This window comes from Triticum aestivum, chromosome 5A (assembly GCF_018294505.1).
Source record: "Triticum aestivum cultivar Chinese Spring chromosome 5A, IWGSC CS RefSeq v2.1, whole genome shotgun sequence".
Classification (NCBI taxonomy): Eukaryota; Viridiplantae; Streptophyta; class Magnoliopsida; order Poales; family Poaceae; genus Triticum; species Triticum aestivum.
Window position 1 is genome coordinate 472,132,843 of NC_057806.1, and position 70,673 is coordinate 472,203,515.

At 46.2% G+C, this 70,673-nt stretch overlaps 4 protein-coding genes, 1 non-coding gene and 1 pseudogene across 6 annotated transcripts; 3 read left to right on the top strand and 3 right to left on the bottom strand.

The window, feature by feature from the left end:
- Positions 1-750: 750 nt before the first annotated feature.
- On the top strand, positions 751-9,853 carry LOC123107208 (subtilisin-like protease SBT5.3). Of its 2 annotated transcripts, none has more exons than XM_044529209.1 (11): positions 751-1,000; positions 1,112-1,227; positions 1,306-1,400; positions 1,570-1,734; positions 3,063-3,180; positions 7,313-7,859; positions 7,949-8,046; positions 8,136-8,381; positions 8,561-8,675; positions 8,771-8,984; positions 9,072-9,853. In XM_044529209.1, the coding sequence occupies exons 1-11, from the start codon at positions 875-877 to the stop codon at positions 9,671-9,673; spliced, it is 2,442 nt and encodes an 813-aa protein (XP_044385144.1). In that variant the 5' UTR covers positions 751-874; the 3' UTR covers positions 9,674-9,853. The 2 variants fall into 2 exon arrangements, with proteins under 2 accessions (XP_044385144.1, XP_044385145.1); XM_044529210.1 differs by having other exon boundaries at positions 8,771-8,964.
- On the top strand, positions 8,429-8,502 carry TRNAI-AAU (transfer RNA isoleucine (anticodon AAU)). Its single transcript has one exon. It is a non-coding gene; the product is annotated as a tRNA-Ile (tRNA).
- An 8,973-nt stretch (positions 9,854-18,826) lies between the features above and the next one.
- On the top strand, positions 18,827-20,556 carry LOC123107209 (ras-related protein RABB1c-like). The gene is made up of 6 exons (XM_044529211.1): positions 18,827-19,100; positions 19,461-19,600; positions 19,695-19,777; positions 19,876-20,086; positions 20,170-20,235; positions 20,324-20,556. The coding sequence occupies exons 1-6, from the start codon at positions 19,055-19,057 to the stop codon at positions 20,393-20,395; spliced, it is 618 nt and encodes a 205-aa protein (XP_044385146.1). The 5' UTR covers positions 18,827-19,054; the 3' UTR covers positions 20,396-20,556.
- Positions 20,557-22,331: 1,775 nt separating this feature from the next.
- Positions 22,332-24,175, bottom strand: LOC123107210 (zinc transporter 2-like; annotated as a pseudogene).
- Positions 24,176-26,177: 2,002 nt separating this feature from the next.
- LOC123101412 (BTB/POZ domain-containing protein At1g55760-like) lies at positions 26,178-31,707 on the bottom strand. The gene is made up of 4 exons (XM_044522877.1): positions 31,411-31,707; positions 27,985-28,130; positions 26,993-27,093; positions 26,178-26,831 (listed from the first exon to the last, which is right to left on the bottom strand). The coding sequence occupies exons 1-4, from the start codon at positions 31,530-31,532 to the stop codon at positions 26,178-26,180; spliced, it is 1,023 nt and encodes a 340-aa protein (XP_044378812.1). The 5' UTR covers positions 31,533-31,707.
- A 5,523-nt stretch (positions 31,708-37,230) lies between these two features.
- LOC123107211 (BTB/POZ domain-containing protein At1g55760-like) lies at positions 37,231-40,365 on the bottom strand. The gene is made up of 4 exons (XM_044529213.1): positions 40,093-40,365; positions 39,817-39,962; positions 39,153-39,253; positions 37,231-38,274 (listed from the first exon to the last, which is right to left on the bottom strand). Exons 1-4 carry the CDS (start codon positions 40,212-40,214, stop codon positions 37,402-37,404), a joined length of 1,242 nt encoding a protein of 413 aa, XP_044385148.1. The 5' UTR covers positions 40,215-40,365; the 3' UTR covers positions 37,231-37,401.
- Between the last annotated feature and the right edge of the window lie 30,308 nt (positions 40,366-70,673).

The following is a 70,673-nucleotide window of genomic DNA, read 5'->3' on the forward strand; positions in this document are numbered from 1 at the left end:
CAATTATGTATTCATTTCCTTACTGTTTTGTATCCATTGGTGAAGACGCAACCATCATGAAGACCACCAACTCCCGTTAATAGTAAAAATAATATATATATTTTTCATTTATTTCCTTATTAATCAGCACGTAGGAGTATTATTTTCATCCTTATTTGTGCACGACGAAAAGTCGGAATTAACCCTATGCGGTCACTTTTTCTGTTTTTTCACCATTTAGGGTCGGCATGAACCCATTATCAGGAACCAAGGTCTAGGGATACACGAACTACTCTCCTCTGTTTTGGTTCCCTGCGTGTCACCACATGATGTACGCTCGAACCGAAATGCGCTCTCTATATTATGAAGAAAACGCCATTTTCCAAACAAACTCTGAGCAAACGCAACAACAACCCATAGGTGGCCGGTGGAACGTTACTGCAGAACATAAATAGCAGCAGCATCCAAAAATCTCTCCAAATGGATATGCAGTATTCAAGAGTTGGCATCTATCCATGCCACGAGCCGAGCACATCACTCGCTCATCATCGCCATATCTTGAGTTAAAACCTGCCAAAAAGGCTTCCGTATGCCACCACAGCCGAGGGAGGGTGCTGCGGAAATAATAACTGAACCGAAAGGCACGCCGCTGCTCCTGGCCAAAAGGCCCTTTTGGCGCACACAAAAGCTCCCACACTTTCAGTTACAGAGAGAAGAGAGAGGACAAAACTCGCCCCCACGCCGCTATAAAAAACCAACAGTGCCCAGGCACATTCCTTCCCAAGTACCCATTGCCTCGCAGCGCCCCAAGAACCGACCCCGGCCCCGAATCCATCCCCAATCCCCTCTCGACAACAACAATCATCCAGTACTCAGTGCACCGTCGGAAAAGGAGATGCGCGGCAGCATGCGTTCCTCCGTGAAGAAGAGGAGCCCCCGTGCTCCTCCTCCTCTTGCTCCGGTGCTCCTGCTGGTCTGCGGCCTCGCGCTGCTGCAGCGCCCGGCCTCTGCCGAGATAAAGGCGAGTGGAGCGGCCGGTGGCTGGCTGCTAGCTCTTGGCCCTCTTCTTCTTGGTTCGCTTCTCCTCGTGTTTTACTCCAGCTGGTGGTAAAGGTTTGCCGATTTGCTGCAGTCGTATGTTGTGTACCTCGGATGCCACTCGCATGGCAGAGAGGGCGCGGCGCTCGCCTCCAACCAGGAACACGCCAAGAACTCCCACTACCAGTTCTTGGGCTCCGTCCTGGGAAGGTAAGTGAGTCGAATCCAAGCACCCTCCAGCCGATCACTGCAAACTTGTAGATTAACATCTGGAGGCAATCCATGCAGCGAGAAGGCGCAGGACGCCATCTTCTACTCCTACACCAGGTACATCAATGGCTTCGCCGCCACGCTGGAGGAGGAAGACGCAATGCAGATCTCAAGTGCGTCCTCAACTCTTCATCGTCTTATTCTTCGCTTGTCTTCTTCCTGCACTACTGGATAATTTATATTTCCATCTACACGGCGCTTGCATGTGGTTTTTGCTGGGTGTGGGATTCTGTTTTCGATGGGTTCTTGGTATTAAGCCGTGTGTTTACGCTGCGCGTGCAGAGCACCCGAGCGTCGTCTCTGTTTTCCCCAACAGAGGGCATAAGCTGCACACCACCCGGTCATGGGAGTTCCTCGGGATGGAGAAGGACGGCCGGGTGAGGCCCGACTCCATCTGGGCCAAGGCAAGGTACGGCGACGGCGTCATCATCGGCAACCTAGACACCGGTACGTACATGATCTCTTCGCCGTGTTTCACAAATTATTACTCGCCGAGTCAGCCGGTGCTGATCATTTTGGGCCCAAGAACTTGAAAAATGCCACCCGGTGGTGAGATTCACTCCATTTCTTGACGTCAGTACAGTAGTAAATGGCCATCCCTCTCAGCAGTATAGAGTAGAGTAGACACTGTAAATGGATCAGACCAAAACAGCGGTCCAGTTTCTGGCACGGCTCGACCCGACCCGTGTAGGTGTAGCGTATAGGCACCAGGCAGGCAGCCGGTGCCTGCGCTCTGTGCAGCGGGTGTGTGCGGTGCGGTGCACGCAGAGCGCGCAGGCGCAGCCGCTGCCTGCGACTGCATTGCAATCGGAATCGAGAATCTGACCCAGACGCACAGCGGTTTCGGCTTTTGGCCTCCCGTGTTCCTGGTGGATGGATGGCAGGCTCGCCGCTGAGGAACGATTTATCACGGCCCTGCGCTTGCCTTGAGCCGGTTTTTTATGAGCCGTTGGGACTCGGAACTACCACGGCCGTAGTTCAAAGGTCGCTTGGGTCCTAGCAGTGCAGGTGTCAGAAAATCTCATTGGTGCCACTGGTATTTTTACGATCTCCTTGGAGGCAAATGTTTCATCTTGTTTTTCTCGAGAAAATGTTATCTCGTTCTTCAAGTGAAAATGGTGCTAACAGGGTTGCAACCGCCCGATGAAGTACCTAGGCCTCCTTTGGTTTATATGATAGAAAAATCATACGAATAGGAAAGCTATAGAAAATGAGATGACATGTATATAAAATCCTATGAATAGGAGTAGAAAAGAAGAAACTCTTTGATTTACATCATACAATTTTTTTTATTGAGTTTAGGCTAATGTTTATTTTCCTATAAAATGTGAAGGATAGAAAGAAGAATTCCTTCACAGGAATAGGAATCTATTCCTACAAACCAAAGGGTTCTAAAGAAATTTTCCCTATACAAATTCTATCCTATGAGATTACTACAAAATTCCTACACACCAAAAGAAAAGAGGCCCTAGTCTGTTACTGTGAGTGAGGGACAGGGCAGCGTTCAAAGCGTGCATCACAAGTCCACTCCTCCACGCGGGGCTGCTGCTGCTTGGCGCGCTTGCACAGGTCGGGCGAGGGCGACAGGCCCGGCGTCGTCGACAGGGAATCCGGGACGCCGAGTCAAATCCCTCCTCATCCACGGCCCCCGGCTCCGGCGACCACGCTACTCCTGCTACTATACCACGCAGCGCGGGGCCACCGCCCGGCATGCACGCACGCACGCATGCATGTGACTGAAACTAACTTATGTTTACACCGGTTCATGCATGCAGGGGTGTGGCCGGAGGCCGGCAGCTTCAGCGACGACGGCATGGGCCCGGTGCCGGCGCGGTGGCGGGGCGTCTGCCACGACCAGTCCTCCTCCGACGACGCCCAGGTCCGCTGCAACAGGTCCGTCCGTGCGCGCGTTTCCCTCCTCCTCCCCTCCGTTTCTCCTTTGCTTGCACTCTAGAGTAAGTATACCGTCTGCACTGCAGCTAGCGGCTGCTCACGCCGCACGGGCACACGGCCCTCCGTGCCTCCATGCGTCGCCTCGGGCGCGGCGGTTCAAGCTCTGTAGTACGTGCGTTATCCCGACGTGGTTTGGTTTTTGTCCGGGCGTTGGTTGGTTCGTGTTGTTTAGCGTTTCGCCAACGTGGGCTTGACTTGACCACTGTCGCTGTGCAATGTACAGGGCTTTGTAGAGCGTAAACTAACTATTACCCCACCTACTGGCTGTCTTCTTTAGTGACAAGAGGTCGACTGCGGTTCGAGAGACATGTCTTGACCTAACTAAGATTTGTCCCATAAGTTCAGGCAAGTGCCTATGGGCTATGGTTATTTTAAGCAACGATCTCGACATGCCGTGCCCTAGGACTTGGAGCCGGGCTAGTAGTATACACTTGTGCCTCTCTTCTGATTCTGAATAATAGGCTTAAACTGAAGTAGAGTTGTGCTGGCCTAATCAGGCTACGAACGGGCAGTGCATCAGTGGTAAATGCTCATGCTAACAAGGTGCAAGTTTCAGACACATGGTATTGGCATTGCACTATTGCCGGTGTGCCGCCATGCTAACAAGGTGCGAAATGGAAAATAAACTAAAACAAAAAACCTCTAGCACTGCATTGTACTAGCGCACTAGCATGCTTGCCTCTGCACAACCGTGCCTCTCCTGCCCTCCTTTCCGCTCAGCATCTGCCCCTACCAGTAGTCCACCAGTCCACGCCGCGACTCATGCATGTGAGCGAGCGTAGGCAGGGGGCAGAGCTCGCATCCTCAACAGATCGATGGCACCTTTCCGCTGTTGGCTGCCAGGGTCAGTGTGGTGGCGCCACAGATTGCAGCCATGATTCAGCTTCAAAATTAGAGCCCGACTCAACTGCATGCATCCCGGCCTACCAGAGAGATTTCCTCCGTCTCTCTGCCCTGCGCTTTCCCATGATTACATGTTGCCCCGGGCATCGTGCTTGTCCCTACGCATCCCCTGTTTGCATCCAGCTCGATCGGCCTGCTTCAGGTACCGTATGGATCCACGAGCAGCTGATGAGCAAGCCGCTAGGCACCACGCTCTTCGTTCAGACCTCCGAAAAGCTCCAAAAGGGCGCCCTGGTCCACGCACAGCGCAAGCTTGGCTTCGCTCTCCACCCTTTCTGCGTCGGGGTCCATGCATGGCTCCTGCGCGAGCTTACCATGTGATGTGCGATCATCTGCCGCGGCTAGGGCCAGGCCAACCCGCTCGCTCGACAACCTATAATGCAGCGTGCCTGATGAAACGCAGTCGCGGGAGGAAACATGCCAAGAGTGCGATCTTGTCCGCATGCACGCACGCTAGGACCATCCTCGTCACACCGAGGAAATTCCTCCTTCAAATCACCCGTTGGCTTCTGCTCCTCCAAGCAAGATTCTCCTGGAAACATCATGGTGTTGCTGATAGTTAGTACACAATTATTTTTTTAGAAAAGGGGTAGTACCCCGGCCTCTGCATCACATCAGAAAGATGCATACGGCTCATAATTAAACAACAAAAGCAGTCACAAAAATCTCCAACATCTGAAGGTACGAAAAGAAAACAAGCTGCTCAAGCGAGCCTAATCAAGAAGCCACAACCGGCTGGCAAATAAAATAGAAGCACTACATGCCTATCCTATTACATGACCGCCATCCAAACCGGTTGAAAATACCCCGAGCTACCATCTCCCATCGGATAGACGCAGTAGCCAAACGCCCCCTGGCCTCCGTCGGAGTGAGTAACGACCACATATGGATCAATGTTGTGGCCCTGAAGATAACCTGCAAAAAGTGAAAGTTTGTTTTTCTGTTAAAAACCAAATCATTTCTGCAGTTTCATACTGCCCATAACAAGGCACACACTCCGACACGAATGTGTCTTGCTACATCCAAGTTAACTCCATCAAGCCATGTTCCAAATAACATATTGATAGAGGTAGGTGGAGTAATATTAAAAGCAATATGAATCGAACGCCAAAGAATCTTAGCCAGCGGACAATCTAGAAAGAGGTGCCTTATAGTTTCGTTACAATCACAAAAGCTACACCTAGCAGAACCCATCCAATTGCGTTTTGCCAGGTTGTCTTTTGTTAAAATGACTTGTTTATGCACAAACCACATAAACACTTTGATTCGCAAAGGTACCTTAACTTTCCAGACGTGCTTCGAGCAAGGAATGACACTAGTGTTTATGACATCCAGATACATGGATTTGACCGAGAACCCGCCGTCCTTAGTCAGTTTCCAAAACAATCTATCTAGCTGCTGAGACAGCTGGACATCCATCAACCTTCGTACAAGATGAAGCCATGCCTCCCAACGATGGCCTACTAGCGTCCTCCGGAAGCTAATATTGAGAGGCGTGGACTGTAAGACAGTTGCAACATAGGCTTCTCGACGTTGAACAATGTTATACAGAGTAGGATATTGAAGTTCCAGAGGCGTCTCCCCAAGCCACGTATCCTCCCAGAACCTCGTGTTAGCCCCATCACCGACTAAGATTTTTGCCCTGTTAAAGAAGAGGGGCTTGACTCTCATCAACCCTTTCCAAAACGGAGAATCATTCGGGCACACAGTCACCTGAGCCAAAGTTTTAGCCTGAAGATACTTCTTTCGCAGAATTTGAGCCCATGTGGCCTCTGTCTCGGACGAGAGTTTAAATAGCCACTTGCTAAGGAGACATCTATTCTTGATCTCTAGATTTTCAATGCCTAGACCGCCTTGGTCCTTCGGCCTACAGATGATATCCCATTTTGCAAGCCTATACTTTCGTTTCAACTCATCATTATGCCAAAAGAAACGAGATCGATAAAAGTCTAACCTCTTCCTAACCCCCACCGGGACCTCAAAAAAGGATAAAAGAAACATGGGCATACTGGTTAAGACCGAATTAATCAGAATTAATCGACCTCCATATGACATGAGCTTCCCTTTCCAACAGCTCAGTTTCTTTTCAAAACGATCCTCGATGCACTTCCACTCCTTGTTCGTCAGCTTACGATGGTGAATGGGTATACCTAGGTATGTAAACGGTAGCGAACCCAACTCACATCCGAACAATTGCTTATACGCCTCCTGGTCCTCATTAGCTCTTCCAAAGCAAAACAGTTCGCTCTTATGGAAGTTAATCTTGAGTCCAGACAATTGTTCAAATAAGCACAACACAAGCTTCATGTTCCTTGCTTTCGCCAAGTCATGCTCCATAAAGATGATAGTATCATCGGCATACTGCAGAATGGACATACCACCATCAACTAGGTGCGGAACCAAGCCCGAAACGTGCCCCGCATCCTTAGCCCGACCTAGTAAAATGGATAACATATCAACCACTATGTTAAATAGAATCGGTGACATGGGATCTTCTTGCCTTAGTCCTTTGTGTGTCTGGAAATAGTGACTTATATCATCATTCACTTTAATCCCTACACTCCCTTTTTGCGTAAAGGACTCAATCTGGTCTCGCCAGGCCTTGTCAAATCCTTTCATACGCAACGCCTGTTGAAGGAAAGGCCATTTAACTTTATCGTATGCTTTTTCAAAATCCACTTTAAAAACCACACCATCTAGTTTTTTTGAGTGAATCTCATGGAGCGTTTCATGCAAGACGACCACCCCTTCAAGGATATTTCTGTCTGGCATGAAAGCGGCCTGGGACGGTTGCACAACTGAATGCGCAATCTGCGTGAGTCTGTTTGTCCCAACCTTGGTGAAAATTTTGAAACTGACATTAAGCAAACAGATAGGCCTGAACTGCTCAATGCGAATAGCCTCTGTCTTCTTAGGAAGAAGAGTTATCGTTCCAAAATTGAGCTTGAATAAATGAAGCTGACCATTGAACAAATCATGAAACATCGGCAACAGGTCATCCTTAATAAAATGCCAGCACTTTTTGTAGAACTCCGCCGGTCACTTTTTGTACACAATTATTAGCTTAACCTTTCAAGCGGCTCATGATGGCGTCTCATGCACGGCGTTGACGTGAACTGTGGCTGTGCATCGTGAATGTGATTGTGATGAGCGCGCGCGCCGCATGCAGGAAGCTGATCGGCGCGCGGTACTTCAACAAGGGGTACGCGGCGACGGTGGGGCGGGCGGGCGCGGGCGCGAGCCCGAGCCCGGCCAGCACGCGGGACAGCGACGGCCACGGCACGCACACGCTGTCCACCGCCGCGGGCCGCTTCGTGCCGGGCGCCAACCTGTTCGGCTACGGCAACGGCACGGCCAAGGGCGGCGCCCCCGGCGCGCGCGTCGCGGCGTACAAGGTGTGCTGGCGCCCCGTCAACGGCAGCGAGTGCTTCGACGCCGACATCATCGCCGCCTTCGACGCCGCCATCCACGACGGCGTGGACGTCCTCTCCGTCTCCCTCGGCGGCGCGCCCACGGAGTACTTCAGGGACGGCGTCGCCATCGGGTCGTTCCACGCCGTCAGGAACGGCGTCACCGTGGTCTCCTCGGCGGGGAACTCCGGGCCCGGGGCCGGCACGGTGTCGAACACCGCGCCGTGGCTCGTCACCGTCGGGGCCAGCACCATGGACCGCGAGTTCCCGGCGTACCTGGTCCTCGGCAACAAGAAGCAGATCAAAGTATGTTGCTTCTGCCCGAGTTATCTTCAGTCGAGTCTGCTATGTGTCCATCTCTCCCGTGGTAATGTAACACTTTATCTTTTGCTCAGGGACAGAGCCTGTCGCCGGTGCCCCTGCCTGCCAACAAGCATTACCGGCTGATCAGCTCTGTAGAAGCCAAGGCAGAAGATGCAACAGTGGCCCAAGCGTAAGAAAACACGATCGAATTGCTGCTGAAATTTACTTGCAATGATTTGTCAGAGATGAAGCTGTAACCATGTTATGTTGTCATTGCAGGCAATTGTGCATCGAGGGGTCGCTGGACAAGAAGAAGGTTAGGGGGAAGATCGTGGTGTGCATGCGAGGGAAGAACGCGCGGGTGGAGAAAGGCGAGGCGGTGCATCGAGCCGGCGGGGCTGGGCTGGTGCTGGCGAACGACGAGGCCACCGGGAACGAGATGATCGCCGACGCGCACGTGCTCCCGGCCACCCACATCACCTACTCTGACGGAGTCGCGCTGCTTGCCTACTTGAATTCAACCAGGTATGATCTCAGATATGTTATAATTGTTTCGTCGTCACTACCAACAGGGCCTATTAGCTCAGCTGGTTAGAGCGTCGTGCTAATAACGCGAAGGTCACAGGTTCGAGACCTGTATGGGCCAATCACTTTCTTGTGTCGTCCTATTTTTTTCCCTGATGAACATAAAAAATGTCGTGCAGGTTCGCGTCGGGCTACATTACCCTGCCAAACACCGCGCTGGAGACGAAGCCGGCGCCGTTCATGGCCGCCTTCTCCTCTCAGGGCCCAAACACGGTCACTCCCCAGATCCTCAAGGTCCGTCCGGCTTTTCTCTCACAAACTCGCTCGTGCCTTAATAATCGTCTAGTAACATCACAACCATGCTGAGCATCTTACCATATGTGTCGCAGCCCGACATCACCGCGCCGGGGGTGAGCATCCTGGCGGCGTTCACCGGCCTGGCCGGCCCGACCGGCCTCACCTTCGACAGCCGCCGCGTCCTCTTCAACTCCGAGTCCGGCACCTCCATGTCCTGCCCGCACGTCGCCGGCATCGCCGGCCTCCTCAAGGCCCTCCACCCCGACTGGAGCCCCGCCGCCATCAAGTCCGCCATCATGACCACCGGTACAAATTAACGTGACATTTCAGACCAATCTCTTGCTGCTGCCGCGCGCTGACAAAAAGAGTTGTCGTCGTTTTGGCCTTGTGCAGCCAGGGTGCAGGACAACACGCGGAGGCCGATGAGCAACTCGTCGTTCCTGCGCGCCACGCCCTTCGCCTACGGCGCCGGCCACGTGCAGCCCAACCGCGCCGCCGACCCGGGCCTCGTCTACGACACCAACGCCACGGACTACCTCCACTTCCTCTGCGCGCTGGGCTACAACTCCACCGTGATCGGCACGTTCATGGGCGGCCCGCGCGCCTGCCCGGCGACGCCGCGGAGGCCGGAGGACCTCAACTACCCGTCCGTCACGGTGCCCCACATGTCCGCCTCCGGCGAGCCGCGCACCGTCACGAGGCGGGTGCGGAACGTGGGCGCGGCGCCGGCGGCGTACGACGTGCGGGTCCGCGCGCCGCGCGGCGTGTCCATGACCGTGCGCCCGAGCCGGCTGGAGTTCGCCGCGGCCGGGGAGGAGAAGGAGTTCGCCGTGACGTTCAGGGCCAGGGCGGGGCGTTTCTTGCCCGGCGAGTACGTGTTCGGGCAGATCGTGTGGTCGGACGGCGCCGGGCGCCGCCGCCACCGCGTCAGGAGCCCCGTCGTCGTCAGGGTCGCCGGCCGTAGGACGGGAAAAACCAGTGTCCCCGTCGCCTGACGAGCTTCCTTCGTTAGGATCCGTTTGGTTATTCTATTAGCAAACGATGCACTGAACAAAGAAGTTCGGTCCGTCGACAAGAAAGGTGTCAATATGTGGCAGTACTAGACTGTTCTTTGAGCGGTTAATGAAGTTGGATTTGGATGTACTTCATCACAGAGGGAAAAAACGTTGGAAGTACTTCTCTATCTCTACTCAACAAACTTAAGATTGGGCGTCATCTCTACTATCTCTATTATACCTACACTAAAACAAATCTCTGCTATGCCTTGTAAATTAGAGTTGGTGATGGTGGTGATAAATTCACTCCTCACTTCACACATATCTCTCCCGTCTATCTACAAAATGCATGATGCATCAGACCCGACGTGTTTGGTAGACTGCAGCAACTGGGCCAGGCTGCAAGAGGAGAACGAGCTAGGAAGGCCTGGGTGCTTGGACTGGCGCTTAGTGGTTGTTTGGATATAAGAGATTAGCAATGAGATTATAGAAAAGGACTGTGCTAACGTCCATATGTATGGACTATAAGCGATAGATCCGCATGATTCATCTATGGTAGCTCAGACTGCTGTTACTGAGTGTTGATTTCATTGTTAATACAAAAACAAACACATTCAGTCTAATCTTTTCCCTAATGGCTGCATAGATGCATATAGGATAAAAACTGCTGCTGTCATCGAAGATTTCATCAAATTTAAAATTTTAAAATGTTTTGTAGGTCAAACCGTCGCTCACATTGGAAAATTGTTTTCACATAAAAGATTCGTCACGATGAGACCTTCAAAACTAGATCCAATACCACATGTTGATATGTTTCGACGACTTTTTTTCGGATAAAAAGTTACCAGGCATGTGCGACATAAGTTATGACAACTGCACACATAAGTTACCAAGTTGTTTTCATAGTAACTACTAGGTATGAAATTAAAGATGGTCTTCCAACTTTTCTTTCCACGTACACATGCATATATGCACTAGACGACAAAACTATGATGTCATTCTAAATTCTTCCCATTTCGACTTTTCAAAATCTTTTATAGCTCAAACCGTCACTTTGATAAAAAAATTCACATAAAAGATAAGATCTTCGAAACTAGATCCCACGTTGGTATGTTCCAACGACTTTTTCCAGATAAAAAATTACCACGCATGTGCAACACAAGTTACCATGCCAGTTGAGCATAAGTTATCGTGTTGTTTACACATAACTTACCAGGGCATAAAAAATGATTTCTTCTACATTCTCCACACAAGCACATTCGTGCTCTAGGGAAGGAAAATGCTAATGTCAGGGAGGATCTCACCGAAACTTAAAAAGAAAAAATGTTTTGTAACTCAAACAGTCGCTCCGATACAAAAATCATTTTCACATAAAAAATTCATTGCGATGAGATCTTCAAAACTAGATCTCATGTTGGTATGTTTCGATAACTTCTTTCGGTCAAATAGTTATCAAGCCTGGGTTAACTAAGTTATCAACTCTCTTGTGTGTGTATGACTATGTTATTCACACACGAGTTACCGAAGGGTGTTTTTCAACAAGCCCCCCCCCCCCTCGGATCAAAAGTTATCACACCTAGACTAAGTAAGTTATCAAGTTAGTTGTTCATATACCATAATGTTACTTAATCATGAGTTATCGGGCCAATGTTATCATCGTGGTTGTACGTAAGTTATCAGGTCTGCAGTGCATAAATTACCATGTAATTCGCACGGGGACATGTTTCTTCAACTTTGTTTTCATAAGTCAAAAGTTATCAAACACCTTGCACATAAGTTATCAGGTCTACGGTGCATAATTACCATACTATATATACACACAGAAGTTATCGGGGATGTACTACAAGAACCCCCATCCCCGTCAAAGTTATGATTGTGTTAGTGCATAAGTTATCGGGTGTGTGATGCGTAAATTATCATGCTCTTACACAGAAGTTATAGGTATATGTTTTCAACCCCCCCCCCCCCCCCCCACTAGGGTGCTTGGTCGAAGTTACCACGGTATTTGAACGTAAGTTATCAGGTCCGCGGTTCCTATATTATAATGCTATTTACACAGAAATTACGGGGTATACTTCAACAATTTTTCCCGGGTCAAAAGTTATCATAGTGTTCGTACGCCTCATTGGCTCATCGAGAAATTGTCCTCATTATCATTGTAGTGTTCAAGGGGGTACAACAAAAGTGTATGTACCATGTGAATGATACAATGAAGAAATGTAGCAAAAAATCATGATGAACTGATAGCTTTTATACCCAACATTATGCATTTGTTTTCTTGTAAGTGTTCTTCCTACTAAACGCAAGAAATTGGGGGTAAAAAAGGCCTCAACCTAAAATACTAACAGAGCAGCCAAGCCATTTGACTATTAAAATGAAGAAAAAATAGTAGGAAAAAGAAAGAAAATTCGGTGAAAAAAAGGAAAGAAGAAAAAGGACACTTTATTATTCACACCACGTTTATTACAGGTACAAAAGTTACAAAATCTGAATTTAGTCACGACCTCAATTTAGTCTTGGTGGTTATGTGCACTGCAAGATAACAAGGATGTCCTGAATCCGTCCAATCCGAATCTAACAGCATCAGAATCGTGCGGATCTGTTGCAAAATTACAGTCGGCAGGAATCTAGCTTTCTCGTATAGAAAATGCGTTTTAAGCCGATTTCTAGGAAAATCGGCTTTATCTACGTTTTTATGAATAATCAGTTTATGAAAAACTATGTTTGGTTACGAAGGTAGATAGCCCCGTGACTAGTTAATCTTTGCACATCACTTTGCCCAAATTGGCCTCCATCGCTTATCCATTGAAGAACAAGGTAGGAAGGCCTGGGTGCTTGGACTGGCGCTTAAGGAAATTAAGAAAAGGATAATCGCGTAGCAGCGGCCGTTAGCGTCTTGTCCTCCAACGCCAGCGATAAGGTAGAGATGCTTAGGGCATCTTCAACGCTGGATGCTTGGAGAGGATTCCTTTCCTGTTAAATTCCTGGTCGTTCGGCGGTTGAGGCCGTCAAATTCCAGCGCCGGGCACTGCATCGACGCAAAGAGAGGCATCAGGCGCTTCGCTCCTTTCTCTACTGCATGCGGTGCATGGCCAGTTCAAATTAGCATCCAATTAGCATCGGCTGTTTAGCATCTCGCGTTGGAAGACATGGATGCTTAGATATTTTTTAATTTAATACTATTTTCTTCACGTCTATAAGCGCCTGGACAAGCGTCGGGCATGGTACATGCCCTTATACGACACATGCTTGAGTCCTTGCACAGAAGAGAAAAAGGGCTAGCGCCCGGTGGCTGATTTTGCGTCAACGCTTCACAATTTCCTCGGATCGAACGGGATTTCGCTCAAACGGCTGGGAATCAGATCCTGGCGCCTGTCTTTAGCGCCCCATCTACAATGGAGGTACTTCCTCTATAAACGAATATAAGAGCATTTAGATCATTAAAATAGTAATCTAAACGCTTTTATATTAGTTTACGGAGAGAGTACTTAGCACGGGCGCTAGGATCTAATTCCCGGTAGTTTCAATAAAATCCCATTCAATCCCAGTAAATCAGCTAGCGTCGGCGCAACAGGAGTCACCGGATGCTAGGGGTGTTTCTCGTTCTTTTTCTACTTTGTGTTGCGCCCATATATTAATTCCAGCGTTGGAAGCATGGACGCCAGACCAGGCGCTAAGACAAAGAATATTTATTTTCTTTTCATAAGCGCCTGGTTAAGCGCTTAAGCATTGTAAATGCCGGGTAATATAATTAGGGAGTCTCGAACCTCGCACCTGCCTCTATATGCAATTCAATCGAATCAACAACTGACTACTCCGTACTCTTTCCGTTCCTAAATATTTGTCTTTGTAAAGATTTCAACAAATGACTATATACGAAGCAAAATGAGTGAACCTACACTTTAAAATATGTTTACATATATCCGTATGTTGTAACCATTTAAAATGTCTAGAAAGACAAATATTTGGGAACGGAGGGAGTAGTACCTAACTGATGTTTTGAACAAGAAATATTCTATATAAGTACTTTCTCCGTAAAAAAATTATAAGAGTACATATTAATAGTTTTTTTAATCGCAACATGTCCTCCAGCTGCTCTCCTCCTAATATCCATCGCTCTAACTTTCATTTTTCAAAATCCGGCCATGGCTTTGCCGCTACAAAGTATTGTATCAGTTCTTCCATGGCCCTGCAATTATGCAAGTGCAGTGTTGCATATCTGCTCGAGTTTGTCTTCTTAGCATTGCAAAGTGCATTGGTTTTGGTATACTACTAATCCAATTCAACTTTAATACAAGCTTATGCTAGTGCAAGTCTGATAATAGCAGAAGTTTTGCAATGCTCATATAAAAAGAGAAGCCCGTTTTAAACCTTTAACTCTTAAGGTCGGACTGAATTGAACCCTAAACTCCCGATCCGTGAAATTGGCGGCCTGTACTTATTGATGCAAGTCAATAAGCAGGCTAGCTGACGAGTGCATGTTCAATTTGGCGATGACGTGTAGTCGAGGAGGACGCGGGCAACAACCGCCCAGGAGGTCGGCGAGAGCGTCGACCGAAACAAATGGGATGCAGCGAGAGGTTTTTTTTTACGGAACCTCGTCAGAGGGCGGGGAGCTCCCGCATTGCATTAAGACAGCGAGAGGTTATTGGTGGTCGTGCCTTGCTACGTTGCATGATCAATCTTGGAGCAGCCTTCTGTTGGATTGTCCCTCGAGCACGAGATTGGGAAGGATGTAGGGCCTTGGTCGGGAACACAATGTGTCTATGTTGGATGGGATTAGTGAGGCGGATTGGAATAATAGAGTGGAGATAGGTGCTGATGACCCGGAGTTGCAGGGGATGAGGCCACACATACCGCATCATATAAAGGAGGCTATACATGGCAACATGCTATGGTTCATTGGACACCAGAGTAGCTCTATGACAAAGGCCGACAATAAGAGCGACAAACTGGCGGGCCCAAGTCGGAGGTGGGTACAATGTGGCATCATCCATGCTCGAGCCCTATCCGTGGCATAGTAGTTGAAGGGCGACAAGCACGAGCATGAACGCGTTTGGCCCACCAACGATGATGTCGTTGGCCTCCTTATCGGAGACCACCTCTAGTCCCTTCTAGTCTACCATAGTGGCCAGTGGCGGAGCCAGGATTGGCTGACGCCCCAGGTGAGAAACTAAGTGTAAAAAAAATCCAGTTTCAAGCATAGTTTTAAATAGCCGGCTATAGCCCCGCTATAGCTCCGCTATAGCAGTTTGAGCATGTTGCCGCTAAATGATTTCATGTGCAATTTGCCGCTATAGCCTCGCTATAGCCCATCTATAGCTGTTTTTAAGGATCGCCGCTATATGTCATATCCCGCTATTTAAAACATTGGTTTCAAGGCATATAAAGTTAAGTTATAACTAATAAAAATCCAAACACAATGTTCAATGGCGGTATTTGTTCATTCACAGTTTAACTAATAAAGTAAGACATATTAAAAGACAATATCTAACATATAAATGATACAAAAGACGGTACCAAATCAAAGGATTGATTGATATGAGCCTCCTATGACTGCATGTTCAATAAAGAAAGACATATGATGTCTCTCCTCCAAGGGCGACTAGGGTTCCTGCCGCCCAACAGCAGCGGCGGCGCCATTCTGCCTCGTCCCCTGTGGCTTTAGTCCATGGGGCGTGGTGGATCCCGGCCCTTGCCGGCGGGAGGACTCTGTTTTTAGACATTTATTTGAGTTTTCTGGGGCTTATGTCCTACTCAGGAAGCGAGATGGTGGCGTCTCCCTAAAGATGGAATCAGGTTCTCCCTACCTAGCCCCCATCCTGATGGTGCAGTTGGGAAACGTAGTAATTTCAAAAAATTTCTTACGCACGCGCAGGATCATGGTGATGCATAGCAACGAGAGGGGAGAGTGTTGTCTACATACCCTTGTAGACCGTTTGCGGAAGCGTTATATCAACGCGGTTGATGTAGTCGTACGTCTTCACAATCCGACCGATCCAAGTACCGAAAGCACGGCACCTTCGAGTTCTGCACACGTTCGGCTCGGTGACGTCCTCGCCTTTCTCGATCCAGCAAGAGGGGTGAAGTAGTAGATGAGTTCCGGCAGCACGACGGTGTGGTGACGGTATTGGTGAAGAACAATCTCCGTAGGGCTTCGCCTAAGCACTACGAAAACTATGATGGAGGATAAACTAGAGGGGACGGGGTTGCCGGCACACGGCTTGGTGTTTCTTGATGTGTCTTTGGTGCTAGCTCTGCCCCTCTATTTATATGTTGAGCCCTGGGGTCGAAACTTGGAGCAAAAGCCTCCTCAAAGTCGATTTTGTCCGAAAGGCAAGAGTCTCACTCGGACTCCAGGACCAAACGCCACAATCCTTGGCGTCTGGCCTAGACGCCATGGGCCTCGGCGTCTGGCCCAGGGCCAGACGCCAGGGTCTCCGGCGTTTGGCCCCCTGGCCTCCGCAAAACTCTTTTTGCACCGACTTATAGCCCCATGGGCCTGACCCCTTGGCCAAACTATATCATTCAATATATGAATCTTTACCTCCGGACCATTCCGGAGCTCCTCGTCATGTCCGTGATCTCATCCGGGACTCCGAACAACATTCGGTCACCAACATACATAACTCATATAATACTATATCGTCAACGAACGTTAAGCGTGCGGACCCTACGGGTTCGAGAACTATGTAGACATGATCGAGACACCTCTCTGGTCAATAACCAATAGCGGGACCTGGATGCCCATATTGGCTCCTACATATTCTACGAAGATCTTTATCGGTCAGACCGCATAACAACATACGTTGTTCCCTTTGTCATCGGTATGTTACTTGCCCGAGATTTGATCATCGGTATCTCAATACCTAGTTCAATCTCGTTACCGGCAAGTCTCTTTACTCGTTCCGTAATACATCATTCCACAACTAACTCATTAGTTGCAATGCTTGCAAGGCTTATAGTGATGTGCATTACCGAGTGGGCCCAGAGATACCTCTCCGACAATTGGAGCGACAAATCCTAATATCGAAATACGCCAACCCAACAAGTACCTTTGGAGACACCTGTAGAGCACCTTTATAATCACCCAGTTATGTTGTGACGTTTGATGGCACACAAAGTGTTCCTTCGGTAAATGGGAGTTGCATAATCTTATAGTCATAGGAACATGTATAAGTCATGAAGAAAGCAATAGCAACAAACTAAACGATCAAGTGCTAAGCTAACGGAATGGATCAAGTCAATCACATCATTCTCCTAATGAAGTGATCCCGTTAATCAAATGACAACTCATGTCTATGGTTAGAAAACTTAACCATCTTTGATCAACGAGCTAGTCAAGAAGAGGCATACTAGTGACACTCTGTTTGTCTATGTATTCACACATGTATTATGTTTCCGGTTAATACAATTCTAGTATGAATAATAAACATTTATCATGATATAAGAAAATAAATAATAACTTTATTATTGCCTCTAGGGCATATTTCCTTCAGTTGCGTCTAGCATTGTCGGATAGGGTGTGGAGGTGTTTCTTCAGCGGATCTCACACAATTCAGTCGGTGGTTGTATTTGATGCGCTTGTCTTATAAGGCCTTAGTACGACGACTTCCGACTATCTACTACATGCCAGCTCCGGCGAGGGAGGGCGATGACGGCGGCATAATTTTTGACTCGCTTCAGTGCTTGTAGTCGTCGTTAGGTGGTTTATAAACTCGAATGTAAGTTTTATTATTTTTAGTGTTCATTGTACCGCTATATTTGAAGATGAATAGATTAAAAGTTTTCCGGCAAAAAAATTATAAATTTTGAAATACAAATCAGTGTATTCAAGTAATTTTTTTAAAAAAACTTAGCAGGTTTAATAACAAATGCAAAATATGAATTACTAAATCGGATTCCACATTTATCTTCTCTGCAGAACAACAAAAGTAAGTAAAACAATATAAAAAGGGAAAGAATTAAAGATCATGTTTGAATCAAGCCTCAAATAGTGACAACTAGCAAGAGAAATTCCCTGCAAAAAAACTAGCACGAGAAAATGGGATTTGAAAACAGTGGCAACTAGCAAGAGAAATCTCTTCATCAACTAGCCTAAGATGGGTTATCTTCCTTTTCTAGACAAAAAGACTCCCGTACGCAACGCACTAGCAGCTCAGGCTTTTGTGTCTTTCTTGTTCTCATTCACTGGCCAGTGTTTTGTTCAATGGCCCGGCAAGAGGGGTAGGAAGTGGGCTGCGCCCCAGGCCAGTTTTTTTGTTCTCTAGATATATAGGCTGAGAAATTTTTCACGCCCCAGGCCATTGCCTGGGCTGCCTGGGGCCCAGATCTGCCCATGAAAGTGGCTATGGAGAGCCTCCGCGTACCTGTTTGAGGTGAGGTGTGGCTTCGAGGGGGTATGAGGATGTGGCGGATCTGCAGGGAGTTGCCGGTGGTACATGAATATGACATATGGGGCCGTGTAGTCACTAAGAGTGGTGTGTGATCCCAATTTTCCCATGCGCCAAACAGCTACTTGGTTGACATTGTCGGGTATCAGTAAGTTAAAAAAGTGGCAATTTGAGTATTAGGAGTTCATTCGATTCAAATTGACTCCACGAGTTTGAAGGTTTAAGAGTTTCCTCGATAACTATAAAGCACCAATAGCCAGTGACCATTCGCCAGCCGGGATGACATTTGCGAACGACACGGCTGAACAGTTTTTGAAGTGGGGTGACATTTGCAAAACTGCAATGGCAACGTTTAAATCGCGTGACCTTTTTATGTAAATTCGTAAAGGCTGCAATGGCATTTGCCATTGACTATTTTTCTTTTGGGTCATTGCAAAAAAAAAACAAATTCTTTTTACCCATGGCATTTTTTGTGCTTTAAAAAAGTCTGATGACATTTTTGTTTTGTAGCACAGGAAAATCCGGGCTTTAATCTGGCACAGCAAAAACCTAGTTGGGCTTTTTTCGCTGGAGTACGAAGAAGCCGTTCGGTCTGGGAGTCCAAAGAGAAAGGAAACGGGAGAAGTTCTTTCACGCACGAGGGAAAAAACAGCCGCAGAAAAAGAAAGGGGGAGAAAAGCTAGAGAAGTGCCCACGTACGAGAGAAAAACAAACCACGGATAAGAAAAGGAAACGGACAGCGCTACGATCGGGATCACATGGTACGAGTACGAGACTAGAGAAAAAACAAACTTCTAGAATAAAAAAAAAGGAAAACGGGATTAGGGAGATCGACGGGGAAGGAGAATCGCGCTAGATAATCGGACGTGGGACGAGGCGTTCGGTACTTTCACACACACACAAAAAGATTTGGTGTGCGCCGTCGCCGTCGAATCAAATCTAAAGCGAGAAGCAGCGCCCGGGTGCTTGGACTCTGAATTTGGGAGCGATGTCGTTCGCTTACAAGTTCAGGTACATCGTCGTCGGCGACACAGGTGCGTGCCCTTCTTCTCGACCCCGCGCCGGCGCGCTCCCGATGTCCATCTGCTCTCTTTCGTTTCTAGTCCATCGTGCCCTGATTTTATCATCGGTTTGTTGCGTGATCTCGTACGCGAATCCACTTCCGGTTATAAGTAGAAACTCGAGATCTTGTTCGTTTTTCATCGACGGCCGCCGTCCAACAACGTGCTGCCGCGCGGCTCGGATCGTACTTGCTATATTATGGCTACAGTTTCGATCGACGCAACTGTAGGGTTTTATCTTTTCAGTAGAAAGCCTTGTATATGCTTGCGTTGGCCTAGGCCAGAAGCCAAGAAGCAACCATGACCATGTTAATTATGAATTTGCTGTCCCAGGAGTTGGAAAGTCATGCCTCCTGCTGCAGTTCACCGACAAGCGGTTCCAGCCCGTGCACGACCTGACCATCGGCGTCGAATTTGGGCAGCGGATGGTCACCATCGGCAAGAAGAAAATAAAGCTTCAGATCTGGGACACGGTCCGTAAGTTGTTCCGCTATGAACCTTCAGACGAAACTAAGTGCATTCCCTACTGTCAAACCTTTACTGAAGTGATCTGCATGCATGATGCAGGCAGGTCAGGAGGCTTTCAGGTCAATCACAAAATCCTACTACAGAGGTGCGGCCGCGGCTCTCCTGGTTTATGACATCACCAGGTACATTCACCAGATTAAGCATGCATTTTAAGTTGCTGTCGTCTTAGAATTTTACCAGTAGACTAAGAATGTCGATCCTTTCCTCTGGTGATGAGCAGGAGGGAAACCTTCAACCACGTCGCGAGCTGGCTGGAAGAAATGAGGGAGCAGGCGGACGGCAACAACAACATCACCATCATGCTGGTCGGAAACAAATCAGATTTAGGTCAGAGGCGGGCCGTCAGCACGGAAGAGGGCGAACAGTTCGCCAAGGAGAACGGCCTCGCCTTCATGGAGACCTCGGCCAGGACCCGGCACAACGTGGAGGAGGTAACTCGACGCACCGAATCGCATCGCGGCGGCGCGCAATTCACCATGGCATTTTTCTGACATGACCTGACCTATGCACGCAGGCATTCCTTCAGAGCACGTCCATGGTGTACGAGAAGATCCAGGAAGGCGCCATCGATCTCTCCAAGGTGAGTGTCTGCTAGCAGCTGCTTATCGGGTTAATTTTCTTAAAACAAGATTATCGGGTTAATTTGTCCACTGTTGTCTCTCTTGCAGTGTAGTGGTGTCACGCCCGGAGTTGATGAATTATGCAACCTTGACAGGGACACGCTGCCGTCTGGAGCCTAAGGCTGCTGCAGCAGCTGAGGGCTGAGCATAACTTGGACGACACAGTTCCGTCTCTCAGATGATGTTTGATACTAGTGCAAATCTGTAGTATATATGTAGATCACTTGGCAGTTTAAAATGATGTAAAGCGTTTTACAGTCTTTCAATGTTATATTTTTTCTAGTGTCTTGATTTTTACTTTGCTATACTTTTTGTCTTGTCGAGAGCGAGAACTTGGAAATTGCTTTTGGCTCCCGGCTCCATGGAGCCTGGATATTGAAAAATTCAAAACTATGAGAGAGAGAGAGAGAGAGAGAGAGAGAGAGAGAGAGGGAGGGAGGGAGGGAGGGAGAGAGACTAGTTTGTAAATTTTCATGATGAAACATGATTTTTAAGTTTTAAAAATTTCTAAAAACACACACATACATATGGATGTATACTAATTTTTGTAAACTTTCATGATGAAATACATTTTGGTGTTGGGTACACAAAAAAGACAAACTCAGGCATTTCTAGCACATACTAGTATTCAGTATAAAAACTAGACGACACCGCACGAGTTTTTCTGCAAAAAAAAAAGACACCGCACGAGTTGCTGCGGGGACTTTTAATAAGCATAAGTGAGGATTTGATGAAATAAAAAAATTGACTCTGAAAGGCAGGTGCCCTGCCTTTTCATTGAAGATTAGGGGCTCATTCGGTTTGGAGGATTTTATAACGTAGGAATTAGTACTAGTATAAGAATTTTATAGGATGACACTTGCCATCCTAAGGAATTGACTCGCCTCGTTCCTACACGTAAAATGAGCTTTGAGTGGATGTGTAATTTCCTTCAAAAGCATAGGAAATGAATAGTATTCCTATAAAATTCCTGTACACATTTCCTACAAACCGAATGCATCTATAGGAAATTTTCCTCCGGGATCCTTATTCCTATGTGTTTCCTATGAAAATCCTCCAAACCGAATAGGCCCTAGGAATTTACATGAGGGAGCAGATGTAAGGAAGAGAACGCAGTCATTGGAGATGCGGCATGAAACAACTACATTAAAGAGCTACAGCTATCACTTCTAAATCAGCTTTCACCAAAGCGATCACCCCATTTTCCGGTGAATACTCTTCTGTTTCGCTCATTCTAAATGTGCCACGCAAAGTAGGCCGTGGCGGCAGTGTTCTTCTTGGGCCCTTGGTAGCAGAAATGCCACAAGTCTGGATGGAGTCCAAAGAGCTAGGAAAGATCAGACAATGTTGTGGCAAGGTATAGTGCAGTTTGAACCAAACTTCCTGGGCAAAAGTGCAAGTGCTGAAGAGGTGCAGCGCAGACTCAAGCTCCTGATTGCAGAAGGAGCGCACATTGTTATGATCGGAGCCTTGGGCACGCAATTTGTCTGCAGACTCAGGGAGTGTTTGGTTCAGAAGTCCTAGGACTTTTTCTAGTCCCAGGGACTAATCAAAAAAGACTCTCCAGTAGAGTCTTTTTCTAGTCCCTGTAAAAAAAGTCCCTCCCGTTTGGTTCCTAGGGACTTTTTAGGGACTTTTTCTAATTTCTGGGACTAAAAAGTCCCTGAACCAAACACCCCCTCAAGCTTCTGATTGCAGAAGGAGCACACATTGTTATGACCGGAGCCTTGGCCCTTGGGCACGCAATCTGTCTTCAGTGGGAATGATTATTTTTTTTACTTTCCTCTCAATCTTCAGCCTCCAGGTCATCTCAAGGTCTGGCCTAGAAACGGATCCAATGAATTGACACGAGTAGGCCGAGCTGGCAGAGTATTGTTTTGAAGACGTCCAATTCCAGTTGATTCTATCCTGGACATGAGTGAGGCTGATATTCTGATTTTTTTGGCAAAGGGATAGAAAAGCATCAAGGTCAGATAATTTGTAGTGACAAGTGACGTAGCAACATTGTACAGATAATTTGTGCACAGGAAGCCAATGAAGCATGTAGGTAGGTCGTGTGTGGCATTGTGGATGTTTAACATTGTGGCATTGTGGATGTTTATCAACCAGCGATTAAGCGCGCATGTTTATCTGTCATTAGCTGCTTCATTTGGTCAGCTGGTACTGCAAATCTGGTGTCCAACTAGCTTAGCAGGACAATATGCTTACATCCATAGGTAAATGGTTCTAGTTATCATGAACCACATTCAGGCGTCCCATATCATGACGACCGCGATGACACCGACGCCAAGCGCAACGGCGAGCCACCGGCCGACGGGGGTGTCGGCGGCGACGGGCCTCTGGGGCCTGTACCCCTTGGCGAGGAGGTGGTTGATGGAGACGTAGACAAAGATGCCCGTGGCGAGGCCCATGGAGATGGCATAGATCCAGTCGGCCACCCGGCCCTCCGTGGTGGCGTCGACGAGTATGCGGCGGCGACGCCGATGGAGCTGGAGACGGCGAAGGCGAAGGCGTAGCCGAAGCAGGAGAGGAGGGGGCGGTCGGGGAGCATCCGGAGCAGCGAGATGCCCATGGCGATCGCGGCCAAGATCTTGTGCAGGCTGATGGTCCACAGCGCCTTCCACGCGTCGGCTTCCGTCTCTGCGAGTAATCGCCGATTCGAAGACCGGATCAAGTAGAAGTAGGCATGAAAATCAGTGACTGAAGCAGGGTCGAGAGGTACACACGCATCTAGTAAGATGCAGAGATCCTCTCATTCATGGCAGTCAAAATCCAGGAAATTTCAAGCTCTGTCTCTGTCTTACCGGCAACTCCAATGGCGATGCCTTCGAAGACGGAGTGGAAGCAGAGCGCGGCGATGAGGAGCACGCCGTCGCCGATGGTGCTCGCGTTGCGCAGCATGGATGCAGTCGACGGTCCGTGCGCGTCCTGCACGCGCGGCACCGCCAAGTTATTACATACTGCACGCGCGAGTACACAGAGCTGTGTGGTAGTCTGAACGACTGCCAAATCAACACCGGACTCGGAGGCTGCACTTACAGATGTTTGTGGTTCGATGCTGTTGTCATCGGTGCTGCTCAGCTTGCCCTCCTCCAGCGCTCCTGGAAGTTTGTAAACAGAGTTGGATTCTCAAGTGAACGTTTAAACCATGACTAATAAGATCGCAGGAGTAACGATAAGACCGTGAAAATGCGCATCGAAAGATTGCCAATCACCCCTTCAAAAAAAAAAAAGATTGCCAATCACGTAGCACGTAGCGCCCGCCCCGGAATAGAAAGGGAGCAAATTTGCATTTAACCCGACGAGCAGCTGCCACCTTTACACCGCCGGCCAGCTGCTGTATGCGCAGATATAGCAGTTAGTTTCAGCGGAGAACGTGGGACCTGCTGCTGCTCACCTGCACTCGGGGCGGTCCGGCCGGGGCCGCGCGCGACGACGGAGGAGACGACGCACTCGGCGAGCATGGTGAGGACGTACCCGGCGCAGGCGAGCATGGAGGCGAACGGGTAGTCGCTGTGGGGGGCGAGGTCCCCGAAGGTCTCGTCGGCGTCGCTGAGGAAGTGCATCATGGCGGTGCCGAGGATGACCCCGCCGGCGAACTGCGTGCCCAGCGCCAGGAACGCCTCGTTCCACCGCATGAAGTAGGGGGACACGCCGCCGGCCAGGGTGCCCGCGAACACCAGTGCCAGGCACCACAGCTTCACCGCCACCAGCCCCGGCGCCCGCAGATCCGGCTTCGCCTTCGCGCCGCCGTCCGCGTCGCCGTCGCCGTGTCCGCCACCTCCATGGGCCCAGGCAGTGCTCGCGGACGCGCTGAGCCAAAGGACGAGAAGGAGGAGGTGGCGGGAGCTGGTGGCCGATGCCATGCCCATGCCCGTGCGTGCCGTTGCTGTGCTGGGCAGTGCGGGAACCATGCGGAAGGTAGATAGGAGCCGAGGACGGGGAGGGGATTTAGGCTCCGTTTGGTTTGGAGGCAGAAAAAATGAAGGAATAAGTAACTGCACAGGAATAGAGTCGAGCGACTAGAGCGAGCCTATGGAGCCTTGTGACCTGTTCGGTGTGCAGGAAATGGAGCCCTTGGAGTACGATGAAGAGATGGGCGTTCTCACAGCTGATTAGAGTTTTTTATTGTCTCTAGACGTGATGACCTCCCATGCAGCCATTGTTTATTCGGCTGGACCACACTATAGCAAGAGCTTAGCCTCGCGTCTCGGTCAGAACATGAGGTTCCGGTGGATTTTTCGTTTCCTGTGAAAAGTACAGGTTCACGTGACTTTCCACTGGAACAGAATACCAGATTCCTGTGAAACGAACGCACTGCAGGTAGAAGTTACTAAGGAAACTGATCCTTCAAAAGTTCCTGTGAGATTCCTGCGTACCGAACGGAGCCTTATACGTGGGCAGGAAGCTTGCAAGGAGCTGATGTGTGGGCCCACGTGTTGCCGGAGTACACTTCTTCTCGGGCTAGTACTCTTTCTCTTCTTAAATTGTTCTCGTTTTGACAATCAAATCCTCCTTTATTCAGTCATAACAACCATTGCATCGTTTACAATCAAAGGAATCACTGCATATTCCAACCAAGTGTTCGATGGAGAAAATCTAGCTAGTCTAGCCAGTTCGTGAGCTACATGATTACTCTCTCTATTACAATTATCAAAGATAACATGACGGAAACTAAAGACTTAAAATAACAGTCGTCGGAAACGGCAGTGGCCAATGAAGAAGAAGAACCATTTTTTAATGCCGCGACCACCTCCACGCTGTCTGAGTCGATCTCAATTTTACTGCAACCAACAGTTTGTGGCCTAGCTTGATCAAGTTATATATCGACGGCTTGGGGGGGCCTAGTTGATGTCAATGAAGGCGATCCTACTTCAACGGCTTGGCCTTGGACTTATGTGCCACGTAAATCCTTGGGCCCTAGAATCTGGATTGTACACTTCGACACGGCTCCGCACTCCATGAGCTAAGAATTTGGGGGGGGGGGGGGGGGGGGGGGGTATGGAACACATACACCATAATGGCGACCAGTACTCCAAGATGAAAAATGGTAAGGCCGAGATTGAGAACATGGGAGGTCGGGGATGGCTGGTCCTACTTCAACGACTTGGTCTTGGACTTGCTGTTGATAGGTTTTTGCCCTATGACATGTGTTTGGCACATGCAGTGGCTTTTTTTGCCAATGTGTTGAACTCACTCTTCCTTCTTCCCTTCCTAGACATTGTTCTCGTACTGATTAAGTTGTTAATGAAAAGGAGCAGAGCCTGGTTCAAAAAGAAAATGTTGCATGAGAGAGAGAGAGAGAGAGAGAGAGAGAGAGAGAGAGAGAGAGAGAGAGAGATAATGATGCAGTTGCGTGCAAATGAATATACGAAGTCATAGCTCTCGCTAGAGGCGACCGACCCGAGTGACGTCGGTTGCCCAATCAGAATTGTTACCCCACAATTTTACTCATGTAATTCATGAACCAGGAAGTCATTTAACCCACGACATTGAGCAGCTCATATAACATCATATTATCATCACACTCATGGCGTGAACACACGTTTGAGCAAATAACCATGTGCTAGAGCTAGAATGAAAATATGCTGCAACAAGGCAACAATGTATAGTATTATCATGTAAATACTTCAGTTCAAAATTTTGTCTCCTTACGTCAGTTATTTCGGAACAGGGGGAGTAACTGACAAATTAAGCGGGCACAATTCACTTAGCCCACTCACTGCCAACAAGCCGGAAATTGGGCTACCGAGGCCGTTTATCCGTGCCGCCTTCAGAATCCTGGCAAGATGCTGAGATGTTTGGCGACCCTGTTTACCTGCTGCAGTGTTGCACGCATCCAGCTTTAGACGTGGACGTCCGGACATTGGAGCACTGAACCAGAATGTTGCACGAAGCCTTGCTAGAAGCTGCGGCGCCGAGTCAATTTAGTTGCAGTCTTCTTCTCTCTGGCCGGAAGTTTTCTCCCACTGAGAGTTGCAGTCGAACGGATGTCGTCGATGAGATCCTGGTCCGCGGCGTCCATGAACTCCTCAAAATCCTCAGGAATCTCGTACATCTTCCCGAAGTCCACAAGCAGCCTCACCCAGGTCCTCCTGAGCGCCGGCAGGCCGTAGGTGTGTGCCGCCTGCAACCTCTCCAACACGTTCTTCGTGCTCACGTCCCTCCTAAGGCTCTCCTCACACGCCTTCTTGAGGTCCGCGATGCCATACTTGTCACTCGCGGCGAGCAGCTCGCCCCGGTGCACGAGCAGCTCGTCCTCCGACGCGATGACACCGTAGAGGTAGCCGACCAAGGTCTGACACGCGTCGATGGACATGTCGGAGATGTCCACCTTGGAGAGCTTCTTCTCCCTGAGGTTGTGTGAGAACATCCTCAAGAACACCGGTGACCGCGCGGCCAAGACGGCGCGGTGGGCCTTGATGCTGCCACCAATGGCGTTGATGGTGATGTCTGTGAGGATGCCTTCTCGCAGCATACGCGCAAAACCAGACTGTGCTTGCTCCACCAACGTCCTCATCTCCCTAGAGCGCAAAACAGACTCCGGTTTGCCACGCTGTATAACAAAAAAAAACTTCATTTTACACTAGTTGTAATATATCTTCCTGCTTCATCGCTGTCCTTAAGGTCTCAATGTATTTAGATAGCAAGCTCAAAATTCACACAATTGCTTTAAGGAAGAAAATGAAAATGAAGGAAAGGAAATATGAGTTTTACCCTAGTCATTTTGATAAATTCGATGTCAATCAAGCATCTTCTTGATTTACATCCATCGGTCACTGTCCATGTATAAGGACAGTTGAGAGGCACGCTAACCACTGCATGCGTGTGCTACTTGTTAGCAACGTTTGAAAAAATCCACCCATGTTAAAGAGTAAAGACGTACATTAGCAAAATAGAGTGGTTTGTAAATACCAAATGCGCACCAATATACTTGGAAAAAGATACCCCCTCCAATCCGAATTAATTCACACAACCTCTATGTCGGATCGGAGGGAGTACAAAGTCCAAAACACTACAAAGGGACAAAAATAATTACAGTAAATTGTTTGAGGTTTAGGACCCATGATTTGAAGTAAACATCACAAAGACATATATATTGTAAAAAAACCCAGAAGTACGAAATTAGAAACTGTTATCCGCATTTGAGTGATTAAGCATGTTATGTCTTAAGGGACCTAGTTCACAAGACTGATCAATGCGTCTCTTTCTGGCAGGAAAGAGAAGGCTATTGGTAAATATCACGCCATACACACTCACAAAAGAAAGGTGAACATGATTAGACTCTGATAGACAGAACCCTTTCGGTTAAATTAATGATAAAGAAGTGCAGTCTGCTAATTACAAACCACTTAATCGAATGTTTAGTATTGAGTGTTGATAACCATCCGATCAAGATCCTCTCATTCTTTTTATACATGTACTCTTTGTTCTAGATCGAACGATACTAGTTATTCATCAATTGAATAGCAAAACCAAAAACCATATATATATATATATATATATATATATATATATATATATATATATATATATATATATATATATATATATATATATATATAGTTTGTCCTACAATATTTCTGCAAACTACGCGTGGATCCACAAAACTTACTCTTATATTTGTGAACCAAACCATAAACAGTTTAAAATTTGTTTTTTTCGATTGCACAAAAGGGATGACCATAGTGTACACTAGAAAATTTTACCTTCAAGGTTTTGAACCACGCCCAGTCGATTTTCAGGAAAATGTATAAGTTTCAGGGAAACAGAGGCAGCGTATTTGTCAAAAGATCGTGAAGATGGCGAAAGCGTCACTGAAGTATGCCCGTTCGTTCGGACTGCGGATAGGTGCCTACACAATTTTTTTTTAGAACATAGACGTCAGGGACATCCGGCTTTAAATTAATAAAGCCCACAACGTAGGCAGCGTATGACAACCACATGACCAACACACGGCACCAGACAAACGACGAGCAGGTCTTGGAAACAGCAACTGGAGAAGGAATAAAGTACGTTACAAGGCATGTCCGGCCTAGCGAAACGAGCACGCAGGCTCGGCTGAAACTACAACCAAAAGGGGCTGCCCATCCCTATGCGACAGCAGACGGCGCGGACGACGGAGCGCGGGACTCGGCGTAAACTAAGCGAAGACGGCAAAGATCTTGGCGATGAAGATCAGAGTCCTGTTGTCTGCCCAGCGGTGCCCATTGCTGCAAGAAAACGATGCATTTGAAGATAACGTCAGCGGGATGCGAGGGAAATACGCCCTCAATAGTAAACTTGTTACGAATATGCCAGATAGCCCATAACATGGCCGCCACACACGTCCACATGACCCGACGAGTCGGGCCATGAACCAATGACAAAGAAGACACTAGCGCGGCTCGGGAGCGGGGATCCCAATCCACCCCCGCGGCCTCACGGACCGCGCTCCAAGCAAAGCGCGCCAAAAAGCACCGGAAGAAAGCGTGGTCAGCATCTTCCGGAACCCCACACAAAGCACAAGGGCCGGAGGCGGGGCCGTTGCGCTTAGCAATGTTGGTAGAGGTAGGAAGGCGATCTTGGCAGAGTTGCCAGAGGAAGACCTTGATCTTGAGAGGGATTTTAGCCTTCCAAAGCCCCATGGCAGCCGAAGGGACCTGGCCGCGGGTAAGCTCTCTGTATAAGGAATTGACAAAGAATTTGTCAGAGCCCGAAAGTCTCCAAGAGACCGTGTCCGCGGAGTCCGACAGGCGAACATCCGCGATCAAATCCCGAAGGCGGTCCCACTCCGCCATTTCCGTCCCCGATAATTCTCTTCTGAAGTTGATGTAGGGTGGGGAGGAGCTAAGAGCCGAAGCAACCAGTTGGTTGGGCTCGACTGCAATGGAGTAGAGTTGGTGAAACTCCGACCATAGGGGTTGGTGGCCAATCCAAAGGTCTAGCCAAAACCGTGTGGAGCGCCCGTTGTTAACCCCAAACTTCACGCCCCTGGCGAATAAGGGTTTTAGGGCTTGAATGGAGTTCCAGAAGGGGGACCCACGAGAGGCCGCCTCGAAGAAATTCCCATTCGGGAAGTATTTCGCACGGAGGAGGTCGATCCAGAGGCCAGTCTCATCCTGAGACATCTTCCAGATCCATTTGCACATGAGTGCAATATTCATCAGCTTGGAGTTGATGATCCCAAAGCCCCCCTGGGCTTTAGGTCTACAAACGGCCTGCCATTTGACCATATGGTATTTCCGTTTAGGTCCCGCTCCTTCCCAAAAGAAACGGGACCGCGGGGTATCCAACTTAGTGTGTACCCCATCCGCCAGCAAGAACAAACCCATGACGAACATAGGTAAGGATGAGAGGCTGGAGTTGGTTAAGATTAGTCTAGCCCCTGAAGACATAAATCTACCTCTCCACGGACACACCCTGCCCGCTACCTTGGAGGTGAGAGGTTCCCAATCGGCGATCGAACATTTCTTCGCCGCGATCGGGAGGCCGAGGTAAGTGAATAGAAACTGGCCAAGTTTGCAGTTAAGCAAGTTGGCTACCCGCTGACTTTCGGCCGCGTCCATCCCTATGGACACCACTTCACACTTGTGGAAGTTGATTTTAAGCCCCGACATGAGTTCAAAACACAACAGAATGGCCTTGACCGTTGCGATACTGTGTGTGTCGGGCTCGAAAAGGAGGAGTGTGTCATCCGCGTATTGCAGGTGTGACACTCCCCCCGGGATCAGGTTGTCCACCACTCCCCTGATGTGGCCAGCCAAACGAGCTCTGTCGAGGCTACGGCGAGGCTGGGTCCCCCTGACGCAGCCCACGCTTGTTGCGGAAAAAGTTCCCGACTTCTCCGTTCACCGCAATCGCCGTTTGACCCCCCGAGACCAACTGCATCATGCGATGAACCCAAACCGACGAGAATCCCCGGTCCAGGAGGACCTGACGGAGAAACTCCCAGTTCACGCGATCGTACGCCTTCTCAAAATCAAGTTTCAGGAGAATCGCGGGCTGGCGAGCGCGTTTTAGGGAGTGGACAATCTCTTGGAGGGCCAACGGCCCCTCTAAGATGTTGCGCCCCCGAATAAAAGTCGATTGGTTCCTACTAATAATACGGTGAGCTATCGGAGACAAGCGAGTCGAACAAGCCTTAGCACAAATTTTAAACGGAACATTAATCAACGCTATGGGATGAAAGAGCCTAATATGATCCGCGCCCGGAACTTTGGGGATCAGAGAGAGAACCCCAAAGTTTAGGTGAGAGATATCTACCGTACCCGGCATAAAACCATTGCAAACGTCAAAAATAGGCCCTTTGAGCACTTGCCAAAACCTTTTGAACATCGCCACCGGCCACCCATCCGGCCCGGGTGCGGTGTCGGATTTCATGCCAAGGGTCGCCTTGTCAATCTCCTCCGGGGTAAAGGCCAATCCCAGGCCCTCGTTTTCATCGTCCGTGACCCGCAACGCAGGGTCCTACACATCCGCCCTAAGCCGGGCACGGGATTCCTCCCTGGAACCCATAAGTTGGATGTAGAACTCGTAAATGTGGCGGACGAAATCCTGTTGCCGCAAAAGGAGCCCCTGCTCAGATTGCAAGCGCAGAATGGCGCATTTGCGGCGACCGCCATTAGCATAGGCGTGAAAATATTGAGTATTCACGTCACCCTTAAGCGTCCACTTGATACCATCGCGTCTACGCCAGTACTCCTCCTCAACTCTAAGGAGGGACTCGACCTGGGCCTCAAGCGCGTAGCGCGGAGCCCAATCTTGCTCCGAAAAGGTCAGGAAAAAATATAGTATTTGGAAACCATATAGTATTTGGAAAAAAATATATAGAAATAATGCGTAATCATCGGATGCTGGGGGATCCTAGCCCACAACAACCACCACCGCAGGATGCTCCTTCAGAAATCGGATTAGTCTGTTATAAGCACTTACAAGTTACAACAGCAGTACCCCTATCGTTTCGAAATCATCCTTGTAAGGTGTACTCCCTTTGTAAACTAATATAAAAGCGTTTAGATCACTATTAATTTACGGAGAGAGTATAACCATAACAGCAAAGAATATAGTGTTGAGTTAAAAAAATTGAATATAGTGTTCCGCTAGAAATTTTGTTGAGAAAGGAACATAAGGGAAAAGGGGAGCAGCGGCAATACCATCTCCAGCTCCCAACATAGAAGTCTTCCTTGGATCTTTTGATTTGCTCATCGGGTCCGAGCTCCAGCAGCACAAATCTTCCTTCAACTTCCACGTCGCTCCCCGTGGTCGATCTTGACATCTCTCGGATGGACTTTTTGATTAAAGGCGGCGTGCTGTTCAGAGAAGAAGGCCGGTAACCCTAGAACTGGAAACCGTAAATTTCGAATGGCAGGAGGAAGGAAGCAGATGCCATCCAAAAACGGTTTAGGGGGTCCGTGCACGGTGATGTGCGGGTAGGTGAGTAAATTACGCGCTGGGGTTTGAGATAAGCGAGATATTGTTCCTTCCTTGACGCTGAATTCGTTTCCTGGGCATCCTGTTTTCACGAAATATTTGATTCGCCAGCGAGATTTCTTCCCTCCTCGTCTCCATTTCATTTATATTGCAAACTTGCATGAAAAGCAATATGTATTTTTTAGAGTCGCATGAAAAATATTTATTGCCAACTAATTAGTGTCAGAGTTGGCATCAAACAACGCGTGGCTAAACCTTCATGGTTCTCCCCCTGAAAATGTTAAACCAGCATCGATCTGAGGGGACGGGGAACATAGCGCGTGTTACAGCAAGTCTTTTTCAGTGGCCATAATTGGGGCTCCATATCTCTATCTCTACTATCTAAAAGAAACGTAGTGTTCCGTTTCCCCTCTTACGTTCCCCGTTTTTCGTCCAACCCTCACGACCCCCTCTCCCCTCCAACGATTTTTTCCTTCCTACGATTTTCTCCCTGCCGGTTTATCCTCATCTGGCCGGACAAACCGACTCTATCTTGGTAAGCATATAATTCACGTAAGGTAAACAATCGCAATCAATCCAAACGCAATTAATCATGCATGGCAATCAATTCTTTCATAGCAGTGATCAATCTCCTTCTTCCAATCAAACAGTGGTCAATCTTCTTCCTTCTTTCAATCAATTCCTTTCTTGTATGACCGTGGTTTATCTGCCATCACCCATTTTCTTCCGTGCTTTGATTGATTTATTTATTAGCTTACCAAATCAGTGATTATGGAAGCAATCATATACTATTACTCCCTCCATTCCGTTGATTGATCAGGCATATTTTTCTCTCCGGTTTTTCCATTGAATGAGGCGCATGGTGAGATTCACAGCCCAATCTTTCCGAACCGCTCTTTTGACGGCTCCTCCTCTATGCTAGAGTACAAATTAATTGTAGCCTCTTTATTTTCCTTTTGCATGACCATAACTTTTTTATTTTGCGGGAAAGCATGACCATAACTAACAACCCACTATTAGGGGATTTAGTTTGATGCATGGCCGGATGACAGGGCTATGACGCGGCTAAGGGATGACATAGCCGATCCCTTTCCTCCCAAGGCCTATGCATCTAAGAATCAGATCGCTGTCATCTCGCCCCCTTTAATTTCGCAAGGGCTCTAAACTGGATGCACACGGCTCTAACCGTCGCCAAGGGCGCCCACAGGACATGTACGTGAGGGAGGCCGCCGGGACGGAAAGCTCGTCAACCACACGGCCAACTCGGGGGCGGTGAGGAGACGTGCACTAACCCGGGCGGGTTCATGGTTAAGTTCATGGCGACGGGGTCGTGGAGGTAATTCAGGGATATTAACCGCTTGCGCTAGCAAAAGATCATGTTCGGCGGAGGCAGCTGTTGAGCGCCATGTCATTGCGGTCCTCAGCAATCGCTGACCGGCCCGGAAGCTTCATAAAATTTCATGAAATCCTGGCGATGGGCTTGATGGCGGCCTACTAGCTATAGACGAGATTGGCATTGTCGTCTTTCTTGAGGACCCAGGTGCGGCTGACAAACTCTATGGATAAGCGGAAGTCTTCTGCCCGGCTATTAGCTTTGACAATGCATAACGTCAGCTTGCTTGCACAAGGATTAATCATGATGCATGACGCATGCATCAACATGACGTCAAGAATTGTAAAAATTCAATAAGTGCTTCCTTCTTCCATAGTTTCCTTTCCTTGGGAAGTATCGATCCTTTTGTTTGGTGTGTTCTCCTTATTTCTAGGCTTGCATTTTGTGTTGTTTTGTTTGCTTTCGAGAGTTGTAAAAAATTATATTTTCATTTCATATTGCAGTATTCATGCAAAGGTTGAGCGACAACTATCTTTTGATCTTAAACCGTACTGTCTCTAATTTGTTTCCTTGTAATTTGTGCATTTTTTCTCCAATCTGTGTGGATGAGCTCGTGTTAGGTAGATTTGGAACATGTGACTGCAGATGTAAATTAATATGAACAAAGAATAACGGGGTATGAATTAACCACTAGCAAGTGCCACTGTGTGGATGAGCTCGTGTAAGGTAGATTTTGAACATGTGACTGTAGATGTAAATTGATATGAACAGAGAATAATGTGTTACGGATGAACCAGGAAAAGAGAATAACGGGCTATGAATGAACCACAATCTGTGTGGATGAGCGCGTGTAACTGGTGTAAGGTAGATTTGTAATATGTGATTGCAGATGTAAATAGTATGAACAGAGAATAACGGGCTATGAATGTACCACGAGCAAGTACTAGACACTAGGTGCCATTTATTCCAATAGGTATGTCAAATTACAAAGACAATTAATCATGTAGTCAAGAGTGGTTTTTGTGCACCCAGGCACATTGCACCCCCGGTGCACCCACAATAAAAAACTTAGCAAAACATTTCAAAAAATTCTGAAACTTTGTGGATGTGATCATGACCAAATGTTTTAGGTGCTTACAAAATTCTAAAACATCCGAGGAAATCTGTACAAAAAAATAGAAAATGGTATGTACTATGTAAGTACGCCACTCATACTAGCTGGTCGTTGTTGCCTTCTTGGTAGTTGTTGCGGCTTCTGAATTTACTGCACCACTATGTAAAACGACATGGTCAGAAGCTGGGGTGGGTGTATCAAGTGACTCTGATTACATGACTATTCCTAAATCAATCTCTGTTTTACCGCTGATGATGTATTGAACTGTGGTTATGTAGTATTTGTTGTTTCTGGATAGAGGGTACTGCATATTTGGGGTTCTGATCCTGGTTGGATACTTACTTTGCTTTAAATAAAGCACTATGTGACTATATTCTGGAGTTGTGACACTATCCTGGAGTAAATGAGGGGCTATGAGTATGAGACCAATGTAATATAAGCTTCTAATTTTTGATCTTTTTTACTTCTGTTTCTTCATTTCCCATTCAAAGAAGTTGCTAGAATCATAGTTTCATAGAGGAATTTTGTTATGATGATGATCATGTATGTTTAATTTATTGCAACAGGAGGAACTATCGTCATATCATTTGCAATGGACTGATGGGAAGGTTTAGGAGCTTTTGAGGATGAAGAACCATGAGAGGGTCAGTGGCACTTCCTTTGAATTAGAGAATAATGAGATTGGGCGAAGCTATGAATGACAGCGTCCCATCTCCCTACCTTCCGTCGGTCTCTCCCCTCACTCTTTTTGCGCCTCTCCATGGTGGTGCCTTACGATGCCTTGCCACAAGAGATAATTAATCATTATCAGGGAGAGAGGGTGAGGGGGAATTTTGTGCCCAATTGAAATGGAAGAAGAAGAACGAGTTAAATAGTAGTTCATGCGAGTTGGTGTTTATTCATAGAGAATCCCATGCATTATGCAATGCGGTATACAAGATCATCACTTTGAGGCATCCATATTGGGTTAGGGGCATGTGATTTTGTTCCCGTTGCAACGCACGGGCATTTTCCTAGTAATACTTTTTACAAGCACAACATTTTCTTGGTTTGTCAATATGTTTCATCTGTATCCTCTCTCTGTTGTGCTGGTCTTGACCCTCAATTTTTTTCTTACTACCCATTTTAAGTTATGTCCAATTTTTATTAAAAAATTGTACTCCAGAAAGACATTACACAAAAGCTGATTTGCTTGATGTGCCTTTCTATGTGGAAACTGGCTGGAGCATTGAGTATTTGATTAAGAAAAAATGGTGGTTACTTGGCTATGCTTTAGCACATAAATTGTTTTTTTATCAACGATTTTTCTTACCGTCTGGCCTATACGTTTGATTGCTTTAATAAAGCATACTGTACTTTGTTAGCCAGGGAAATTAAAGGATTAAGATCTGATTGAAGAATTTCCAACTACTGACCAGCAACATCTTCTGTAAGCAAGCCACTACTGAAGGGATGTCACAACGTCAAAAAGGAAGAAGGGATGTCACTTTAGGTTTGAGCGGGGGTTTGGGAAGATTGTGAATATCGTGATATCAGCTTTTCAGTGAAAATTTGTGCTATACATATATAAATTCAGGTTGTTATAAGACATATTCCCCTTTAATGGTGATGTGTACCGTTGATGTTTATCAATTGTTGAATGGAGATGTATCCTTGAATATTTTATGACATTTTTTAATGATTCGGTATTTTACGCAATCTTATGGATCACATCTCAACGGCAATTCCAGACGTGTTATGCATATTAAGAACAAATTACGATATTGGGGAAATTATTAAAGGGAAGATGCCGGTGGTTGATCTCCCTGTTGAACCTACCATTGTTAGAAAGAAACAATTACCCTGGCCTAAACCGCCAGCTAGATGGGTTGCTCTATCAACTGATGGCTCCTATGTCAAGAAAATTGGGTTGGCAGGTACGGATATGGTTCATAGAGACTCGGTAGGGACAGATATTATCTCGGCCTACAGATATCTCTTCCATTGCAAAGATGCTCTAGAATCCGAAATCAGCGCCATGTTGGAACTTGGAAAGTATCTCAATCAGTTTGCAGAGGACGGGGCTTCCTATTATTATTCAATCTGACTGTTCTGTCCTGGTTGCTGCATTAACTAACGAGTCATTGGACAAATCTTCTCATGGATATTTGATTCTGGAAATTAAGAGGCTCCTGGAACCGCGTAGGTTTATTCCGCAGAAATTAGATCATCACCAAAATTGTATTGCTCATTGTTTAGCTAATACTGGTCATTCTGGAGGTAGCACCACATGTTGGTTGCACCGTGTGCCAGACAGTGTCTACTTTTGTATTAGCATATTGTAACACTATTTTAGAGGAATAAACCAAATATTGTGCACGCAAATTTTTTAAGAACATATTGCGTAAATAAAACTCATGGTATATTCAATGATGTACCTACTTTTCTCTATAAATAAGGTGAAAGTTTGTAGTGTTTAACTTTTGCAAAAATCTATAGGCACTATATTATGAAACGGAGGGAGTATAATTATTATAAATGCATAAACATTAAAGTTGTAATTTAGTTAGCAAATAAAGTCTTAATATATCATTTATATGTGATTATATGATGCAAATAATGTTTATAAGATAAATATACTCAATCATAAATAACTATTGAATAAATACAACATGGTTAAGTGTGCGCGGAAGGTGGGGGGCATATGCCCCCACTCCGCCGTTATGTTCTTTAAATCACATTTAAAAAAATTATTTGGGTGTGTAGATGTATTGGGCCCTAGGCCTTTTGCCATGGCCTAGGACCGACCCTAGGACTTTAAGCATCGTAAGCAGCACCCGGATATGGAGGAAACGTCGATGTAAGCGTTGAGCTGGCAGACCTTCAGACAAGAGCACGACTTCTCGCCTAGGTAGCAGAAGCAGCGGGGATTTCCGCAGTAGTCGGTGGTTAACTTTGCGTCCTCGTATTGTTATGTTGGTTATTAACTCTGCGTGGCTTTATTTATAAAGTCGGGCATGTGTATTTCTTCTAAAAAATACAGATCATAAATGGACCTAGCAATCTTTTGTCAAACAAAAAAAGGAAACATGCAATCCATCACACCCTGATGCACAAAGCTTGGGCAACACAATTTATACTTATGCAATTCAAGAAACGGGAATGCAGTACTCATCTAGCCCACTCATCGCCTACAAAGCCCCGACATTGAACCGCTTGCACAGACGTTTGAGCAAACACTTGCGAGACCTAGAATGGGAATCTTGTAACAGACGAAGCGGGCACAATTCACTTGGCCCACTCGTCGCCTGCAAGCCGGACATTGAGCCGCCGGGCTCGTTTATCCGGAGCGCCGCCATCGGAATCCTGGCTTGGCGTGGACTTCCGCCGGCGACCCCGTTTACCTCCCGCGGTGTTGCTCGCATCCAGCTTAGGCGTGGACGTCGGGACTTTGGACCTCCTAGCCGGAATGCTGCTGCCTGAAGCCTTGCTAGGCGGAGACTTCCTCACACTGGGGCGCCGAGTCTTTTTAGCTGCAGGTTTCTTCTCCTTGGCCGCGAGCTTTCTCCCTCTGAGAATTGCGGTCGAGCGGATCTCGTCAGCAAGGTCCTGGTCTGCCGCCGCCATGAACGCCTCGAAGTCCTCGGGGATCTCGTACATCTTCCCGAAGTCCACGAGCAGCCTGACGCACGTCCGCTTGAGCGCCGGCAGGCTGTAGGTGTGCGCCATCTGCAGCCTGTCCAGCACGTTCTCCACGCCCACGTCCTCCCTCAGGCTCTCCTCGCAGGCCTTCTTCAGGTTGGCGATGCCGTACTTGTCGCCGGCGGCGACGAGCTCGCTCCGGTGCTCCAGCAGCTCCCACTCGGACCTGGCGTCGCCGTAGAGGTAGCGGACCAGGGCCTTGCACGCGTCCATGGACATGTCGGAGATGTCCACCGTGGAGAGCTCCTTCTCCCTGAGGTTGTGCGAGAACATGCTCAGGAACACCGGCGACCGCGCGGCCAGGACGGCGCGGTGGGCCCTCATGCTGCCGCCGGCCGTGTTGACGGTGATGTCGGTGAGGATGCCTTCTCGCAGCATGCGCGCGACGCCAGACTGGGCTTGCTCCACTGACGCCGTCCTCATTTGTGTAGAGCGCAAAAAGGATTCTGTTTTGCCATACTGTAATACAGAAAACTGCATCGTTAGTTCGTTACACTAGCAGTAATATGCGCTGCTGCTGCAATGTTGTCCTTAAGGTTCCACTTTATTCAGACAATAAATCATCTAAACAAAGCAAGAAACGGATGTGCGCGGGCAATGACATACATTCGGTCCCATTCATATATGAGGGATATTCTCTCTAAACTCAACGCAATCTAGCCTTTAAGTACAATCATCCATGTGATGTAAATTAAATTGGTAAAGGAACATTATTTTAAATAATTTGACAACATTATAATTTGAAATCCAAATTCGATCACACTGACAAACTCAGGTGATATATAGTAGAATTTGTGGGTGTTCTGTTTTTCTATGTTATTTTGTATTTTACTGAATCTCAAAATTGCCAGATTTAGGCTAAAGACTACTCATAGATGGTGGTGAAGTTACTTTGTGTCTTCCTCATTTCTCCATTGTGACTTTTTTCTCTCTCTATTGTGAGCCCTAATCTCGTGATTTCCATCTCTTTGCACAATCAGAGGAATGAGGAAGTTATCATTGAATCTCTTCAACTTTGTGTCATGTACATTTCTTATCCCTAGACCATCAGAAAGTCCTTCAATTATGATGTCGAATAGTCTTAGTCCCTAACTTATACTCTTACAATATCCGGAGAGCTCAAGAGTATCCGGAAAAAGAAAGTTTAAGGGACTGACTTAGACTCTTACTCCCTCCGTCCCAAAATAAGTGTCTCGGCTTTATTACAGTTTTGTACTAAAGTTAGTAAAAAATTAAGACACTTATTTTCGGACCGAGGGAGTATAATATTAGAAGTTGACAAATAGCCATCTGTACTTTAAGGAAGAAAAGGAAAAGAAAAAATATGTGAGTTTTACCTCAGTAATGTTGCGAAACTCGATCTCAACCAAGCATCTTGTAGATTTACATCCATCTGTCACTGTCCATGTATGAGGACCATTGAGAGGTAGGTCAACTTCTGCATGTGTGTACTACTTGTCAGTAATGTTAGAAATTTTTTGCCCATGTTAAAGACGTAAAATAAGTGATACAAAGCCGTTCGAAATTACCAATTGCAAATGCATGTATGTGGAAAATACAAAGTCTAAAAAGAGAAAAAAAATACAGTATATTGTTTGAGATTTAGAACCACGATATGGAGTAAACATTGCAAACAGGTAGGCCACGGATAAGTATCATGTCATACACATTGTTTGTAACGAAAGAGTCAACATGATTAGAGTGATTAATCCACCAATAAATAGACCCGAGAAGAGTAGTTTACAATATATCTAGTTTTATGAAGTAGTACAAGACATTTAGTTGAGTGTTTAGTCTCAAGTGTCAATGACGGCCTGATAAAGATCCTGTCATTTTTGTATACCCGAACAAATCTCGGTTCTAGATCGGACGGCTCTAGTTATTTATCCGTCGTCTGAGGAGAACATTTCATAGCAAGATAGGGGAAATAGGCTACCCTACAATATTTTGCAAACTACACATTGATCGGTGCTAACCATAGTTCACACAAGAAAATATTACCTTGACGATTATGAATTAGCACCGGTTGATTTTCAGGAAAGAGCACCAGTTTTAGGGTAACGGAAGCCAAGCATTTGTCCCAAAACAGTGAAGATGTCGAAAGCGTCACCGAAGTATGCTCGTCGACTCGGACCGCAGACAGTTGCCTGCACAATTCAAACGGAACGATTAGGAACACTTGGAAAGAACAAAAATACCAACCGAAAACCCGTCCGCTGCAAGAATTTTGTTGAAGAACGAAGAATAAAGGCAAATATATAGGAGGAGCGGCAATACCATCTCCGTTTCCCGACAGAGAACTCTTTCCTGGATCTCTTGGTTTGCTCATGGGGTCCGAGCTCCAGCAGCACGAATCTTCCTTCGATCTCCACGTCGTTCCTCGGGACCGGTCTCGACATCCCTCGGATGGAACTTTGTTCTTTGTCTGGTGAAAGGCGGCGTGCTGTTGAGACTTGAGAGAGAAGAACCCTAGAACTGGAAAAGTCAGATTTCGAATGGCAGGAGCCAGGAGGGAGGAGGGAGGAAGCAGAAAGGCTAAAACGGTTTAGGGGGTACGTGCACGGGGACGTGCGGGTAGGTGAGGAAATTACGGGGTGGAATTCGAGACGAGAGAGATCTTGCTCCTCGCTGACGCTGGCCTTGGTTTCCTGGGCATGCTGTTATCACGCTAATTGTAGTGTTCCAAAACTTGGCTGTGCTGATTAAATGGTTTAGCTTTTCCTTTTTTGGGAGGAACGATTAAATGGTTTAGCTTTGGGCAAGTATTTGTTTCACCATAAAATTCTGGCGAGGTTCCTTTCCCCTCCTCTCTGTTTTAATTGTCTTGCCAAACTTCCATCCATATATTTGTTGCCAACTTGGTAACTGCCGCTTGCCCAGCACTATGGCTGGACCTGTGTGAAGTATGGAATCGTTGTGTTCCATTTCAAAAAGGAAAACACTTGGTGACTGAAATGTTGTCACCATCCCTGACATGGCGGCCCCAGCTGGCAGCGACCTTGCCAACTCGTCGATCAGGGTCGCATGGCCAACTCTCGTGTGGTTGGGCCCCGACTAGGTGTAGTTTAGGCCCAGCGCAGTCTCTTCGCTACTTATTCCCATCCACACGAAAGAAGATGCCATCCAGTGGACCAGGATAAAGTGGTTACGACACAACTTGCTATTCTTCGTGTTCATTTTGTTTTGTTCCTCATTTGTATAACCCGAATTTGTGATTGTAATCGCTACCAACTACTCAAATTCATCAGAATGTGGAACACATACACAGAAAGGCCACTGGAATCATAACATTTGGTATTAGAGACCAATCACCACTCCTTCCTCTTGCGCTATCACAATTCATGGAGACCAGGAGCCTTCAGCGGGTTCGTCTTCATCTAGAAGCCATTGATCCGTTGAAAGAGGAGTACTTCTAGTGGTTCAACGTCGCGCTCAAGGACTTTTGCGTCGACCTCCGCACGAACACGGCCGCTGTCAAGTCCTACACCGCCAAGCTCGACGACCTAGTCGCTTGATATCCGGATCTGGAGAAGAGGGTCACCAAGATTGGCATGGTCGTCGCTGCTTAGCAGTAGGACAGTGCCTCTTCATCAGAGTCGCTCGGTAAGGAAGGGCTGAACGATCTCGTGGCTATTCCCCCTACCCGCAACAACCGGCCGCCCCATCGGCCCCGGGCACGACGTGGTCGGGACTCCTCGTGAGTCAGATGACCACGACGATGTGTTTCTTCACTGGAGTAGGTGCAAGTGACCACACTGAAGCCCCTCATGGTCACTAGTCAGTTTCCTGTGTAGTCCACACTATCTTTTCCTTCCCCATTCGATCATGATAGCCAGCTCCTCGCAGCTGGAGGAGCTCCCGCTCCAGCTCGCGACACGGCAGGGGCGGAGGGAAACGGCGGGGGCGAAGGGGGCTGGCTGGGGCAGACGGGATCGGCGGGTGCTGGATCTGCTACTCTCCGTCCATATATTGGCGGCGGGCGGACGACGAGGGAGGGCGGCGGCGGCGGCGGGCAGCTGGGTGACGAGGCATTCAAGTCTGCACGCTACCGATTCATTTCGGTTTCTTTTACCAACAAAAATATCCATGCGTTGCAACAATATAAATAGAAATATTACTACAAGTCCTTAACCTAGTTAGCATAGCTTAAGGGCATGTACAATGGTTGATAAGATAGTCTCATTTTAAGTCTTGCATGTAATTTAGAGATGACAAAAAGAAATGTCTACAATGGGTCATTTCTTAGCCTTATCTTCAATAACTAGTTATTTCTGAAAATATGATGAGACATATTGTGCTAAGAGATCATCTCCTCCACCTCATCATTTATCCTACGTGGCAGTCCTAAAATAACACCATTGTACATGCCATAAGATCCCCTCCACGAACATGATCATGTCTTGTACTTTGCCAAAAAAGGCTTTCGCCCCGCTTTATAAATAAAGCAACCATCAATCATACAGAGTCAAGGTCACAACTGAACACACCACAAAGCCACCGCGGGCAAGGTCCAACACACACACGCACAAACATAGGCAGACCCAAGTTCAGCTGTGGGCACATCACAACAAGCCCAACACAAACGAGCGGCGAAACAACACAAACATGGCGGTGGCGGAGGCGTGAAGACGACGATCTAATCTGGTTCCAGTGGTGGTGGGGGGAGCGGTGGAGCCATCCGGAGAGCCATCACGCGAAGCTGGGTGATAATGGAGGTGATGGCGTCTCTCTCCCTGGGATGGCTAAGCGGCCGCCAAAGCTGCAAGTTACCAGACCATTTGAACAAAGCGTCAGTAGCATGACGAATAGATATACGCTGAATCACAAGTTTATTCCTAACAGTCCACAGCGTCCAGGTAAGCACCCCAATGGCCAGCCACCTAATGTGGCGCGCCGCGAGTGGGATCGCCTGAAGTTCGGCAAAGAGAGCGGGGGAGTTGTTATGGTCCCAGCTTCCACCCACTAACTTGCAGAAACAACTCCATAGGAACTGCGCGGACACGCAGGTGAAGAAGATATGGTTTGAATCTTCTTCAGGCCCGCATAGCGGGCAACGCCCATCCCCAGGGCCATTGCGCTTCAGGACCTCTACGTCGGATGGGAGGCGACCGCGAATCCATTGCCACAATAAGATCCTAATTTTCAGGGGGAGGCGAATCTCCCAGATGGAGGTGAGCGCCTCATGGCCAAGCGAGGGGCGATGGTCATGTAGAGAGATTTGGTGGAGAATTGCCCAGAAGGCTCTAGTTGCCATTTGGAGCGGTCATCTTCCGTCATGAGATCTGGCTCGTGGAGAGCAATGCAGTCAAGCAGCTCCTGCCAGTCCACGTTCTCAGCCGTGCCAAAAGGTCTCTGGAACACGAGTTGCCCTAAGTCAATAAGGGCGGTCGCGACGGAAATCCGCGGGGCCGCCGTGATGGAGAACAAGTCCGGAAAGCGGGCCGCAAGGGGCTGTCGCCAGTCCATCTATCAAACCAGAACAGCGTGGCGGTGCCGGACCCAATCTCGATCGAGGTCCCGATCTGGAGGACAGGAAGGAGCTGAATGATGGATTGCCAGAACTGGGAGCCCCAGACCGCTGGCAGAAGGCGAGAGGCTGGCCGCGGAGATATTTCTGCTGAATGATATGGAACCACAGACCACCATCTCCGTTGGCAATCTGCCAGAGCCACCGAGTCAGAAGGGCAATGTTCATGCATTTTGAGGACATGATCCCGAGTCCGCCCTGGTCGCAAGGTTTGCAGATCTTTGACCACCGAACCATGTGATACTTTTGCTTATCGCCCTCGTCGGCCCAGAAGAACCGCCCCTGAACAGTGGCAATCTCGTTATGAAGAGTCTCCGAAAGGCTGTAGAAGCTCATGATGAATAAGAGTAGGCTGGACAGGGACGAGTTGATGAGCACCGTACGGGCTGCCTTCGAGAGCCACCGACCCTGCCAGGGCTTGATGCGGTGCTGGAGCTTCCCCACCGTGGGGCACAGCTCAGCCACCGTGAGCCGGGAGTCACTAATGGGTATCCCCGGATAAGTCATGGGGAAGCACCCGAGCTGGCAGTTAAGCCGATCTGCAATGCTCTGTCGCTCGTCTTGGGAGTATCCCAAGACCATCACCTGACTCTTGTCGAAGTTGATCCTAAGGCCTAACATCTGCTGGAAGCACAGCAGAAGGAACTTGAGGTTTGAAATATCACTCACTGAACCTTCCACCATGATAATGGTGGTATCCGCATATTGGAGAAGGGAAATCCCGTTTCCCCCAACAAGGTGTGGGACTATGCCCTTAATGTGACCCGCAGCCTTGGCCTTATCAAGGATGGCAGCCAGAGCATCAACGAACATTAATGGGGAGAAGGGATCGCCCTGATGCACCCCACAGAATGTGGGGAAGAATGGGTCGATCTCCCCATTAATGTTCACCGCGGTGCGACCCGAGGATACCAACTGCGTCACCCTGGTCACCCACCGGTCGTCGAAGCCCTTACAGATTAGGCATTTCCGGGCGAAGGTCCAACTGACCGTGTCATAAGCCTTGTGGAAATCCAGTTTCAGGAAGACTGCCTTGAGATGTTTGGAGTGCACCTCATGGAGAGCTTCGTGGAACACCAAGACTCCGTCAAGGATATGGCGCCCCTGGATGAAGGTTGACTGATCAGGGTGGGTGATCCGGTCGCCCAAAGGGGCCACCCTGATGGTGTACCCCTTCGCGAGGATGCGGAAGATGACGTTAATCACCGTAATCGGACGGAATTGACGGATGTCCGAGGCCCCAGTCACTTTGGGGACGAGGGTGATTATCCCATAGTTCAGCCGGGCTAGGGCGATGGACCCAAAAAAGAACTCATCAAATAGGTCCATCACCTGAGGTTTAATCATCTCCCAGAAGGTCTGGAAGAACTTCACTGGGAGGCCATCCGGGCCGGGTGCTGAGGATGGGTTCATGCCCTTAATTGCCGCCCAAACTTCAGCCTCGGAGAATGGTGCCATGAGGGCTGCGTTATCTGAGGGCGAAATGCAACTGTGCGCAGGCCAAATGTCTTGCGCTAGGGCAAGACCTCCCCGAGGGGAGGCAGAGAATAGGTCTCTGTAAAAGCTATCTACATGGGTCCGGATGTCCTCCGGCCACTGCAGGAGGGTCGCTCCATCCCACATGAGGGGGTGAAGTTATGGCGTCTACGATCGTTAGCGATGGCCTGGAAATAGGTAGTATTAGCGCCCCCCTTGAGGACCCAATTCTGCATACCCTGCATGCGCCAGTAGGCCTCCTTGTCCGTGTAGATGACTGTGAGCTGGTCTTCCAGGTCGCACCGAAGCATCCATTCATCGGCCGAGAGGCCAGCAATGCCAGCCCGCAAATCAAGGGCCTGGATGCCCTACAGAAGGGCCTTCTTACGCTCACGAATGTCCCGACCCATGTTGGCACCCCAGCCTTTCATGAATTGCCGAGCCCTCTTAGCGCAGAAATGCCACGAATCCACGGCTGAAAGGGAGCGGTGGGGGGCATCACGCGCCTCATGCCACCCGGCGACTACCGCGGCGGTGAATCCAGGCTGAGGCAACCAGAAGGTTTCGAAGTGAAAGCATGGTGGCAGGGGGGCGCTCGTTCTCCGAAGAGAGGAGGAGGGGGACGTGATCTAAACCAATCCGTGTGATCGCCCGAAGCGATGCTAGGGGGCAACGAATCTCCCACTCAGGGGAGGCGAAGACCTGATCGAGGACTGATCGAGTCGGATCAACTTGGCGGTTTGTCCAAGTGAACCTGGCTCCAACCAGATCGAGCTCATGAAGTCCCATGTCTGCGATGCAATCATTGAACATTTGCATCCGAGGAAAGTTCACTAAATTATTGCTCTTTTCTTCTTCCATCACGATGAGGTTGAAGTCGCCGCCCACTACCACCAGTAGCTGGGAGGCCACTACCTTCCTACGTAGCTCAGCGAGGAAGGTCTCCAAATGGCGGTGATCGGCCGGACCATAAACCGCAATGATTTCCCATTTGAAGTTTAGGGGCCGCTCGAAAACCTCCATGCTAACGAAGAACTCGCCCCGGTCCATGCTGCCCCCCTCAAAGGTGGCATCCTTTCCTCCTAGGAGGATGCCACCCGAGTGGCCCGTGCTCCCACTAGAAGGGAGCCAGTGCCAAGCAAACAGGTCAAAGCTCAAATGCTCAAGTTCCGATAGGGAGAACTCCGTACGCATTGTTTCTTGAATGGCCACAATGTCGATTCACTCGGTTCACATGTATTTAATAAGTTGGTGGCATCGACCATCTTCACCGAAACCGCAGATGTTCCAGAAGAGGGCTCGCATCACGCATCCATCGGGGGGCTGCTTGACCCCAAGACACGTGAGGCGCTCTGGGCAGCGGTGCGGGAGCGGGGGCGATTGTGGATCTCATTCGGAGCGGTCGCCGCACGGGGAGGGTTGCTTGGGCCAGCCCCGGAGGGCGCGCCCGAGGGAGGCGGGGCCCGTGCACGGGCCTCGGCGAGGCGAGCATCTAGGATTTCCCATGCACGGATGGCCTCAATCTGAACTAGCGGGAGGCAACCTCCCCCCTGAAACACTATGGTTGAGTCCGCCGCCACCTTAGCGACGTGGCCAAGCGGAGCCGACTCCAAAGCAGAAAAGGAGCATGTAGCAGAGGTGGCCGGGATGGACGTGGTACCTGGCTCGAGGTTCCGGGCAGCGGCCCAGAGTGCCGCCTGCTTGGGGATAGGCAGAGCCGGACTACCCACTGGTCTGGCCGCCTTGATCCGAGCACTACGGCGTGAGGAAGTCACCGGGGTCGAGGTTGATCTGCCCCTCCTGGAGAGGGCCGCCGTTGAGGGGGAGGGTAGGGGAGCACCGGGGTGGTCACCACCACCGACAGTCCCTCGGCAGCGGACCACGGAAGCACCAGGGGAGGAGCAGGGAACACCGAGCAGGGAGCGCCACGAGGAGCCAGCGGAGCCGGAGTCATAGCAGCCTACGGAGGCTGTATGGCCGACCCCACGTCTGGGCGGGGCGCCTCCAGTGGGAGAACTGGGGGACGGGGCCGGGGACGGCCCTATCGCCCCGGAGGCTCCATTTGGAGACCGGCCGCCGAGGGAGAGGTCGGAGTGAGCAGGCCCAAGTCAGCCTGGTGATACGTCCATTTTGCATCATGATTTTATATCGATATTTATTGCATTATGGACTGTTATTTCACTTTATGTCACAACACTTATGGCTATTCTCTCTTATTTTGCAAGGTTTACATAAGGAGGGAGAATGCCGGCAGCTGGAATTCTGGGCTGGAAAAGGAGCAAATATTAGAGACCTATTTTGCGCAACTCCCAAAGTCCTGAAACTCCACGGAACATCTTAAAATAAATAAAGAAAAATCCTCGCCAAAGATGAAGGCCAGGGGGGCCACACCCTGCTCACGAGGGTGGGGGGCGCCCCCCTAGGGCGCGCCCCCCTACCTCGTGGGCCCCCTGGTGGCTCTCCGACGTCCATCTTCTCCTATATGAAGTCTTTCGATGAGAAAAAAATCAAAAGGAACTTTTCGGGACGATACTCCGCTGCCACGAGGCGGAACCTTGGCGGAACCAATCTAGAGCTCCGACAGAGCTGTTCTGTCGGGGATACTTCCCTCCGGGAGGGGGAAATCATCACCATCGTCATCACCAATTCTCCTCTCATCGGGAGAGGGCAATCTCCATCAACATCTTCACCAGCACCATTTCATCTCCAAACCCTAGTTCATCTCTTGTATCCAATTCTTGTCTCAAAGTCCGGGATTGGTGCTAGTAGGTTGCTAGTAGTGTTGATTACTCCTTGTAGTTGATGCTAGTTGGTTTATTTGGTGGAAGATCATATGTTCAGATCCTATATGCATATTATTACCCCTCTGATTATGAACATGAATATGCTTTGTGAGTAATTACGTTTGTTCCTGAGGACAAGGGAGAAGTCTTGCTATTAGTAGTCATGTGAATTTGATATTCATTTGATATTTTGATAAGATGTATGTTGTCTAGCCTCTAGTGGTGTTATGTGAATGTCGACTACATAACACTTCACCATTATTTGGGCCTATAGGAAGGCACTGGGAAGTAATAAGTAGATGATGGGTTGCTAGAGTGACAGAAGCTTAAACCCTAGTTTATACGTTGCTTCGTAAGGGGCTGATTTGGATCCATATGTTTCATGCTATGGTTAGGTTTACCTTAATACTTTTGTTGTAGTTGCCGATGCTTGCAATAGAGGTTAATCATAAGTGGGATGCTTGTTCAAGTAAGAACAGCACCCAAGCACCGGTCCACCCACATATCAAATTATCAAAGTATCGAACACGAATCATATGAACGTGATGAAAACTAGCTTGACGATATTCCCATGTGTCCTCGGGAGCGCTTTTCCTATTATAAGAGTTTGTTCCGGCTTGTCCTTTGCTAAAAAAGGATTGGGACACCTTGCTGCACTTTATTTACTTTTGTTACTTGTTTCTCGTTACAATTTATCTTATCACAAAACTATTTGTTTCCACTTATTTAAGTACTTGCAGAGAATACCTTGCTGAAAATCGCTTATCATTTCCTTCTGCTCCTCGTTGGGTTCGACACTCTTACTTATCGAAAGGACTATGATAGATCCCCTATACTTGTGGGTCATCAAGACTCTTTTCTGGCGTCGTTGCCGGGGAGTGTAGCGCCTTTGGTAGGTGGAATTTGGTAAGGAAAAATTTATATAGTGTGCTGAAATTTACTGTCACTTGCTACTATGGAAAGTAATTCTTTGAGGGGCTTGTTCGGGGTATCTTCACCCCGTCCAATAGAGCAAAGAGTTGCTCCTCAACCTACTGAACCTATTGAAAATGAAACTCCCTTTGAATTTCCTTCGGGTATGATGGAAAAACTGCTAGCTAACCCTTTTACAGGAGATGGAACAAAGCATCCTGATGGGCACTTAATATATGTGGATGAAGTTTGTGGATTATTTAAGCTTGTAGGTATACCCGATGATGTTGCTAAGAAGAAGGTCTTCCCTTTATCTTTGAAGGGAGACGCATTGATATGGTATAGGCTATATGATGATATGAGATCATGGGACTATAAAAGACTGAAGTTGGAATTTCATCAGAAGTATTACCCTATGCATCTTGTTCATCGTGGTCGCAATTATATATATAATTTCTGGCCTCACGAAGGAGAAAGCATTGCTCAAGCTTGGGGGAGGATTAAATCAATGTTATATTCATGCCCCAATCATGAGCTCTCAAGAGAAATGATTATTCAAAATTTATATGCTCGGCTTTCTGATAACAATCGCACCATGCTCGATACTTCTTGTGCTGGCTCTTTTATGATGAAGACTGTTGAATTCAGATGGAATTTATTGGATAGAATTAAACGCAACTCTGAAGATTGGGACCTCGACGAAGGTAAGGAGTCAGGTATGAAACCTAAGTTTGATTGTGTTAAATCTTTTATGGACACTGATATTTTCCGTAAGTTTAGCACTAAATATGGACTTGACTCTGAGATAGTAGCTTCTTTCTGTGAATCTTTTGCTACTTATGTTGATCTCCCTAAGGAGAAGTGGTTTAAATATCATCCTCCCATAGAAGTAAAAGTAGCTGCACCTATTAAAGTTGAAGAAAAGACTGTCACTTATAATGATCCTATTGTTCCTACTTCTTATGTTGAGAAACCACCTTTCCCTGTTAGAATAAAGGATCATGCTAAAGCTTCAACTGTTGTTTGTAAAAGCAATATTAGAACTTATACAGCTCCTGAGAAAGTTAAAGTAGAACCTAATATTGCTATTGTTAAAGATCTCTTGTCTGATAATATTGATGGGCATGTTATTCAGTTCGAAGGTGAAACTGCTAGAATTGCTAAGCCTTGTGATAAAGATAAACATAGACATGTGGTAGGCGTGCCTATTATTTCTGTTAAAATAGGAGATCATTGTTATCACGGCTTATGTGATATGGGTGCTAGTGCTAGTGCAATACCTATTGACTTATACAAAGAAATTATGCATGACATTGCACCTGTTGAGTTAGAAGAAATTGATGTTACTATTAAACTTGGTAATAGAGATACTATTTCACCAATGGGAATTGTTAGAGATGTTGAAGTCTTGTGTGGGAAAACTAAATATCCTGCTGATTTTCTTGTTGTTGGTTCCCCACAAGATAGTTTTTGTCCCATTATATTTGGTAGACCCTTCTTAAATACTGTCAATGCTACCATAGATTGCACAAAGAATGTTGTTACTGTTGGCTTGGATGATATGGTTCATGAGTTTAATTTCTCTAAATTTAGTAAACAACATCGTGAGGAAGAATTACCTAGTAAGGATGAAATTATTGGTCTTGCTTCTATTGCCATACCTCCTAGTGATCCTTTAGAACACTATTTGCTACATGATACGTCTCCAACGTATCTATAATTTTCGATTGCTCCATGCTATATTATCTACTGTTTTGGACTATATTGGGCTTTATTTTCCACTTTTATATTATTTTTGGGACTAACCTATTAACTGGAGGCCCAGCCCAGAATTGCTGTTTTTTTGCCTATTTCAGTGTTTCGAAGAAACGGAATATCAAACGGAGTCCAAATGGAATAAAACCTTCGGGAACGTGATTTTCTCACCGAACGTGATCCAGGAGACTTGGACCCTGCTCCAAGGAACAAAAGAGGCGGTCACGAGGGTGGGGGGGGGCCCTGCCTCGTGGGCCCCTCGGTGCTCCTCTGGCGTACTCCTTCCTCCTATATATACACACGTACCCCCAAACGATCAGAACAGGATCCAAAAACCTAATTCCACCGCCGCAACTTTCTGTATCCACGAGATCCCATCTTGGGGCCTGTTCTGGAGCTCCGCCGGAAGAGAGCCGTCATCACGCAGGGCTTCTACATCATCATAGCCTCTCCGATGAAGTGTGAGTAGTTTACCTCAGACCTTCGGGTCCATAGTTAGTAGCTAGATGGCTTCTTCTCTCTCTTTGAATCTCAATACAAAGTTCTCTCCCTCTCTTGTGGAGATCTATTCGATGTAATCTTATTTTTGCGGTGTGTTTGTTGAGATCGATGAATTGTGGGTTTATGATCAAGTCTATCTATGAATAATATTTGAATCTTCTCTGAATTCTTTTATGTATGATTGGTTATCTTTGCAAGTCTCTTCGAATTATCCGTTTGGTTTGGCCAACTAGATTGGTAGTTCTTGCCATGGGAGAAGTGCTTAGCTTTGGGTTCGATCTTGCGGTGTCCTTTCCTAGTGACAGAAGGGGCAGCAAGGCACGTATTGCATCGTTGCCACCGAGGATAACAAGATGGGGTTTATTTCATATTGCATGAATTTATCTCTCTAAATCATGTCATCTTCCTTAAGGTGTTACTCTGTTTTTAACTTAATACTCTAGATGCATGCTGGATAGCGGTCGATGAGTGGAGTAATAGTAGTAGATGCAGAATCGTTTCGATCTACTTGTCACGGACGTGATGCCTATATACATGATCATGCCTAGATATTATCATAACTATGCTCAATTCTGTCAATTGCTCAACAGTAATTTGTTCACCCACCGTAGAATACTTATGCTCTTGAGAGAAGCCACTAGTGAAACCTATGGCCCCCGTGTCTATTCTCAGCATATCAATCTCCATTACTTTAATCTTGCTTTGCTTTGTACTTTGCCTTTACTATTTACTTTGCATCTTTATACCAAAAATACCAAAAATATTATATCTATCAGATCTCACTCTCATAAGTGACCGTGAAGGGATTGACAACCCCTAATCGCGTTGGTTGCGAGTAGCTATCGTTTTGTGCAGGTACGAGGGACTTGAGCGTGGGCTCCTACTAGATTGATTCCTTGGTTCTCAAAAACTGAGGGAAATACTTACACTACTCTGCTACATCATCCCTTCCTCTTCCGGGAAAACCAACGCAAGCTCGAGACGTAGCAGGAAGGATTTCTGGCGCCGTTGCCAGGGAGTCTACGCAAAAAGTCAACATACCAAGTACCCATCACAATCCCTATCTCTCGCATTACATTATTTGCCATTTGCCTCTCGTTTTCCTCTCCCCCCAATTCACCCTTGTCGTTTTATTCGCCCTCTCTCTCTCTATCCTCCCTCTCTATTTGCCTCTTTTTCCCGTTTGCTCTTGTTTGCTTGTGTGCTAGTTTGCTTGTTTGTCGCGATGACTCAAGATAATACCAAATTGTGTGACTTCACCAATACCAATAATAATGATTTCCTTAGTACTCGGATTGCTCCTCTTTCCGATGTTGAATCTTGTGAAATTAATACTGCTTTGTTGAATCTTGTTATGAAAGATCAATTCGCCGGCCTTCCTAGTGAAGATGCCGCTACTCATCTGAATAGCTTCGTTGATTTATGTGATATGCAAAAGAAAAAACATGTCGATAATGATGTCGTTAAATTGAAGCTATTTCCTTTTTCGCTTAGAGATCGTGCTAAAGCTTGGTTTTCGTCTTTGCCTAAGAATAGTATTGATTCATGTAACAAGTGCAAAGATGCTTTTATCTCTAAGTATTTTCCTCCCACTAAGATCATCTCTCTTAGAAACGATATTATGAAGTTTAAGCAACTTGATCATGAACATGTTGCACAAGCTTGGGAGAGAATGAAATTAATGATACGTAATTGCCCTAGTCATGGTTTGAATTTGTGGATGGTCATACAAAAATTTTATGCCGGATTGAATTTTGCTTCTAGAAATCTTTTAGATTCGGCCGCGGGAGGCACTTTTATGGAAATCACTTTAGGAGATGCTACTAAACTCCTAGATAATATTATGGTTAATTATTCTCAATGGCATACTGAAAGATCTTCTAATAAAAAGGTGCATGCGATAGAAGAAATCAATGTGTTGAGTGGAAAGATGGATGGACTTATGAAATTATTTGCTACTAAGAGTGTTTCTTATGATCCTAATGATATGCCTTTGTCTACTTTGATTGAGAATAACAATGAATCTATGGATGTGAATTTTGTTGGTAGGAATAATTTTAGTAAGAACGCTTATAGAGGGAATTTTAATCCTAGGCCATATCATAGTAATCCTTCTAATAATTATGGGAATTCCTACAACAACTCTCATGGAAATTATAATAAGATGCCCTCTAAATTTGAGAATAGTGCTAAAGAGTTTATGAATTCACAAAAGAATTTTAATGCTTTGCTTGAAGAGAAATTGCTTAAAGTTGATGATTTGGCTAGAAACGTTGATAGATTTTCTCTTGAGATTGATTGTTTAAAGCTTAGATCTATTCCTACTAAGCATGATATCAATGAGTCTCTCAAAGCCATGATAATTTCCATTGATGAGTGCAAGGAAAGAACCGCTAGGATGCGTGCTTCCAAAGATGCCTTTATTAAAGGGTGTTCTTCCAATTCCTATGAAAATGAAGATGAAGATCTAAAAGTTATTGATGTGTCCCCTATTAAATCTTTGTTTTGCAATATAAATCTTGATGAAACTGAATATGATCTTCCTTTACCTAGAAGGCGTTCTAAAAATTTGGAGTATTTAGATCTTGATGATGACATTGATGAAAGTGTGATAGAAAGAAATAAAAATCTAGATGTTGCTAAACCCACTATATTGGATTTCAAGGAATTTAATTATGAAAGTTGCTCTTTAATTGATTGTATTTCCTTGTTGCAATCCGTGCTAAATTCTGCACATGCTTATAGTCAAAATAAAGCCTTCACCGAACATATTGTTGATGCCTTGATGCAATCTTACGAAGAAAAACTTGAGTTGAAGGTTTCTATCCCTAGAAAACTCTATGATGAGTGGGAACCAAGTATTAAAATTAAAATTAAAGATCATGAGTTTTATGCTTTGTGTGATTTGGGTGCTAGTGCCTCTACTATTCCCAAGACTTTGTGTGATTTGCTAGATTTCCGTAATTTTGATGATTGCTCTCTAAACTTGCATCTTGCGGATTCCACTATTAAGAAACCTGTGGGGAGGATTAATAATGTTCTTATTGTTGCAAATAGAAATTATGTGCCCCTAGATTTCATTGTTCTTGATATAGATTGCAATCCTTCTTGCACTATTATTCTTGGTAGACCTTTCCTTAGAACGGTTGGTGCGATTATTGATATGAAGGAAGGGAATATTTAGATTTCAATTTCCATTAAAAAGGGCATGGAACACTTTCCTAGAAACAAAATAAAATTACCATATGAAACTATCATGAGAGCCACTTATGGATTGCCTAACAAAGATGGCAATACCTAGATCTATCCTCGCTTTTATGCCTAGCTAGGGGCGTTAAACGATAGCGCTTGTTAGGAGGCAACCCAATTTTATTTTTATTCCTTGCTTTTTGCTCCTGCTTAGTAATAAATAAAAGCCTATGTTTTGGTTGTGTTTTTTGTGTTTAATTAGTGTTTGTGCCAAGTAGAACCGTTGGGAAGACTTGGGGAAAGTCTTGTTGAACTTGCTGTAAAAAAACAGAAACTTTAGCGCTCACGAGAACTGCTATCATTTTTATTTGGAGAGTTCTATTTAGTTAATTATTTTTGCAGATGATTAATAGATAAATTCCTAACGTCCAGAAATTTATTTTAGAATTTTTGGGGTTCCAGATCTTGCGCTAGCTACAGATTACTACAGACTGTTCTGTTTTTGACAGATTCTTTTTTTCGTGTGTTGTTTGCTTATTTTGATGAATCTATGGCTAGTAAAATAGTTTATAATCCATAGAGAAGTTTGAATACAGTAGGTTTAACACAAATATAAATAAAGAATGAGTTCATTACAGTACCTTGAAGTGGTCTTTTGTTTTCTTTCGCTAACGGAGCTCACGAGTTTTCTATTTTGAGTTTTGTGTTGTGAAGTTTTCAAGTTTTGAGTGAATTCTTTTGATGGATCATGGAACAAGGAGTGGCAAGAGCCTAAGCTTGGTGATTCCCATGGCACCCCCAAGATAATCCAAGGACACCAAGAAGTCAAAGCTTGGGGATGCCCCGGAAGGCATCCCCTCTTTCGTCCACTTCCATCGGTAATTTACTTGGAGCTATATTTTTATTCACCAACATGATATGTGTTTTGCTTGTAGCATCTTGTATTATTTGTGTCTTTGTGTCTTAGTATGCCACAATCATCCTTGCTGTACACACCTTTTGAGAGAGCCATACATGAATTAAAATTTGATAGAATACTCTATGTGCTTCACTTATATCTTTTGAGCTAAGTAGTTTTGCTCTATGTGCTTCACTTATATCTTTTGAGCTAAGTAATTTTGCTCTATGTGCTTCACTTATATCTTTTGAGCGTTATAATTTTGCTCTATGTGCTTCACTTAGATCTTTTAGAGCACGGTGGTGGATTTGTTTTAAAGAAACTATTGATCTCTCATGCTTCACTTAAATTATTTTGAGAGTCTCTTAATAGCATGGTAATTTGCTTAATAATAATATGCTTGGTATTCAAGATTTGTGAAACTTTCTTTTGAGTGTGTTGAATACTAAGAAAAGATTGAAGCATGATAATTGTTTTGAGATATGGAGGTGATAATATTAAAGTCATGCTAGTTGAGTAGTTGTGAATTTAAAGAATACTTGTGTTAAAGTTTGTGATTCCCTTAGTATGCACGTATGGTGAACCGTTATGTGATGAAGTCGGAGCATGATTTATTTATTGATTGTCTTCCTTATGAGTGGCGGTCGGGGACGAGCGATGGTCTTTTCCTACCAATCTATCCCCCTAGGAGCATGCGCGTAATACTTTGCTTTGATAACTTCTAGATTTTTGCAATAAGTATATGAGTTCTTTATGACTAATGTTGAGTCCATGGATTATACGCACTCTCACCCTTCCACCTTTGCTAGCCTCTCTAATACCGCGCACCTTTCGCCGGTATCATACACCTACCATATACCTTCCTCAAAACAGCCACCATACCTACCTATTATGGCATTTCCATAGCCATTCCGAGATATATTGCCATGCAACTTTCCACCAACTAGTTCATCATGACACACTCCACCATTGTCATATTGCATATCCCGGTACACCGCCGGATGCATTCACATAGATTCATATTTTGTTCTAAGTATCGAGTTGTAATTGTTGAGTTATAACAAAAATAAAAGTGTGATGATCATCATTATTAGAGCATTGTCCCAGTGAGGAAAGAATAATGGAGACTATGATTCCCCCATAAGTCAGGATGAGACTCCGGACGAAAAATAAATAAAAGAGGCCAAAGAAGCCCAAATAAAAAAAGAGGCCATAAAAAAAAAGAAAAGGCCCAAATAAAAAAATGAGAGAAAAAGAGAGAAGGGACAATGTTACTATCCTTTTACCACACTTGTGCTTCAAAGTAGCACCACTTCATAGTAGAGAGTCTCTCATGTTATCACTTTCATATACTAGTGGGAATTTTTCATTATAGAACTTGGCTTGTATATTCCAATGATGGGCTTCCTCAAATTGCCCTAGGTCTTCATGAGCAAGCAAGTTGGATGCACACCCACTTAGTTTCTTTTTGAGCTTTCATATACTTATAGCTCTAGTACATCCGTTGCATGGCAATCCCTACTCACTCACATTGATATCTATTGATGGGCATCTCCATAGCCCGTTGATATGCCTAGTTGATGTGATATTATCTTCTCCTTTTTGTCTTCTCCACAACCACCATTCTATTCCACCTATAGTGCTATATCCATGGCTCATGCTCATGTATTGCGTGAAGATTGAAAAAGTTAGAGTATGAAACAATTGCTTGGCTTGTCATCGGGGTTGTGCATGATTTAAATACTTTGTGTGGTGAAGATAGAGCATAGCCAGACTATATGATTTTGTAGGGATAACTTTCTTTGGCCATGTTATTTTGAGAAGACATAATTGCTTTGTTAGTATGCTTGAAGTATTATTATTTTTATGTCAATATGAACTTTTGTCTTCAATCTTTCGAATCTGAATATTCATATCACAATTAAGAAGATTTACATTGAAATTATGCCAAGTAGCACTCCGCATCAAAAATTCTCTTTTTATCATTTACCTACTCGAGGACGAGCAGGAATTAAGCTTGGGGATGCCTGATACGTCTTCGACGTATCTATAATTTTGATTGCTCCATGCTATATTATCTACTGTTTTGGACTATATTGGGCTTTATTTTCCACTTTTATATTATTTTTGGGACTAACCTATTAACTGGAGGCCCAACCCAGAATTGCTGCTTTTTTTTGCCTATTTTAGTGTTTCGCAGAAACGAAATATCAAACGGAGTCCAAACAGAATAAAACCTTCGGGAACGTGATTTTCTCACCGAACATGATCCAGGAGACTTGGACCCTGCTCCAAGGAACAAAAGAGGCGGTCACGAGGGTGGGGGGCACCCCCCCTAGGGCGCGCCCCCTGCCTCGTGGGTCCCTCGGTGCTGCTCCGGCGTACTCCTTCCTCCTATATATACACACGTACCCCCAAACGATCAGAACATGAGCTAAAAACATAATTCCACCGCCGCAACTTTCTGTATCCACGAGATCCCATCTTGGGGCCTGTTCCGGAGCTCTGCCAGAAGAGGGACGTCATCACGGAGGGCTTCTACATCATCATAGCCTCTCCGATGAAGTGTGAGTAGTTTACCTCAGACCTTCGGGTCCATAGTTAGTAGCTAGATGGCTTCTTCTCTCTCTTTGAATCTCAATACAAAGTTCTCCCCCTCTCTTGTTGAGATCTATTCGATGTAATCTTATTTTTGCGGTGTGTTTGTTGAGACCAATGAATTGTGGGTTTATGAACAAGTCTATCTATGAGTAATGTTTGAATCTTCTCTGAATTCTTTTATGTATGATTGGTTATCTTTGCAAGTCTCTTCGAATTGTCCGTTTGGTTTGGCCAACTAGATTGGTAGTTCTTGTCATGGGAGAAGTGCTTAGCTTTGGGTTCGATCTTGCGGTGTCCTTTCCCAGTGACAAAAGGGGCAGCAAGGCATATATTGCATCGTTGCCATCGAGGATAACAAGATGGGGTTTATTTCATATTGCATGAATTTATCTCTCTACATCATGTCATCTTGCTTAAGGTGTTACTCTGTTTTTAACTTAATACTCTAGATGCATGCTGGATAGCGGTCGATGAGTGGAGTAATAGTAGTAGATGCAGAATCATTTCGATCTACTTGTCACGGATGTGATGCCTATATAGATGATCATGCCTAGATATTCTCATAACTATGCTCAATTCTGTCAATTGCTCAATAGTAATTTGTTCACCCACCATAGAATACTTATGCTCTTGAGAGAAGCCACTAGTGAAACCTATGGCCCCCGGGTCTATTCTCATCATATCAATCTCCATTACTTTAATCTTGCTTTGCTTTTTTATTTTGCCTTTACTTTTTACTTTGCATCTTTATACCAAAAATACCAAAAATATTATATCTATCAGATCTCACTCTCGTAAGTGACCGTGAAGGGATTGACAACCCCTAATTGCGTTGGTTGCGAGTAGCTATCATTTTGTGCAGGTACGAGGGACTTGAGCGTGGCCTCCTACTGGATTGATACCTTGGTTCTCAAAAACTGAGGGAAATACTTACGCTACTCTGCTGCATCATCCCTTCCTCTTCGGGGAAAACCAACACAAGCTCAAGACGTAGCACTAGACCATGAAAATGATATGTTCATGAATGAAAGAAGGGAAATAGATGAAGTATTCTTTAAACAGGAACCTATTCTGCAACACAATTTGCCTGTTGAAATTTTAGGGGATCCTCCTCCACCCAAGGGTGATCCCGTGTTTGAGCTTAAACCTTTGCCTGATAATCTTAAATATGCTTATCTTGATGAAAAGAAGATATATCCTGTTATTATTAGTGCTAACCTTTCAGAGCATGAAGAAGAAAGATTATTGAAAACTCTGAAGAAGCATTGTGCTGCTATTGGATATACTCTTGATGATCTTAAGGGCATTAGTCCCACCCTATGTCAACATAAAATAAATTTGGAAGCAGATGCCAAACCAGTTCGTGATCCTCAACGACGTCTGAATCCTAAAATGAAAGAAGTGGTAAGAAAAGAAATACTAAAGCTTCTGGAGGCAGGTATAATCTATCCTGTTGCTGATAGTGAGTGGGTAAGTCCCATCCATTGTGTCCCTAAGAAGGGAGGTATTACTGTTGTTCCTAATGATAAAGATGAATTGATTCCACAAAGAATTATCACAGGTTATAGGATGGTAATTGATTTCCTCAAATTAAATAAAGCTACTAAGAAAGATCATTACCCCTTACCTTTTATTGATCAAATGCTAGAAAGATTATGCAAACATAGACACTATTGCTTTCTAGATGGTTATTTTGGTTTCTCTCAAATACCTGTGTCGGCTAGAGATCAATCAAAGACTACTTTTACATGCCCATTTGGTCCTTTTGCTTATAGACGTATGCCTTTTGGTTTATGTAATGCACCTGCTACCTTTCAAAGATGCATGATGGCTATATTCTCTGACTTTTGTGAAAAGATTTGTGAGGTTTTCATGGACGACTTTTCCGTCTATGGTTCCTCTTTTGATGATTGCTTGAGAAATCTTGATCGAGTTTTGCAGAGATCTGAAGAAACTAATGTTGTCTTGAATTGGGAAAAGTGCCACTTTATGGTTAATGAAGGTATTGTCTTGGGGCATAAAGTTTCTGAAAGAGGTATTGAAGTTGATAAAGCCAAGGTTGATGCTATTGAAAAGATGCCATGTCCCAAGGACATCAAAGGTATAAGAAGTTTCCTTGGTCATGCCGGATTTTACAGGAGGTTCATTAAGGACTTCTCAAAAATTTCCCGGCCTCTGACTAATTTACTGCAAAAAGATACACCATTTGTCTTTGATGATGATTGTGTAGAAGCATTTGAAATACTTAAGAAAGCATTAGTCTCTGCACCTATTGTTCAGCCACCTGATTGGAATTTACCCTTTGAAATTATGTGTGATGCTAGTGATTATGCTATAGGTGCTGTTATAGGGCAAAGAGTTGATAAGAAATTAAATGTTATTCATTATGCTAGTAAGACTCTAGACAATGCTCAAAGAAATTATGCTACTGCTGAAAAAGAGCTTTTAGCAGTTGTATTTGCTTGTGATAAGTTCAGATCTTATATTGTTGATTCTAAAGTAACTATTCAAACTGATCATGCTGCTATTAAATACCTTATGGAAAAGAAATATGCTAAACCTAGACTTATTAGATGGGTTCTCTTGCTACAAGAATTTGATTTGCATATTGTTGATAGAAAGGGAGCTGAGAACCTCGTTGCAGACAACTTGTCTAGGTTAGAAAATATTCTCGATGACCCACTACCTATTAATGATAGCTTTCCTGATGAACAATTAAATGTTATAAGTACTTCTCGTAGTACTCCATGGTATGCTGATTATGCTAATTATATTGTTGCTAAGTTTATACCACCTAGCTTCACATACCAGCAAAAGAAAAAGTTTTTCTATGATTTAAGACATTACTTTTGGGATGACCCACATCTTTATAAAGAAGGAGTAGATGGTGTTATTAGACGTTGTGTACCTGAGCATGAACGGGAACAGATCCTACGCAAGTGTCACTCCGAGGCTTATGGAGGACACCATGCTGGAGATAGAACTGCACATAAGGTATTGCAATCTGGTTTTTATTGGCCCACTCTCTTCAAGGATGCCCGTAAGTTTGTCTTGTCTTGTGATGAATGTCAAAGAATTGGTAATATTAGTAGACGTCAAGAAATGCCTATGAATTATTCTCTTGTTATTGAACCGTTTGATGTTTGTGGCTTTGATTATATGGGACTTTTTCCTGCCTCTAATGGATACACACATATTTTAGTAGTTGTTGATTACATTACTAAGTGGGTAGAAGCTATTCCAACTAGTAGTGCTGATCATAACACTTCTATTAAAATGCTTAAGGAAGTTATTTTCCCGAGGTTTGGAGTCCCTAGATATTTAATGACTGATGGTGGTTCACACTTTATTCATGGCGCTTTCCGTAAAATGCTTGCTAAATATGATGTTAATCATAGAATTGCATCTCCCTATCACCCCCAGTCTAGTGGTCAAGTAGAGTTGAGCAATAGAGAGCTCAAATTAATTTTGCAAAAGACTGTTAATAGGTCAAGAAAGAATTGGTTCAAGAAACTTGATGATGCATTATGGGCTTATAGAACTGCATATAAAAATCCTATGGGTATGTCTCCGTATAAAATGGTTTATGGAAAAGCATGTCACTTACCTCTCGAACTAGAACATAAGGCATATTGGGCTATTAAAGAGCTTAACTATGATTTTAAACTTGCCAGTGAGAAGAGGTTATTTGATATTAGCTCACTTGATGAATGGAGAACCCAAGCTTATGAAAATGCCAAGTTGTTTAAAGAAAAAGTTAAAAGATGGCATGACAAAAGGATAAAAAAGCATGAGTTTAATGTAGGTGATTATGTATTGCTATACAATTCTCGTTTAAGATTTTTTGCAGGAAAACTTCTCTCTAAATGGGAAGGCCCCTATGTTATCGAAGAGGTCTATCGTTCCGTTGCCATAAAGATCAACAACTTCGAGGGCACAAATCCGAAGGTGGTAAACAGTCAAAGAATTAAACATTATATCTCAGGTAATCCCATAAATGTTGAAACCGATATTATTGAAACCGTAACCCCGAAGGAATACATAAGGGACACTTTCCGGAACGTTTCAGACTCCGAAAAGGAATAGGTATGTGGTACGGTAAGTAAACCGACTCCAAAACAATTTTTAAGGCAATATTTCTCCGTTTTGGAATATTTAGAAAAATAGAAAAATAAGTAGCACTCCGGGAAGGACACGAGGGCCCCACGAGGATGGTGGGCGCGCCCCCTACCTCGTCAACACCTCGTGTGCCTTCTGGACTCCGTTTTCTTGCACGTTACGTATTTTGGTTGGTAAAAATTCATTATATATTCTCCCGAAGGTTTTGACTCCCGTATAACGCAAATATCCTCTGTTTTCGTTTCAAGTTGTCCCGTTGCAGATTAAATCAACATGTCTTCCCAGGATTCGGAAGGAGAAAGCTATGTGGATGATTACTTAGCAAATCCCAAGGTCTATGGAGATGTGGAACACGATGGATGGACCATGAAGGAAGAAGAGGACTTTGAACCCAAGGGGAAGGAGGAGACGAGCTCAGATGAAGATGAAGCACCATTACCTCAACCTGGGGACATGCACGTGGAATTCAAAAAGTCAAGTCTCCCTGATAGGGTAAAGAAACCCAAGTTCGAGTTTATCCCTTTTCGTCTCTTGCAGGAAAATAAGCAGGACCTATGCAAGAGGATATTAAACCTGGAGTGGGAGATTGATGATCTGAGGGATCAAAATGCCGTCCTCAAGCGCAAATTAAGGGAGAAGCCTAAGCCATCAACTAAGCCAACATCATCACCACCTTCTTCACCGACAAAGGAGATATAATCACATGGGTATGGGCACTCCCCTTGGCAACTGCCAAGCTTGGGGGAGGTGCCCCGGTATCGTATCACAATCACAACTCCTATCTTTACCGTTTTTCTTAGTTCGATCCTATTAGTAGTATCTTGATTTAGTAGAATAAAGTTTATGGCATGATCTAGTTTTGAGCTTTGCTTTATGATCTCTCTTTGTAATCGAGTCCGTAAGCTATATATAATAAAGATTAGTGTTGAGTCAAAGGCTTGATTATTTTGCCATGATCTTGGGAGAATAAAAGAAAAGAGATAAAGAATAAAAAGAAACAAAAAGTTCATATTGATTTTATTGAGAGTAATGACTTCACATAGAAAGAGTATGATGATTAAAAGTTGTTGGGAGTTGGCAAACATAGCTTTGGTCATTGTTGCAATTAATAGGAAGTAATAAGGAAAGAGAGGTTTTCACATATAGATATATTATCATTGACATCTTTTATGATTGGGAGCACTCATTAAAATATGACATGCTAAAGAGTTGATGTTGGACAAGGAAGACAACGTAATGAGTTATGTCTTTCTTATATCTGAGATAAAGTATGTTGTCATGGATCCCCTAACTTGTTGAGCTTGCCTTTCCCCCTCATGCTAGCCAAATTCTCAGCACCAAGTAGAAATACTACTTGTGCTTCCAAATACCCTTAAACCAGTTTTGCCATGAGAGTCCACCATATCTACCTATGGATTGAGTAAGATCCTTCAAGTAAGTTGTCATCGGTGCAAAGCAATAAAAATTGCTCTAAATATGTGTGATTGATTGGTGTGGGAGAAATAAGCTTTATACGATCTTGTGATGTGGAAGTAATAAAAGCGACGGACTGCATAATAAAGGTTCATATCACAAGGGGCAATATAAAGTGACGTTCTTTCGCATTGAGATTTTATGCATCCAACCATAAAAGCGCATGGCAACCTCTGCTTCCCTCTGCGAAGGGCCTATCCTTTATTATTATCTTCTACCTTATGCAAGAGTCATGGTGATCTTCACCTTTTCTTTTTCATTTTATCCTTTGGCAAGCACAGAATGTTGGAAAGAACATGATATATATATCTAATTGGATGTAGGGGAGCATGAAACATTATTGTTGACATTACCCTTGAGGTAAAAGGTTGTGGGGCAAAACTATAAGCCCCTATCTTTCTCTGTGTCCGATTAAAACTCCGTAACCACAAGTATTGCATGAGTGTTAGCAATTATGGAGGACTAAATGATAGTTGAGTATGTGGACTTGCTTTTTAGCTCTGACATAGACTCTTTCCGATGTTATGATAAATTGCAATTGCTTCAATGACTGAGATTATAGTTTGTCGGAGCCCAATAAGGTTTATGATTTATACTTTTGCATTGTGAATAGATCATCACTTGAACATAAGTAATCATACGACAAAATCTATATAAGTTGTTGTTATGAGAATAATCATGATGCCTTCATGTCCGTATTTTATTTTTATCGACACCTCTACCTCTAAACATGAGGACATATTTATTGTTATCGGCTTTTCGCTTGAGGACAAGCGATGTCTAAACTTGGCGGAGTTGATACGTCCATTTTGCATCATGCTTTTATATCGATATTTATTGCATTATGGACTGTTATTTCACTTTATGTCACAACACTTATGGCTATTCTCTCTTATTTTACAAGGTTTACGTAAGGAGGGAGAATGCCGGTAGTTGGAATTCTGGGCTGGAAAAGGAGCAAATATTAGAGACCTATTCTGCGCAACTCCAAAAGTCCTGAAACTCCACGGAACATCTTAAAATAAATAAAGAAAAATCCTCGCCAAAGATGAAGGCCAGGGGGCCCACACCCTGCTCATGAGGGTGGGGGCGCCCCCCCCTAGGGCATGCCCCCCTACCTCGTGGGCCCCCTGGTGGCTCTCCAACGTCCATCTTCTCCTATATGAAGTCTTTTGATGAGAAAAAAATCAGAAGGAACTTTTCGGGACGAGACTCCGCCGCCACGAGGCGGAACCTTGGGGAACCAATCTAGAGCTCCGGGAGAGCTGTTCTGCCGGGGATACTTCCCTCCGGGAGGGGGAAATCATCACCATCGTCATCACCAATGCTCCTCTCATCGGGAGAGGGCAATCTCCATCAACATCTTCACCAGCACCATCTCATCTCCAAACCCTAGTTCATCTCTTGTATCCAATTCTTGTCTCAAAGTCCGGGATTGTTGCTAGTAGTGTTGATTACTACTTGTAGTTGATGCTAGTTGGTTTATTTGGTGGAAGATCATATGTTCAGATCCTATATGCATATTATTACCCCTCTGATTATGAACATGAATATGCTTTGTGAGTAATTACGTTTGTTCTTGAGGAGAAGGGAGAAGTCTTGCTATTAGTAGTCATGTGAATTTGGTATTCGTTTGATATTTTGATAAGATGTATGTTGTCTAGCCTCTAGCGGTGTTATGTGAACGTCGACTACATAACACTTCACCATTATTTGGTCCTAGAGGAAGGCATTGGGAAGTAATAAGTAGATGATGGGTTGCTAGAGTGATAGAAGCTTAAACCCTAGTTTATGCGTTGCTTCGTAACGGGCTGATTTGGATCCATATGTTTCATGCTATGGTTAGGTTTACCTTAATACTTTTGTTGTAGTTGCGGATGCTTGCAATAGAGGTTAATCATAAGTGGGATGCTTGTTCAAGTAAGAACAACACCCAAGCACCTGTCCACCCCCATATCAAATTATCAAAGTATCAAACGCGAATCATATGAACGTGATGAAAACTAGCTTGATGATATTCCCATGTGTCCTCGGGAGCGCTTTTCCTATTATAAGAGTTTGTTCCGGCTTGTCCTTTGCTACAAAAGGATTGGGCCACCTTGCTGCACTTTATTTACTTTTGTTACTTGTTTCTGATTACAATTTATCTTATCACAAAACTATATGTTACCACTTATTTCAGTACTTGCAGAGAATACCTCGCTGAAAACCGCTTATCATTTCCTTCTGCTCCTCGTTGGGTTCGACACTCTTACTTATCAAAAGGACTATGATAGATCCCCTATACTTGTGGGTCATCACCTGGGCGGGGGAGGAGGCGAAGATGACAGGGGTGGAACCGTCAGGGGATCAGGGCGATGACGCCGGGAGGACCTGAAAGGCTTGCGTCCGAGGCGTCGAGGCGGTCATTGGGTGACGGGGGAGCAGCAGCGTGGGCACGGCCGGCCCCAGCCCCACCCCTGGTAGCCAGAGTGGGAGGCTGGTCGTGGGGGGCTGTCCTCGAAGTCGTCCTCGTCCTTGTCCTAGCCAGAGGGGTGGCCGTGGCGAGGGCCCCGGTCGCTGCGGTGGCCTCCAGCGCCGCCCCCATCTGGGCTTCCCCCCTAGAAGCTGTTGCCGAGGATTCGGGGGCGGCCAATGTGGTAGGCTGGCTCGGGGGAGATGCGGAGGTCGAAGCCCTGGTCGTTGAAGAACACACAAACCGTGCACGAAGCCTGGATGAGTCAAGGGACTTGACCTTGATCCGGACCTCCTCCTCCTTGCGGGGGGAGAGCTCGTCAACCACGACCACTGTTGGTATCAAAACCGGCGGATCTCGGGTAGGAGGTCCCGAACTATGCGTCTGAGGCAGATGGTAACAGGAGGCAGGGGACACAATGTTTTACCCAGGTTTGGGCCCTCTTGATGGAGGTAAAACCCTACGTCCTGCTTGATTTATTCTTGATGATATGAGTATTACAAGAGTTGATCTACCACTAGATCGGAGAGGCTAAACCCTAGAAGCTAGCCTATGGTACGATTGTATGTTATTCTACAGACTAAAACCCTCCGGTTTATATAGACACCAGAAAGGGCTAGGGTTACACAAGGTCGGTTACAAAGGAGGAGATACACATATCCGTATTGCCTAGCTTGCCTTCCACGCCAAGTAGAGTCCCATCCGGACACGAGACGAAGTCTTCAATTTTTCATCTTCATAGCCCAACAGTCCGGCCAAAGGATATAGTCCGACTGTCCGGAGACCCCCTAATCCAGGACTCCCTCAGTAGCCCCTGAACCAGGCTTCAATGACGATGAGTCCGAAGCGCAGTGTTGTCTTCGGCATTGCAAGGCGGGTTCCTCCTCCGAACACACCACAGAAGAATTTGAATACAAGGATAGTGTCCGATCCTGCAAAATAAGTTCATATACCACAGTAGAGAGAATAATATTTCCACAAATCTTAATCTGCTGACACGTTTTGGCAACCTGACATCATGCCATGGCTCGGTGATTATTCGAACCGTTTTTATAACCAGCTCCACACACAACGCGAGGCGGTTTCTTGACACGTCTTGTCAAAGCAGAGATCATGTTCCCCTAATTACGGGATTCTCATCAATACGGTCGTGGGTAACCCAACCGTGTCTAGGACTCCTAGATTATAGGCAAGTCCAAAACGGCTACGGAGAGGACACTTGATATTCACCTTCTTTATAAAGGGACAAGGCTTTTATTTTTTTCCCTCCCGTGCTCAATCGAATCCTTCCCCCGCCTCGAGTTCTAACACCCAAATCCTAGGTCAGGTGCTTCGGACCTTCAATCATTTCCGGATCTAGCCTTCAAGGCCGGTGGATGCCCTCCTCCATTACGGAAGAGGATATCAAGAAGTTGAGGGAGGCCAGATACCTGACCGTCGAAATTTCGCATAGGCTGCCCACCCGAGGGTAGGTCATCCCTACTCCCGAACCCGACGAGAGCGTCGCGTTCGTCTCCCACTTCCTCCAAGGTCTAGGCCTCACTCTGGATCCCTTCGTTAGGGGTTTGATGTTCTATTACGGGCTAGATTTCCACGATCTAGCCCCAGACTCCTTTCTCCACATCACGGCATTTATTGTCGTATGTGAGGCCTTCCTCCGCATTACCCCTCACTTCGGCCTGTGGATCAAGACCTTTGTTGTGAAGCCAAAGATGGTCGAGGGGCAGCATGTAGCGTGCGGAGGCGCATTAATAAGCAAGATCGCTGGAGCTCCATGGCCAAAGGGTTCCATTCCAGAGGTGTCTGGATTATGGCAACGGGAGTGGTTTTACATCACAGCTCCCAGAAGTGCCAAGTGGGCGGCTGCCCCTGCTTTCCGCTCGGGCCCTCCACCATGACTGATGTCATGGATTAGCAGAGGGCTGAGCTGGGGTCCAGCCAAGGACGTGCCTGTACTGCAGAGCCGCATTCAAGATCTCTTCGAAGGAGATTTCGGTCTGGTTATGGTGGTGCAATTCATGTTGGTTCGACGAATCCAGCCATGCAAACGCCGGCCCCTCCGCATGTGGGAGTTCAACCTAGAAGGACCGTGCACTATTCAGAATTTCCTCGGCCTGACGCACGAGGAGATGTATAAATCATTCTTCGGACCCCAAATAGAGTGTCCGGACACTACCGAGGACGTGGGCCTGAGCAGCAACCGTACCGCCGACCAAGTAAGTAATCCTCTAGCCGAACACACCGTTGTTCATTTATCATGACGTCATTCTGAGAAATTGCTCTTTGACCAGGACTGGCTAACAAAGGCAAAGATGATTCGGTGTTCGGCCCCCCTTCCCGAGGGTTTGGAAAATCCGGTACTGGAAAAGATGCTCGAGCTAGCACCTTGCCTGGAGCCCTCAAAGGAAGATAAAGGGGGGAATAAATAGGGCAAAAGCGGATCTCCACCGCTACCTATTCCGACCGAGGGAACGGGCGCCTCCGTGAGGGAGGATAACCAAGGGGAGGAATCTGACATTCTCTCACCCCGGGAAGGAAGAGGACTACCTCTGAAGATCCGGAAACCAAGGTTTCCAAACGGGAGAAGAAATCTCCACCAGAGGGTCCTGCCTTGGAGGGTGCTCTTGCCGCACAAAGTCCGCGCGGGGATCTGCCCTCTAACGAGCTGTAAGTAATAAAAAAGTACTTTAATAGTGAAGATATACTACCTTACCTCTGAGGAAAATAACCGAAGCATTTATCTTGCAGTTTGGATCTTAGCCCTTCTCAGCAGAGCTCGTCTTCAGGGGATCTTCTTCCGGAGATGATGGAGAGCGAAACGCCTCCCCCGGACTCCCCCGCTCAAGAAGCGGGCGACCTTGAAGTGTCGTCAGGCCCCTCCGGATCCAGTGAGGCCAGAAGATAATCCTATAGTCACCCGAAGTCCCCAGCGTCCAACTCTTGAAGAGAGCAAACAAAAGAGTCCGGCACTGTCTGGTATGCGGTCGGACGTACCGAGGGAGATGTTGGATCGAGCGGCCATCTCAGAAGAACACCGTACGTTGATGGGTATGGTGATGGAAAGAATTTTGTCCGCCGAAAGCGGATTGCATGAAGCTTTTATGAGTCTACTGACAGGCTTTGAGGTACGTGAAATGATATACTTTTTGATAGTACCGCACATTTTTAGGTGTGCCCTGTGTAGATAGTAGCCCCTGAGACTCTGGTTGTCGTCGAGAACGGCGGCAAACAGAGGATCGTAGTCCCAGGTAATAACCAAAACGCCTTTATGTGCAGGTGGTTGAAGCTCTAGTGGCTAGCCGGACTAATGAGTTTGCCGAACTAAAGCGGCAACTGGATGCAGTAGATGCCGACATCGAGCTTGTTAACAAGCGGCTTGATGAGGCACAGGGTAAGTAATGTTTTCTGGTGAATGTCACATAGTAAGAGCAACATGATGCCAGTATCTTTAATATGTTGTGACTGCAGATGGAGCTGCCACCGTGGAGACCCTTCGGGCGAAACTTGCCCAAGCCAAAGAACAAGCAAGGAGTAGTAATGCGGCTGCTTTGAAGGCGGCGGCCGAAGAGTTGAGAGCCGAGAAGGCCGCGCATTGTGAGAGCAAAGAGAAAATGGCCAAGATGACTGTAAAGTTAAAAGACACTGCCGACCGTTACCAGTTCCTTGAAGAAGAAAACCTAGTGAAGGCGACGGACCTTGAAAAGGCCACGATGGCGACCAAAGACACCCGCTCTGCTATGAGAGCGAAGAAGGAGGAGCTGCGTGAAGCCGGGGATATTGCGGCTGGGAAGCCCTTTATGCTGCGGAGGAAGTTCGGAGATCCGCGGTATGCCCCTCTGGATCGGCTGTGGAGTTCGGCAGACGCATATATGGACTTGGCGGCGAGCGCTATCGATGCGGCCGAATACTTCCGAGATCAAACAGATCGTGAAGTGGACAAGCTGTTCTGGTCGTAGTTTAACGTTCCAAAGCGTCCGCTTCCATTGGCTGATCAGCTAGCCGAATGGGCCGAACTCAATAGGTAGTCCGGACTCGCCATGAGGTCCGTCGTAGATCATCTGTGCCCGGAAAAACCGAAGCCGAACAGCTATTTCAGCTTAGTGCAACAGTTCCTTGGAGTGGTGCCGCGCATCAATGCGATGAAGAGGTCGGCGTGTATAGAAGGCTCGCAGATGGCCCTTGCCCGTGTCAAAGCATACTGGGCGGAGATGGATGCTACCACTGTTGCAGCGCAGGGTTCGGCCATAGGCCGAGTGGCTGTTGAGCACTATTTCGAAGAAGTTCTCGAGGGTGCTCGTTTGATAGAGGCCCAGTGCTCGAAGAATATTATGTTTGAGTGACATGTATTCCCATTGTAAACACAATGTTTTTATGAAATTTATTAAGGCTGTATTTATACTTTTGCCTGGAAGTAATATGATGCCTCCTGTGCGGCCGTTTATGTATATATGTATATAACCTGAAAGATTGCAGTCGTCGGCTTCAACCCCCACGCATATAATGCGGAGGTGTTCGCAGAAGACGCGTGTTCACACTTAACCTAACGTCTTGGTCCTATTAAGGAGGTGATAGCGCAGTGAACGAGGCAACCAGACTATAATGCTTTAACACTTTCACTAAGGCGGGGCTACTATATAGCCCCTGGTGGCTCCGCACTCTCCCGGATTCGGGCTGTGTACATGCCTGATGTGACGCCCTCGGTTCAATCGTACACTAATCATACACGCAAATGTGTACGTTCAAGATCAAGGACTCACGGGAAGATATCACAACACAACACTAGACACAAATTAAAATAATACAAGCTTTATATTACAAGCGAGGGGCCTCGAGGGCTCGAATACATCAGCTTGAATAGGAACGAGTCAGCGGAAGCAACAATATCTGAGTACAGACATAAGTTAAACAAGTTTGCCTTAAGAAGGCTAGCACAAAAGCATCTACGATCGAAAAGGCAAGGCCTCCTGCCTGGGAGCCTCCTAACTACTCTTGGTCGTCGGCGTCCGTCACGTGGTAGTGGGCACCCTCGGGGTAGCAGCCGTCGTCAAAGGTGGCATCTGGCTCCTGGATTCCACCATCTGGTTGCAACAACCAGAAAGAAGAAAGAAGGGGGAAAAGGGGGAACAAAGCAACCGTGAGTACTCATCCAAAGTACTCGCAAGCAAGGAT

Excerpts from the sequence above, each read along its gene's own strand:
- LOC123107209 (XM_044529211.1), top strand. The coding sequence starts at position 19,055 with ATGTCGTTCGCTTACAAGTTCAGGTACATCGTCGTCGGCGACACAG. Across the intron at positions 19,601-19,694 it reads AGCTTCAGATCTGGGACACG|GCAGGTCAGGAGGCTTTCAG; the intron begins GTCCGTAAGTTG and ends TGCATGATGCAG. Across the intron at positions 20,236-20,323 it reads GCGCCATCGATCTCTCCAAG|TGTAGTGGTGTCACGCCCGG; the intron begins GTGAGTGTCTGC and ends TCTCTCTTGCAG.
- LOC123107211 (XM_044529213.1), bottom strand. The coding sequence starts at position 40,214 with ATGTCGAGACCGGTCCCGAGGAACGACGTGGAGATCGAAGGAAGATTC. Across the intron at positions 39,963-40,092 it reads TCTGTCGGGAAACGGAGATG|GCAACTGTCTGCGGTCCGAG; the intron begins GTATTGCCGCTC and ends TGAATTGTGCAG. Across the intron at positions 38,275-39,152 it reads AGTTTCGCAACATTACTGAG|TATGGCAAAACAGAATCCTT; the intron begins GTAAAACTCACA and ends TCTGTATTACAG.
- LOC123101412 (XM_044522877.1), bottom strand. The coding sequence starts at position 31,532 with ATGTCAAGATCGACCACGGGGAGCGACGTGGAAGTTGAAGGAAGATTT. Across the intron at positions 28,131-31,410 it reads TATGTTGGGAGCTGGAGATG|GCACCTATCCGCAGTCCGAA; the intron begins GTATTGCCGCTG and ends AAAATTGTGTAG. Across the intron at positions 27,094-27,984 it reads CGTGGTTCAAAACCTTGAAG|TGGTTAGCGTGCCTCTCAAC; the intron begins GTAAAATTTTCT and ends ACACGCATGCAG.
- LOC123107208 (XM_044529209.1), top strand. The coding sequence starts at position 875 with ATGCGCGGCAGCATGCGTTCCTCCGTGAAGAAGAGGAGCCCCCGTGCT. Across the intron at positions 3,181-7,312 it reads GCCCAGGTCCGCTGCAACAG|GAAGCTGATCGGCGCGCGGT; the intron begins GTCCGTCCGTGC and ends CGCCGCATGCAG. Across the intron at positions 8,676-8,770 it reads TCACTCCCCAGATCCTCAAG|CCCGACATCACCGCGCCGGG; the intron begins GTCCGTCCGGCT and ends TATGTGTCGCAG.